The sequence below is a fragment of the Camelus dromedarius genome, chromosome 3 (assembly GCF_036321535.1).
Source record: "Camelus dromedarius isolate mCamDro1 chromosome 3, mCamDro1.pat, whole genome shotgun sequence".
NCBI lineage: Eukaryota > Metazoa > Chordata > Mammalia > Artiodactyla > Camelidae > Camelus > Camelus dromedarius.
The window spans coordinates 115,123,190-115,195,278 of NC_087438.1; the positions used below are offsets into that span (position 1 = coordinate 115,123,190).

The 72,089-nt window shown below is 37.8% G+C and overlaps 3 protein-coding genes across 3 annotated transcripts; 2 read left to right on the forward strand and 1 right to left on the reverse strand.

Moving 5' to 3' along the window:
* Positions 1–30,267: 30,267 nt before the first annotated feature.
* Positions 30,268–31,212, reverse strand: LOC105093540 (olfactory receptor 2T29). Its single transcript, XM_010985410.3, has one exon. It carries the CDS (start codon positions 31,210–31,212, stop codon positions 30,268–30,270), a length of 945 nt encoding a protein of 314 aa, XP_010983712.2.
* A 5,455-nt stretch (positions 31,213–36,667) lies between these two features.
* LOC105093541 (olfactory receptor 2T3) lies at positions 36,668–41,706 on the forward strand. The gene is given in 3 exon segments (XM_064478969.1): positions 36,668–36,710; positions 40,700–41,283; positions 41,286–41,706. Coding segments are annotated over 3 exon segments (1,020 nt in total). The 3' UTR covers positions 41,679–41,706.
* A 19,536-nt stretch (positions 41,707–61,242) lies between these two features.
* LOC105093542 (olfactory receptor 2T29-like) lies at positions 61,243–62,196 on the forward strand. The gene has a single exon (XM_010985413.3). It carries the CDS (start codon positions 61,243–61,245, stop codon positions 62,194–62,196), a length of 954 nt encoding a protein of 317 aa, XP_010983715.3.
* The last annotated feature ends 9,893 nt before the right edge of the window (positions 62,197–72,089 follow it).

Here is a 72,089-nt window from a genome sequence, read left to right on the forward strand (position 1 = left end):
TTCAGTTATACAGGAACAATACATACATTTATTGTTGCATACAGAGCTACAGTCATCAAAACAGCATGGTACTGGTACAAAAACAGACATAGACCAATGGAACAGAATAGAGAGCCCAGAAATGAACCCACAAACTTTTGGTCAACTAATCTTCAACAAAGGAGGCAAGAATATACAATGGAATAAAGATAATCTCTTCAGCAAATCATGTTGGGAAAACTAGACAGCAGCATACAAATCAGTGAAGCTAGAACACTCCCTTACACCATACACAAAAATCAACTCAAAATGGATCAAAGACTTAAACATAAGACAAGATACAATAAACCTCCCAGAAGAAAACATAGGCCAAACATTATCTGACATACATCTCAAAAATGTTCTCATAGGGCAGTCTACCCAAGCAATAGAAATAAAAGCAAGAATAAACAAATGGGACCTAATGAAATTTACAAGCTTCTGCACAGCAAAGGAAACCATACGTAAAACAAAACAACAACCTACAGAATGGGAGAAAATTTTTGCAAAAGATGAAACTGATAAAGGCTTGATCTCCAGAATATATAAGCAGCTCATAGGAGCTTAATAAGAAAAAAACAAACAGCCCAATCCAAAAATGGGCAGAAGACCTAACCAAACAATTCTCCAAGGAAGAAATATGAATGATCAATAGGCACATGAAAAAAATGCTCAATATCACTAATTATCAGAGAAATGCAAATCAAAACTACAATGAGGTATCATCTCACATCAGCCAGAATGGCCATCATTCAAAACTCCACCAATGACAAATGCTGGAGAGGCTGTGGAGAACAGGGAACCCTCCTACACTGCTGGAGGGAATGCAGTTTGGTGTAGCCACTGTGGAAAACAGTATGGAGATTCCTCAAAAGACTAGGAATAGACTTACCATATGACCCAGGAATCCCACTCCTGGGCATATATCCAGAAGGAACCCTACTTCAAAAAGACACCTGCACCCCAATGTTCATAGCAGCACTATTTACAACAGATAGTCTTCTAATCTTAATATTTTTACTTTTATTCCAAAAATATATACCAAACATCCAGGACAATGAATAGCAAAAGAAAGCACACATGGTAGCTTCATCATAATTAAAAGACAGACAAACAAACAAACAAAACCTCACCAAATTACATGTAATGGAGAAGAAAGGTATTCATCAAAATACCTTTCTGAGATTCATCAGAATTGTTGCAGAAAACCCAGAATGGGGCCAAGAGGCCTTGAATTAAAAAAGAAGGGCACTCAGGGTCACTAATGGTGGTAACAGCCCCAAAATATCAAAAAGAGCTTCCCTCTGGGGAGAAGTGCTTACCATTAGTGTAAACAGCTGTGCACGAGTCTTACAGACAAGGAGGCAGGGAGCAATCAGAGAAAAGGTGAAGAGAAAGGTTTGAAAGAGCCTTGGGAGAAGGGGATAGAGCTCACAAAATAGCATTGTCATCCGTCATGGTCGAGGGTGAGGAAGTGACAAAAAGTGGGACACAGAGAAAAAAAGTGTAGGTACACAGATGACAGGGCAATGAAGCCAGAGAAACAAGGAATGATTCCCCAGTGGCTGCAAGCCCGTGGAATTCAATCTGGTAGTAACAGGAAAAGCAAATTAAATCATTAAATAATAACACATAAAAATGCAGTGTCCTGTCCAAAAAGCAAACAACAATAATTAATAAACTTCTTCCCAGAATAAGTAAATTAACCTGAAAATGGTTGCCAAAAAGCAGGTCTAAATCATGATATAATGTTCAAACTAAATTTATAACTTAAAAAAAATCTTAATAAAGCACTTTTAGCAATGAGAGGATATCATGAGGCAGATAAACAAGAATTCAGAGATTTGATGACCAGTGGAAGGAAGAGGCAATGTCAGACAACAGAAATAAGAGAAATGGTTACCAGGAGGGGAAGGGGGTGGGAAGGGATAAACTTGGAGTTAGAGATTTGCAGATACTGACTGGTATAGATAAAATAGATAAACAAGCTTATACTGTACAGCACAGGGAAATATATGGGAAATATATTCAAGATCTAATAGTAGTTCATGGTGAAAAAGAATGTGACAGTGAATATATATATACTCATGTATGACTGAAGCATTGTGCTGTACACTGGAAATTGACACAATATTGTAAACTGACTATAACTCAATAAATATATGTGTGTATATATATACATATAAAGAAATATGTGAAATAAGAGTTGGCTAGTCAGCAGGGAACTTGAAGAAAATAATAGAGATTAAACTGATAATCACTTCATGGTATGTGACAGTGAAATAATATTTAAAGTCAATAAATCAAGTAGTAAAAGATAAAGCATAATTAAGATACAGTAATAAACACTAACAAATATTAACTAAGATTAGATAATAAAGGAAGAGAAAAGAGAGAAATACTATAGAAGGTATTTTATTCTTGTTTCTGTTAGGGAATCAGTAGAGACTGTACAAAGAGAAAGAAGACAAAGGATATTCTACTCTTTACGAAGTGTCTTTTATACCCTATAAAAGTTATTGTTAGAAGATAATTGAAAAAATATGCAAATTTTGTTAAATGGAAAAAAGTAGTAAACCACATAGTGAAAGACTTTCTAAAATAAAAAGATGAAGAAATTGTAAGATAATATATAATGCAAGAGAATATAATACAAGCTTATTAGACATGCCAATAAATATTATTGTGTTTAACATACTTTTTAAAGGAAAAAAAATTCTATTCTCTCTACCTGGCAAAGTCTGTCCCCAGATAAGTTGTGGTTTATTTTTCACTTCATTCAGGTCCCTTCTCCACTGTTTGATTACCAGAGAAGACTGCTTTGAGAAGTCAGTATTAAATAGCCATACTCTGTTTTACTTTTATTCACAGCATGAACCATGTCTCACACTTTTTACGGTGATTTATGTATTATTTCTCTTCCACAATAGAGTGTAGATCCAGGAATGGTGACACAGTACCCATTTTTATCACTAGAATCTCCTCAGTTCCTAACATAGTGCCTTCTCCAGTGCAGATGTTTAAAAATACATGTTTCTTTAAAGAATGCTGTAAATCATTTAGGAGTGACGACAGCACGTTGATGGAACAGTTGATCCCTGGCTTTAGTCTCCCTCACAAAAAAAGAAATTGGCAACTATCCACAGATAAGAACACCTTTGTGAAAATCTGAAAACTTGGGGGAAAGGCTGATGCATCCCATTTAGAGCTCAAGACTCAACCTATATTAGATAGAAGAGTAGAAAGAACTGTTTCACTTTACCTGTAACACCCACTCCTCCAAGTACCAACACACTACCTGAGAGGGATCCCCTGGGCCTGTGGTTTCTCCAGTGGAGAAAAGAGAACCCAAGGCAGACATTCAGCTTCCCAGAATTCTGGGACACTCTCCAGGAGGCCCACTTCTTTGTGTGTGTGTGTGTGTCATGGAAGACACTAGGGGGATTGGGAGGGCTAGACCAGCTAGGGTCAAGCTGGGACAAAAAAATGGAGATGAGGTTCACCAGCCAGGACACCATGGTGGTAACACTGTGCCCATGCTGGCAATCCCACCTGCCTGATCAGAAAGCCAAGTCAGTGGATTCACCCATTTGTGGAGCCAAACTGCAACCCCTTGTGGCCAGTGAGAACAATTAGTAAGTCTGCCTGGCTGGAGTCCCTAAGGAGTGGTCCAGTTCACCCATGGAGCCAAGCCTGCGACCCCACCTGACTGCAGAGCAGAGAGAGCAACCCGACTCAGCACATGTCCCAGCCTGCAGCCCCACCCCAAGTGGGGCATTGCCTGAAGCACATTCAGTCAGGGACCCCACACAGCCAAGCACAGTCAGTGGACTTACCTGATCAGAGTCCAGCTTCTAGCTCTTCATCGGCAGGGTACAGTGTACAGACCTTCTGAAGTCACAGTCCACCCAGTATCACCACATCATTATGGAGGATAGCCCTGTGGCATCACCCTACCAGGGGTTATTGTGGAGCCTGGGCCATGGCATTACATCATCACAGAATTCACCCAGCAACACTACCTAATCACAGAGCTAAGCCTGCAGTCTCATCCAGTTGCAAAATGTAGCCAGAGGCACTGCCTGGTCAGGAATCTCAGCCTGCATCCCTGCCTGACCAGGGAGTCCACTCAGTGGCCCTGCTTTGAATTCAAAGCTAGCTAGTTGCGATTCCCTACTGCAAAGTCAAGTCCAGCCAGAGAATTCACCCGACTATGGAGAACAGCCAGTGGTCCCCTCCACCCAGAAAGCCCATCCAGAGACCCCACGGGATCAAGGAGCCCAGGCAATGGAACTGCCAGATCACAGAAGCCAGCCAGCAGATATGCCCAACTAGCGCTCAGGCAGAGGTTCTAAATGACCTCAAAGTCCAGGCAATTGCCTCATCTGATCAGAGGCTTTGGCAGAATTCCCCACCTTTTCACATATATTACAAGCTAGCTTGGCTAGAACACCATTGTGATGACTGCAAAAGTCTTTGGGGATCTGCCAAGATGGATCTGTAAAGAATGGAAGAGATGACCACTTTCTTAAATTGCATATAGCAACGTGAGGATTCGAGGATCGTGAGGGCAATGGGAGACATGACACCACCAATAAAAACGACTAAATATTGCAACGCCCAACCCAACAGAAAGGGAGATCTATGAAATGACTGACAAATAATTCAGAATAATTATTTTAAGTGTTGGGTGAACTGCAAGAAAACCCAGGTGACTACATAAAATTAGAAAACAAACGTAATATGTGAACAAAATGAAATCTTCATTAATGGAAAATAAACTACAGAAAGAACAAAAATATTTGATAGCTGAAGAATACAGTGATTGACTAAAAATTTCAATAGGAATCTTCAACAGCAGACTTGATAAAGAGTGAATCCGTGAGCCTGAAAACAAGTCATTTGAAACTACCCATTCAGAGGAGTAAAAAGAAAAAAAGTGTGGAAAAAATCCTGTGGGAGTTTTGGGACACCATCAAGATACACAATATGAAGGTAGACAATTATAGGAGCTTCTGAAATAGAAAAGAGAATAGACTGCAAGTTCGAAATTTGTGGATACTGACAGGTATATATAGAACAGATAAACAAGATTATACTGTATAGCACAGGGACATATATACAAGATCTTGTGGTAGCTCATGGTGAAAAAGAATGTGACAATGAATATATGTATGTTCATGTATGACTGAAAAATTGTGCTCTACACTGGAAGTTGACACAACATTGTAAACTGACTATAACTCAATAAAATAAAATTTAAAAAAAAATAGAAAAGAGAAAGTCTATTTAAAGAAAGAATGAATGAAAACTCCCAATTTTGTGTGGGGTTATGGACATCCAGCTACACAAAGCTCAAACATCCCCAGACAGACTCAACCCAAAGAGGACTTCACGAAGAACTGAGACACAATATAATTAAAATGTGAGAAAACAAAGCAAAGGTAAAATTTTTTTAATTACAAATTTGTAGAAAGTAATACGTTCTAGAGCAAAAGGAATGACAAAGTCAAACAAAAAATCAAAAGAGAAACCACAAAATCTTGATTCCAAAAAAAAAAAAATGGGAACACAACTTACCAACATTTACAGGATGCAGCAAAAACAGTTTTTAGAGGAAAGTTATTAAGGAAGAGAACAAAGGGTAAACAAGAGTGTTAAAAACTCAAAATATTTATTACTGCTGGAATGATAACTAAAAGAGGGTGTGATTTTAGTGGTACATTTACAATAAAAGTATCAAGATAGGAAATATCTGTAAGTCCTACTTGAAGGATTATGATAGCAACATGTTACTCAATATTGGCCAGAAACTTAAATTTCTAGGTAAATTCATTTCTCAAGGAACTAAAGCTTATGTGTTAAATTTTCTTAAAGTTTCAAATAACCATTCTGAAGCATATATAGTATGCGTTTCTGTATTTTATTTTAAAATGTGATGTAAAATATTTCCTCCATTTTATTAAGAAATTATGACCATGGATAACGTTAAAATGCCCTCAGCCATTTTTTCTTTTTCTTTCTTGTTACCTCCTGTCATTACAGAGTAGTAGCTTTTAGTAGAAATATCCCGTATTCCAATCACCCTGCATCTCTCTGCCAGTACTTCCCTTTGTCTCTGTCTTTCTCTCTCTCACACACACATACAGACACACCAATGTTTCTTAATACTAAGAAAGATAAAATTAAGACTCAAATTATAAATTCATTTTTGCAAGCCTTAACACTTACAAATTATTTTTAAAATTAGCTTGCATGAAGTTCTATGTAATGTGTGTCGAATACATGGACGTGTGTCTCTATGTCAGTCTTGCTTTATGTCTGTGTCTTTGTTCAGGTAAGTGAAGTGTTACTTCGCATCATGGCTGCATATTCTTTTGTCTGTCTTAAATATGAGTTTTTCTTTTAAGAAGAATTCAGTTTTCATTTAAGAAGAATTCCTAAACAATAGCCATTCTGATTTATACATATTTTATATTTTGTATGATGTCAAGCCCATGTTATTTGCACATGGCAAATTTTAATAATCACACTTGAAATTACAATATTTTTTTCTACTTCCCAACTTTTTAAGCCCTCCATCTCTTCCCGCCATCCAAGGACTGCTTGATCCTTAAGCTTAATACGCTTTATCAAGAGCTCAGTGCACAGTCCCGCAGAGGGGTTATCATGTACTAAGGGTGGATGGAAGAATTCTAGGATGCCATAGGTCTTTGTTTTTGAATCTTAAAATTATGTGGACATTGCTACATGAAAGAATCTGTGGTTTACTTTCTTTCAGCAGCTATAATTCATACAGCATATTTTGTAATACCTGATATTGTGGGTGATCCCAACCTCTTCTTGGATGGTCTCGTTTGGTTTAGTATTTTTGTGTGATTCCAGTTATAAATGCTGGCCAATCCAGGTAGAAAAAAAGATACTAATTTCCTGGGAAGATGATGTAAAAGTGCCAACTAAGGAAGAAAAGTAGTGGATGCGAGAGTTTGGATTCTTGCTCTGCTCTTCCTGACTCGTTACCTATTTGGGAGTCAGGAGAGTAAAGCCACAGAACGACAGTAAGTTCTACATTTTGAATCTAAAACAAGGAGTAAATCCGAAAGGAAATGGAGGAGAACAGATTCTCCCCTTCAGCATAAAGTACCTAGATTTAGGATATGGCTAGTTTATACTGGTATTACCGCAGGGACTATAATCTCAATCCACCAGTTAAACTTGGAAAGATTGAAGGGGGAATTTATGGTTCTGAGATCACTTCTGGGAAAAAAGTCTTACCGTCCAACTGACCTAATACCCACAATGCAATTCTCATGGACAGAATACATACAATTAATGTATCTGGGATTACTTTTTAATGTTTAATAAAAATAATCACTACATCTATTAATCATTCCAACAAAACTTTTTAAATGGGAAATTAAAATTGATATTTTGTTGAACAAATGAAGATAACAAAATATAAGAAAATTGACATTTGGAAGCAAGGCAGAAAAGTTCAGATGAAGAAAATATATTCCAAAAAATTGAAAATCATATTTAGTCAAGATTTTAAATGGTATTTCATCTTTGATAATATTTGATTATTTTCTCTAAGTAGATGAAATATATTTAGAAGATTTTTTTAAAGTACAGACTTAATATATCTTTACAGAATAACTATATGCCCAGAATAGGCATGCTTTCTGTGAATATTCTAAATAAGAAAAAATAATCAAATATATGAAGCCTTTCTTTTACAAAAAAAAAAAAAAAAGGCAAAAATACAGAATAGGGAAAGGATAGCCTCTGTAATAAATGGTGTTGGGAAAACTGGACAGTTACATGCAAAAGAATCAAACTAGACTACTCTTTCACACCATGCACAAAAATAACTCAAAGTGGGCTAAATACTTAAATCTAAGACCTGAAGCTATATAATTTCTGGAGGAAAACATAGGCAGTATGCTCTTTGATAATGGTCTTCATATTACTTTTTTAGATGTCTCCTCAAGCAAGGGAAACAAAAGCAAAAATAAACAAATGGGGCTACAGTAAACTAAAAGGCTTTTGCACAGTGAGGGAAACTGTAAGCAAAATAAAAGGCTACCTGATGAATGATTGAAGACATTCTTAAAAGATAGATCTGATCAGGGGTATTATGCAAAATATACAAGGAATTCATACTATGCAGCATCAAACAGACAAACAAGAACAATAAATTGATTAATTAATGGGCAGGGAACCTGACCAGATATTTTTCCAAAGAAGATGTGCAGATGGCCAACAGGCAAATGAAAAGATTCTCAATATCAGTAATTTCAGGAAATGCAAATCAAAACCAAATGAAATATAATCTAACACCTGTCAGAATGGCTATTATCAAAAAAGACAACAAATAACAAATGTTGGGGAGGATGTGGAAAAAAAGAGTAAACTCATGTACTGTTGGTGGGAATATAAACTGATGCAGCCACTATGGAAAGCAGTACAGAGTTTTCTCAAAAAACTAAAAATAGAACTACCATGTGATCCAGCAATTCCATCCTGAGTATTTATCTGAAGAAAACAAAAAGTGCTAATTTAAGAAGATTTATGTCCTCTACATTTATTGCAGGAATATTTAGACAAGATATGGAAGCAACCTAAATGTCCACTAAAAGATATATGGATAAAGAATGTGTGATAGGTAGATAGATAGATAGATAATAGATATATAGATAGATAATAGATAGATAGATAGAGTGAAGATGTGATAGATAGATAATACATATATAGGAATATTACTCTGCCATAAAAAAGAATGAAATCTTGCCATTTGTGACAATATGGATGGACCTAGAATGTATTATGCCAGGTAAAATAAGTCACTATGTTTTGTAATAGGAACTAACATAGTACTGTAGGCCAATTATACTTTAAAACAAACTAACTAATAAGTTCATAAGAAAGGAAATCAGAATTGTAGTCACCAGAGGTGGAGGTGTGGGAAGTGGGAATTGGATGAAGATAGTCAAAAGGTACAAACTTCCAGTTATAATATAAATAGATACTAGGGATGGAATGTACATGATAGATGTAATTAACACTGCTGTATACAACATAGGCAAATTGTTAAGAGTGTAATACTTAAAAGTTACCATCAAAAGGAGTTTTTTTCTAATACTTTAATTTTGTATCTATATGAGATGACAGATTTTCACTAAATTTATCATGATAATCATCTCATGATGTATGTAAGTCAGCTTATGCTGTTCACCTTCAACTTATGTTGGAGTGTGGTATGTCAATTGTATCTCAATAAAACTGAAAGAAAAAAGACAACAACAAATAAAAGAAAGCAAAAGTCTTCCAATGCCAACATATATTTCATTCAATAAACTCTTGAGTTTCCTCCAAAAAAATAAAAAATGATAGCTCACAACACGGAGAGCACCAGCGTCTACACTTAGTGTAAATTCTTAAGTCTCGGTTATAAAGGCTTAAAAAGATAGGGAGACAATTAGCAAACAGAACATCACACTAATGTGTGGTATAGGTATGACAAAAATGTTCACGTGAGGAAGGACTTGAGTGGTAACTAATGTGTAAAATGAGCAATAATAGTAAATGATAAATAGTCAATATTTTCCAGTGGTAGTTTCCAAATACCAATGTAATTAGCTAAGGTTTTTTGACAATCAAGTGCAGAGGGAGTGAGCGGTCAACAACACAAGAGAACCTAACTTCATGGACTTGCCCATGTAATGAATTCATTCACATTAGCTGAATAAGCACATAGCTTACTAATATAATTTTGATTCGTTTCAAAAGGATGCATAAGGCTATAGTAATAAATAACAAGTACACCTAGCACAGTATCTGGCGTGAAGAAATGTTCATTATGGAACGGGTATTTAAGATTGCTATGGAAGATTGCAACTGTACGATTACTTTATAGCCACTGTACCAGTCAATTTGGATTACGTTACGTTTCGGTAACAGAATACCTTAGTATATATAAGAATAGCCTCGAAAAAAGAACTCGCATTATGCCTTGGCTCAGTGGTGATTCTGCTCCGTACCTTCTTCATTCCAGAATTCAAGATGTAAGAGACTTTGCCAAATGTACAGTAATGGGGGGGAAATACACCTGGTTGGGAGTCACATAATGGCTGTTAATGTTTCTACTTGGAAATAAATACACATGTTAACTCCTTTTCATATATATTGACTAATAAGTCAAAACTTAGCTTGAAAATAATGGAGGTAGACTGGGTAATTCTCCCAGAGTTTTGAAACGTAGTCAAAGTTAATGCCATATATCACACTACTAAGTAAAATATTACAAAATTTTGGGAATCCATAATAAGTTTCTCTATTGGAATGCAAGAAATATTAGAAATAAAATTGTTAGCAACAAAGTGACAAAATGCATCTTGCTATCTGTGTGTGAGAGAGAAATAGAGACATTGGTTTCTTTGGTACTTAAACCTTTCTACGGTATTGGTGTCATATAATTATATAATAAGCCACCGGTATACTTCATAATTAATACAAGTATTATAAGTTTTATGTTAATTTAAATTAAAATGATTTACTAACTTCTTCATGGTGATGTGTTACCTTTTCCATATATTAAATTAGAGAAAGTTATATCATTCCTCCAACTTTATTCTCTGCCTGGCATCTTTGGGAACATTCTCCCAATTAACCTATCTACCTATCTTTATGTCTTTGTCTTCTGGGCTTAAAAGGAAAGATTAATTGTTGGAGCGAGAATTCCGTTCAGAGGAAGAGGTATTTCCCATGGTGTTGGGTGTAAGTCTCTGGTGACTGCAGGTATATGAACGTCTCTTGTCCTGAAGAAAGATCAGTAGATAGATGCAACTACCACGTGGGAAAATAAGGTTCAAAAGGCCCGAAGATAAAGGCATTAAACAGAGCCAGTTTTTTACCACAACATAAACAATACCATCGTGGAAATATTGTTTCATGTAAGAGACACAGTAGGGTACATAACTGCCATGATAGTTTCATGGACAATTGCATCATTAAAGGAGGGATAAATCAAAGCAGGCCCTAAACAAAGAAGCTAAACTCATTCCATATTTAAAAGAATGGCATCTGGTTAAAACCGATTTTGCCCAGGGATAAATTATTAATGTATCCAGTTGGTAAATATCTCATGTTCAAGACAATATAGTTTATTGTCACAAACAGGCTCAGTGACAACGTATCAATATAAAGAAACAAATCTTCATTGGTTTCCAACAAATCAATTATACATAGCAAGCACTGCCATAGAGAATGTGTGAACAAATTACTCAAGTGTTTACTTATGAAAATTAATTGAGCTGTCGCTATCTATGCATTTTTTGTGTATTTATGATTTGTGCAATTTACTACAAATAATGGTTTTATTAAATTGTCCTTTCACACTTTTATTTTCTGTTTTAGCTTAAATGTTAATGTCTAAATATAATCATGATTCTTTCTTTCAATCTGCATGGAAACGTCATAAAATAAACAAGAATATTTTCCCCATCCTCTTTTGATTGATATTTGACCTTCTTTCTGATGAATAACATTGTATATATTTCAGTCCGCATACATGTAAGCTTTTCTTTGCCATAAATTCATGGATGGGCTTGATGGAAAATGTGTACATATGTTATTGAACTAATTTATATGCTTCTCAACAATGCATGACATTACCAGTTTCTGTTTTCACTAGCTAATACACAGTTCCCACAAATGACCTGTAAAGCACTTTTATTTGAATTTTTAATTTACCTGATCAGAAAGACTTTTCCTTGCTCAATAAAACCACAAATATTCAACCAGCTGTGTAACTACTATTTTCTTTTCTACTTTTAAAAAATTGCCTATCCTTTTTAGATCTAAGATTTAAGGAAACACTTTCCTTATCCAGCTTCAATTCCATGGTCCATATTTACAATGATAGCTTGCACACATCTCTCTAGCCACACTAGAGTCTTGCGGCGCCATATCTATTTAAATACAGCTTCCTTGGTTCTGACCATATCCTGCTGAATGTGACTGGAAAAATATACAAAACATCGTCACTTCAAATTTGTCATCTCTAGCGGACTTTTAAACCTCCAAGGATGGCCGTTCGTTTGCAATTCGTTCATTGTTTCTCTTTCTTGATGTCGATTTCATACCATTTTAGTTTTTCTTAATCCTGAATGTTTCCTGTTTCTACAACACTTTTGTCTGATGACTTGTTTACTAGCTCAATCCAGGTATTAAAAGATTCAGAAGAAAAGTTTTATGTCTGTGTTATTGTTACCCATTTATCTGCAAATTTCCACATTTCCTCAATATTCTCATCTGTCAGTGAGGAGACCTTGTGCACACTGCAAAGTAACACCAACCTTTCGCCATATAAAGCAGATTCCCACCTCTATCACCTACACAGGGATATTTTTAAAACTGCCCTCCCTTCTTTCTTGTGTCATAATTTTTTCTCTTCTTTACTGGATCATTTCCTTCAGAATACAAAGTATGTACTTTGTATTTCAACTTAAAGTATTATTTGATTCCATTTTACTGTACCTCTATAATCAGATTTATCAGTTACATATCCAGAAAAAAAGTATTAAAATATTGTGGTACTCACTATTTCCTTTTTTGGGGGGGGGGGCTTCTATTTGGTATTAAACCCAATTCACTTAGTAATTTTCCCAACCACATATGCCAAAACCATTCCTGTTAAGGCTACCAAAGTCATCTACCATTTTATAAACTGACATCAATTCTCAGTCTATTTCGTGCTACCAACAACACTGACAAATGTAACTCCCTGAACTTTGATGTAGTGTATCATTTGGCTCAAATAATCATTAATTTCTTGTGTTTTTCTTTACCCTTATATGTAGCTCCTTTTTTCCCTTGAAAATCGTTCTTCTTTGCCTCAATTTTTTAACTCTGCATTTTCCTGAGTTCAATACTTTCTCTCCTTAATACTGAGGCTAATTTTGATAGTCTGGTATATTTTATATGGTTTCTCTAAATCTTTTGCCTCTCTATAGAATTGACTTCCAAATTCAACTTCCCATCTTAGGCATTCCTTCTAAATGCAGCTATGTGTTTAGAAAGAAATCCATTTGGGTGTCTAATAAAATCTCAGTATTCCAAGACTAGAATCCTTATCTCTCATCTACCTACCAAATGTTCCAAAAGATGGGAATTTCTTCTTTTCGGACTAAATGGTTACTCCCTTACCTCTATTGCCAACAATGAAGCCAGTGTAATCTACTCAAACCTAGACAAGAAACTTTCCCTCTGCTCATAACTCTCCAGAGACCCGCTAGTACTCACAGGGATCCACAAAACCCTGATAAATTGAGTCTAACCTGCTTATTTCTTTATAGATCTGAACTTCTAGTGTTCTTGCTCTTTATCAGTCCACAACTTTTATACTGGTTGCCTTGCCGGTCTTAAACAGACTGGGGATGTCTCACCCTAAGGCCTTTGTCTGACTGATCTCTTTGTCCAAGTGCCTCCTCCAGAGGTGTCTGTAGAGCCAGCTACTTCCCTTCCTTCAGTTCTCTGCTCAATATGGCAGAACAGGGGTTTCCAACATTTATTCCCCCCATAGAAACGATAATTCTGACAATCTCCCATGAATGACAATATCATTGTGGAAATTCTGGAGTCCAGACGAGGGGTACTGGCACCCTGTTGAAGCAAAGAATGTAAGAATAGCTACATAAGAGAATCAAAGAATATTTTCATTACCTGTGTCATCCCTTCCCTAAGGCAGCACAACTCAGTGCCAAGAGAGAGCCTCTAACCCCATGACTTCTCTCATGGGGAGAAATAAGAGGTTAATTAGTGCCTAGCTTCCACAGTCATTCAGGATACTGCCCAATAGTCCCATTTCTTTCTCACTTACCCAAAACACTGAGAGGATCTGCATCATTGAATAGTCTGAGGCGGCTAGGAGCAGGGAAGGAGTCAGGGGTTCACAGCAACTGCGTGCACAACTGAAAGAATGACGGTGATTTCTACTGAATACCTTGTGCTTTCCACCAATAGGGTCACTCATGAACTTCATAGGCTGAATCATCTGTGGGCCCCTCAACCAGTGCACATGTGCCCTCAGCAATGCATGTGCCCATCGGACCTTGTGGCCATTGCCCCACATGCCCATGAAGATAGTGGGCTAAAACCTCTGCAGATCATGCACAAGAATGTTTAGACAGCTGGCTTGGCTCAGCTAGGTTGGGAGACTATGAATAATCTTGAATACTTCATGATCAGTGCCTGAAAGAAAAAAGAAACAGGGAGTTGTTAGCACTCATCCTGGTTCTGAGGGTTTTGAAAAAGGCATACAATCTTCTAACTTACTCTGAAGAGGGAATGAAGCTGGTGTGTCCATAGAAGAGATCATAGAGACCTCCAGAACCCATAGCCTGGTTGACTGGTGAAGATCTTTGTCTCTGGAATCCAGTCAATAAAGACAGCAGATTACTTCTTCAAATGCAAAGACATCAATGCAAGACATCCAAAAAAAATCAGTAAAGCATGACACCAGCAAAGGAGAAAAATAATTTTCCATTAACTTACATCAAAGAAATAGAAAACTGTGAATTTCCTGAAAAATAATTGAACTACTTGTTCTAAAGAATCTGAGCAAGAACACAGACAGTTCAATGAAATCAGGGCAACAATATATGAACAAAATGAGAGTTCAATAAATATATAAAATCGTAAAAAAACAAATAGAAATTTTGCAGTTAAAAACACAAAGGATGAAATGAAAAATCCAATCAAAATCACCAACAGCATCCTTTATCAAACAGAAAAAAAGAATCTGTGAGCTTGAACAGAAGCCATTTGAAATTATACAGTCAGAGAAAAAAATGGAAAAGATTGAAAAAATCCTGCAAGATTTTGATTTACCATTCTGTAAATCAAAATATACACTATGATAATCCTAGGAGGAAAAAAAAAAAAAAGGGAAGAAGACTTATTTTTTTTTAGATGACTAAAACTTTTTTTTTTAATTTTGGAAGAAACATGGATATCCAAGTTCAAGATATTCACAAAGAGGATTATAAAAATATTTACAAATAGGTTCAGTCCAAAGAAAATTGTACTGACACATTATAATCAAAATTAGTAAGTCAAATACAAAGAGGAAAATTTTAAATCATTGAGAAAAAAGTGACAAGGGAACCCTCATAAAGCTATCAGTATATTTCTCATCAAAATCCTTAAGGGCTGACCCTTAAGAGAGTGGAATAATATATTCAAAGTTCTGAAAGAAAAGAAAAAGCCAAGCAAAAATACCAAATCGAGCAAAGCTGTCCTTCAGAAATAAAGAATAATTAAATACCATCCCAAACAAACAAAAGTTAGAGGAGTTTATCACCACTAGAACTGCTTTGCAAAAATGTTGAAAAGGAGCTCTTCAAGTTAAAAAGTCATTAGTAGCACAACACCTCTGAAATTATAAAATTTAATAGTAAAGGTAAGTAAATAGTCAAATTTTTGATTGCTGTAATATTTTAATGGTGGTGCATAAATTGCTTTTTACTCTAGTATGATAGTTATAAGATAAATGTATTTAAAACAATTATAGCCACAAGAATTTGTAAAGGGATACACTATAAAATATGGACACTGCAATATCAATAACAAAAATTTTGAAAGGGTAAACAGCAGAGTTTTTCTATGTGATTGATACTGTTTTCAACTTCAAACAGACTATAATAAATATGTTTTATGTAAGCTTCACTGTTCCCACAAGGTCAAATATTTTAGTAAATACACAAACATAAATAGAAAGGATTTAAAGCATATGCTACAAAAAATCATCAAATCACAAAGGAAGACAGCCAGACATGAAGCAAGGAACAAGAAAATAGTCATAAAAATGAACAAAATGGCAAAAGTAAATCTTTACCTATCAAGAATTACATTAAATATTAATGGATTAAATTATCCAATCAGAAGGCACAGAATGGCTGAATGCATTAAAAAGAAAAAAAAACAATTATTTACAACAGAAACATTTGTTTAAAGAATACACGTGGATTGAACTGCCTAAGGCAATCTACAGATTTAATGCAATCCCTATCAAATTACCCAGGACATTTTTTACAGAACTGGAACAAATGATCCTAAGATTTATATGGAATCACAAAAGACCCAGAACTGTCAAAGCAATATTGAAGAAAAAGAATGAAGCTGGAGGAATAACCCTCCCAGACTTCAGACAGTATTACAGAGCTACAGTAATCAAAGCAGCATGCTATTGGCATAAAAACAGACATATGGATCAAAGGAAGAGAATAGAGAACCCAGAAATAAATCCACAAACTTATGGTCAATTAATTTTTCTCAAAGTAAGCAAGAATATACAGTGGAGTACAGTTTCTTCAGCAAATGGTGTTGGGAAAACCGGACAGCTGCATGTAAATCAATGAAGTTAAAATACTCCCTCATACCATATACAAAAATAAACTCAAAATGGCTAAAAGACTTAAGACAAGATATTATAAATCTCTTAAAAGAAAACACAGGCAAAACATTCTCTGGCATAAATCTCATCAATGTTCTCCTAGGGCATTCTACCCAGCCAAAAGAAATAAAAGCAAAAATAATCATGGGGCCTAATTAAACTTACAGACTTTTGCACAGCAAAGGAAACCATAAACAAAACAAAAAGACAACCTACAGAACCAGGAGAAAATATTTGCAAATGATGTGATACACAAGGGCTTAATTTCCAGAATATATAAACAGCTCATACAACTTAATAATAAAAACAAACAATCCAATCCAAAAAATGAACATAAGACCTAAACAAGCAATTCTCTAATGAAGATATACAAATGGCCAATAGGCACATGAAAACATGCTCAATATCACTAATTATCAGAGAAATGCAAATCAAAACTACAATGAGGTATTACCTCACACCAGTCAGAATGGTCATCATTCAAAAGTCCGCAAACAATAAATGTTGGAGGGGCTGTGGAGAAAAGGGAACCCTCCTACACTGTTGGTGGGAATATAGTTTGGTCCAATTGTTATGGAAAACAGTATAGAGATTCCTCAAAAGACTAAAAATAGACTTACCATATGATCCAGCAATCCCTCTCTTGGGCATATATCCAGAGGAAATTCTAGTTTGAAATGATACACACACCCCAATGTTCATAGCAGCACTATTTACAATAGCCAAGATATGGAAGCAACCTAAATGTCCATCAATAGATGACTGGATATAGAAATTTTGATATGTTTATACAATGGAATACTACTCAGCCATAGAAAATAATAAAATAATGTCATTTGCAGCAACATGCATGGACCTGGAGATTTTCATTCTATGTGAAGCAAGTCAGAAAGGGAAAGAAAAAATACTACATGAGGTCATTTATATGTGGAATCTAAGAAAACAAACAAACTTATTTACAAAACAGAAGCAGACTCACAGACATAGAAAACTTATGGTTAACAGGGAGGGAAGCGGGTGAGAAGGGTTAAATTGGGAGTTTGAGATTTGCAGATACTTATATATATAAAATAGAAAAACAAAAAGTTTATACTGTATAGCACAGGGAACTATATTCAGTATCTTATAGTAACTTACAGTGAAAAAGAATATGAAAATGAATATATGTATGTTCATGTATGACTGAAGCATTATACTGTACACCAGAAATTGACACAACATTGTAAACTGACTATACTTCAATAAAAAAAATTATATATAAAAAAAGGGCAGAAGACCTGAATAGACATCTCTTCAAAGAAGAAATACAGATGACCAACAGGGACATGAAAAGATGCTAAACATTGTTAATTATCAGAGAAAGGCAAATTAAAACCACAATGAGATATCACCTCACATTTGTCAGAATGCCTATCATCAAAAAGACTACAGATCTAAAATGTTCTCCAAATTTGGAGAAAAGGAACCCTCATATATGTTGATGGGATTATAAATTGGTGCAGCCACAATAAAAAATAAAAACACTAATTCAGAAAGATACATGCTTCCCAATGTTCACAGCAGGATTATTCACAATTGTCAAGATATGGAAGCAACCTAAGTTCCCATCAATAGATGAATGTGTAAAGAGGATGTGGTATATGTATAAAATGGAATACTACTCAGCCATAAAAAAGAATTAAAATTTACCATTTGCAACAACATGAATGAACTTTTATCATATTTTCCTAAATGAAATAGGTCACACAGAGAATGATAAGTACTGTATGATATCACTTATATATGAATTCTGAAAAATAAAATAAACTAATGGATAAAACAAAAATAAAACAGGCATAAATATAGATAACTAACTAGTGGTTACCAATGGGAAGAGGGAGCAGCGTGGGTCAAGAGAGGTGCGTGGGTTTAAGAGGCACAAAATATTATGTATATTCTGCCCAAGTTTGGTTGTGGGGTTTCTTTTTATACTGAGTTGTATGAGCTGTTTGTACATTTAGGGTATTAATCACTTGTTTGTCCCTTCATTTGCAAATATTTTCTCTCATTCCATAGGCTGTTTTTTCATTTTGTTGATGGTTTCTTTTAGTGTGCAAAAGCTTTTAAGTTTGATTCAGTCTTATTTGGTTTTTTATTTATTTTATTGTATTTATTTTATTTATTTTTAATTGAAGTATAATCAGTTACAATGTGTCAGTTTATGGTGTACAGCACAATGTCCCTGTCAGACATATACATACATATATTTGTTTTCATATTCTTTTTCATTAAAGGTTATTACAAGATATTGAATATAGTTCCCTGTGCTATACAGAAGAAATTTTTTTCATCTATTTTTGATTATAGTGGTTAATATTTGCAAATCTTGAACTCTCAAATTTATCCCTTTCCAACCCCTTTACCATGGTAACCATAAGATTATTTACCATGTCTATGAGTGTGTTTCTGTTTTGTAGATGAGTTCATTAGTGCCTCCTTTTTTTTTTTTTTAAGATAACACATGAGTGATATCATATGGTATCTTTCTTTCTCTTTCTGGCTTACTTCACTTAGAATGACAATCTCTAGGTCCATCCATGTTGCAGCAAATGGCATTATTTTATTACTTTTATGGCTGAGTAGTATTCCATTGTATAAATAGACCGCAGTTTCTTTAACCAATCACCTGTTGATGGACATTTAGGTTGCTTCTATGTCTTGGCTATTGTATATAGTGCTGCTATGAACATTTGGGTGTATTTATCATTTCAAGTTAGAATTTCCTCTGGATATATGCCCAGGACTGGTCTTGCTGGATCATATGGTAAGTCTATTTTTAGTCTTTTGAGGAATCTCCATAGTTTTCCCTAATGACTGGACCAAACTATATTCCCACCAACAGTATAGGAGAGTTCCCTTTTCTGCACACCCTCTCCAGCATTCATTGTTTGTGGACTTTTGAATGATGACTGTTCTGACTGGTGTGAGGAGATACCTCATTGTAGTTTTGATTTGCATTTCTCTGATAATTAGTGATATTGAGCATGTTTTCATGTGCCTATTGGTCATTCGTGTGTCTTCATTGGAGAATTGCTTGTTTAGGCTTCAGCTTATTTTTGGAGGTCTTATTTGTTATTTTTGCTTTAATTTTTTTTGTCTTGAGAGACTAATTTAAGAAAATATTGCTACAATGTATATCAAAGCATGTTTCTCTTTTGTTCTAAGACTTTTACGGTGTCATATCTCACATTTTTGTCTTTAAACTCTGTTGAGTTTAATTTTGTATATGATCTGAAGGGCGGTTCTGATTTCATTTTTTCACAGGTAGTTGTGCAGGTTTCCCAACACTGCTTGTTGAAGAGATTGTCTTTTTTTTCTGTGCTATATCCTTGGATCCTTTGTTGTACATTAATTGCCCATTTAAGTGTGGGTTGATTTCTGGGATCTCTGTTCTGTTCCCTTGATCTCTGTGCCTGATTTTCTGCCAATACCATGCTGTTTTGATTACTGTAGCATTTAGGTATAGTCTGAAGTCTTGAAGGGTTACACTCCAGCTTTCTTCTTTTTCTTCAGAATTGCTTTGGCAATTCAAGGTCTTCTGTGGTTCAATATAAATCTTAGGATTATTACTTTCAGTTCTATGAAAAATGCCAAGGGTAACTCTATAGATTAATCTACAGATTAAATCTGTAGATTTTGGGGGGGTGGTAAGGCCATTTTAGCAATATTAATTATTCCTATTTCAGAGCACTAGATTTTTCCATTTCTTTGAATTAGCCTCAATTTCCTTTATCAGTGTTCTATAGTTTTCAGTGTATAGGTCTTTAAATGCTTCATTAAGTTTATTAAGAGTTAGGGGGGTTTTTTGATGCTGCCTTAAATGGAATTTTTACATTCTTTTTTCCTGATATTTTGTTATTAGTGTAAAGAAATGTAACAGATTTCTGTGTACTAATCTTGTATCCTGCTATCTTGCTGAAGTCATTTATTACTTCTTATGGTTTTAGGGAGGAGAATTTAGGGTTCTTGATATAGAGTATCATGTAATCTGCAAATAGTGTAAGTTTTACATCTTCTCTTTTAATTTGGGTCCATTTTATGTATTTTGCTTGTCTGATTCCTGGCCAAGATTTTCAATACCATGTTGAATAGTAGTGATGAGAGTGGACATCCTTATCTTGTTTCTGAATCTAGTAAGAAGGCTTTCAGATTTTCAATGTTGAGGATTTTGTTACCCATGAGTTTGTTGTCAGTGACTTTTAATATGTTGAGGTATGCTATTTCTATACCCACTTTGATGAGAGTTTTTAATCATACGTGGATGTTGAATTTTGCCAAATTTTTTTTGCCTCTCTTGAGATGATTGTGTAATTTTTTTTCTTTCCTTTTGTTAATGTGGTGTGTCACATTGTTTGATGTCATATGTTGAACCATCCTTGTGTCTCTGTATTATTCCAGCTTTATCATGGTGTATAACAGTTTTCATGTATTGTTGAATTTGGTTTGCTAATATTTGTTGAGAATTTTTGCATCTATATTTATCAAAGATATTAGCCTGTAATTCTCATTTTGTGTAGGGTCTTTGTCTGATTTTGGTGCTAAAGTGATGTTGGCTTCATGGAATAAATTTGGGGTTGTTCCTTCCTTTTCAATATTTTGGAATAGTCTGAGAAGGATAGATATGAATTCTTTCTATATGTTTGGTAAAATTTCCCAGTGAAGTTACCTGGTCCTGGTCTTCTGTTGGAAGGAGGTTTTTTTTTTTAATTACAGATTCTGTTTCACTCCTAGTGATCAGTCTATTCAAACGGTCTATTTCTTCTTGACTAAGTCTTAGCAGTCTATATGTTTCTGGAAATTTTTCCCTCTTCTAGGTTGCCCGATTTGTTGCAATTGCAACTGCAAATATCTGTTCATAATATTTTCTTATGACTGTTTGTGTTTCTGTGGTATCTGTATCAGTTGTCATTTACCCCCTTTCCTTTCTTATTTAGTTTATTTGGGTACTCTCTTTTTTCTTTAGGTGAACCTGGCTAGAATTTTGTTGGTTTTGTTTATCTTTTCAAAACAAAAAATTCTTACCGAGGGCCTGTTTGCCCAAGTTTCTGTGTTTATCCGCTGTGCATTCTTATGGAGCCTCCTCATGTACACATTGACAATGTCTGCTGTGGTTTGACCTACAGCACCATTTGCGTGCTGACTGTGGGCTATGTGGCTCCCCCAAGATCATACCCCAGGCCCTGCAGATTGTCTTTGCACTTCAATATCAAGCCCTGTCCCTGAGCCTGTCTGCTTGAGATTTTGTGCTTAGCCACTGCACATTCTTGTGGCGCTGCCTGGTGCATGTGCGGACAGTGTCTGCCCTGTTCAACTGGCTGCTCTGACACCTGCAAGGACAGTAGTTTCTACCGTGCTCCCCAGATCACACCTCAGGTGCCTCAGCCTGTCTCTGAATAGCTAGACTAAGTCTTTGCCCTGAAAGTGAGGGAATGGAAAGCGATATTTCATGCAAGTGGAAATGACAAGACAGTGAAAGTAGCACTACACATATTAGACAAAACAGACTTTGTCTTCCATAAGGACAGACAAAGAAGGGCACTATACAATGATTAAGAGATCAGTCCAAGAGGATGTTACACTTGTACGTATATATGCACCCAATATAGGAGCACCAATATTCATAAACTGAACCCTAACACAAGTAAAGGGGGAAATTGACAATACTACAAAACTAGTAGGAGAATTTAATTAATTTAACTGACATCAACAGACAGACCATTTAGCCAGAAAATCAGTAAAACAACAGAGGCCCTAAATAACACCATAGATCAGTTGGATTGCATTGATATCTAAAGGACACTACAGGATATCCAAAAAGAAGCACACATTCACACACACACACACACACACACACACACACACACACACACACACACACAGAATACACATTATTTTCAAGCACACATGGGACATTCTCTAGGATAGATCACACAGTAGGTCACAAAACAAGCTTCAACAAATTTAAGAGGATAAAAAGCATTTTAAGCATCATCTAACCACTGCAGTATGAAACTAGAAATTAACCACAGAAAGAAAAAGTGGAAAAGAACAAACATATGAAGACTAAACAACATTCTACTAAAAAAAACAATAAGTCAATAATGAAATCAAAGAGGAAATCAGAACATATCTCCACACAAATAAAAATCAAAGCACATCCTTACAAAAATCTATGGGATGCAACAAAATTAGTTATAAGAGAGAAGTTCATACTGATAAAGGCATTCCACAAGAAACAAAAAGTTTCAGTTCTGTGAAATATGCCCTGGGTAATTTGATATGGGCACATATCCAGAAGGAACCCTACTTCAGAATGACACCTGCACCCCAATGTTCATAGCAGCACTATTTACAATAGCCAAGACATGGAAACAGCCTAAATGTCCACCAACAGATGACTAGATAAAGAAGATGTGGTATATTTATACAATGGAATACTATTCAGCCATAAAAAATGACAACATAATGCCATTTGCAGCAACATGGATGTTCCTGGAGAATGTCATTCTAAGTGAAGTAAGTCAGAAAGAGAAAGAAAAATACCATATGAGATTGCTCATATGTGGAATCTAAAAAAAAAAACAAAACATAAGTACAAAACAGAAACAGACTCGTAGACATAGAACACAAACTTGTGGTTGCCAAGATGGTTGGGGGTGGGAAGGGACAGACTGAGATTTCAAAATGTAGAATAGATGAACAAGATTACACTGTATAGCACAGGGAAATATATACAAGATCTTACAGTAGCTCATGGTGAAAAAAAATGTGACAATGAATATATATATGTTCATGTATAACTGAAAAATTGTGCTCTACCCTGGAATTTGACACAACATTGTAAAATGACTATAACTCAATAAAAAAAGTTAAAAAAAAAGTTTCAAATAAACATCCCAGCTTCCCACTTAAAAGAATTAGAAAAAGAATAAACAAAACCCAAAGTTAGAAGAAGTAAGGAAATAATAAAAATCAGAGAGGAAATAAAATTTATATTAAAAACAATAGAAAAGATCAATAAAACCAAGAATCTTTTTTTGATAAGATCAACAAAGTTGACAAATCTCTAAACAGGCTCACTGAGAAGAAAAGATAGAGGCCCCAAATAAAATCAATGAGAAATGTATGGGTATAAGAAATATATGCATATTCTTTATGTATGAATTTAGGAGAAATCATTATCTATTATGAGATTTATCAGGATTTTTCATGTGGGTGCATCCCTGTGTAGACTGCATGTCCAATATCTTTGGTACAAGGATTGTTTTTGATACGGACACCAATCACAAATTTCCTCAGGCTATACTGGTCATTATCACCTTGAGAGGAAGTGTGGTTTTTGTTGGGTGTTCTAAAGCTTTGTAGGATGTGAAGTGAGACTTTTTCCCTGCACTGTGGCTGCTGCTGGCCTATCAGGGGCATCATCTGCTCCTCAGTTGTTCAAGTAGAAGCTCTGAGGTTGGAGCTTGATTAGGGCCTATTCCCCATGAGTGCCTTCCCTGTCCCAAAAGGAGGGGATTGCTGAAGCAAGGGAAGCCTGGGCACTCACATAGGACCGATTCACTGCCTTTGTAGGCATCTGTGGCTCTGTTTAGATGCAGCCCAAAGTTGTGTCCCTTTCCCTGTTTTGTTCATCCTAAATCTAGTGCACATCTGTAGTGTGGAGTGTGTAGAGGTGTGGCACTTGTTTAGCTAGGGCTGTGGGTCACAGTGTTGTGGTTGCACGAATTGAGGGGGCATTCTGGGTCACCTCTGTGGCAGTCTTCTCCCAAGACCTGTTTGTCCCAGATCCAGTGATAAGCTTCATTGTGGTGTGGGGGTGTCAGAGCTTTGGCTCAGCTGGGGGACAAACTATGGCATGCTCTCGTGATCCCACCTAAGTGTGCACTGACAATGGCCACCTCCACGGCACCTGGATCACATGCCAGGCCTCCCCAGTCTGTGCATAGCTAGACTGAGCCTTTTCCCAGGAGTCAGTTGGCCAGACCTTGCACCAAGCAGTGGCGAAGAGTGAGCAGGACTAGAGCATTTGACCCATTTGAATCGCAAGAGCATGAGAGGCAGCAACCGCCAGTACAAAGCTCTCTTCACCTTGATTCTTGGTAAGCCAACATTCGTGCACTCTCCAGTAGAATCTACGTCTCTCTAGCTCTTCTATCTGTCCCATTGGTTCTCCCAGCAGCCAAGATGGCTTGTCTCCTCCATGCGGTATCCCAGGACTAGGATACCCAGTCTGTGACTCAGTCTGGTGCAACGGTCCATCCATGCAGACTTTCTCTTTCTTTCACATTTCTCTTGCTGGCTGGGGGGAGTCCCCATCCTACACTTATTTTTTTCCATCTCAATCAGTTACATGGAAACCTTTCTTGCAGCTTTTGGTATAAACGATTTCTTCTACCAGTTTCCAGTTAATTTCCGTAAGAATTGCCCCACGTGTAGATGTAACTTTTATGTTTTTTGGTTTTGGTTTTGTTTTGTTTTGTTTTTGGTGTGTGTGCGGAGTGATCTATGTCTCCTACTCCACCATCTTGGTCCCTCCTCCTCTCATCAATGTTTTGCAGTTCCTCGTGTACAGATCATTAACCTCTTTGGTGACATTTATTTCTAAGTATTTTACAGGTTTGATGGTATTGTTAAAGGTATTTATTTCATAATTCCTTTTTCTGATAGTTTGTTTTGAGTGTACAAAAACACAACTGACTTTTGTATGTTGATACAGTATTCAACGAATTTCATGAATTTGTTTACTAGGGCTAACAGCTTTTGGTGGGTTATTAAGGTTTTCCATATACAAGATCATATAATCTGCAAACAATTAATTTTAATTTATTCTTTCAAATTTAGCTGTCATTTATTTCTTTTCCTTGCCTAATTGCTCTGGCTAGGATTTCTAACACTTTGTTAAATAGGAACAGCTAATGTGAACATCCTTGTGTCTTTTTTTTTCCGATATTAAGATTTAGCCCTTCAATTGTTTAATATAATGTTAACTATAGATTTGTCATATATGGCCTTTACTATGTTAAGGTAGATTCCTTATACACCTAATATGTCAAGAGTTTTTATCATGAACTCATGATGAGTATTGTCTAATGTTTTTTTTTCCTCCATCTATTGAATTTATCACAAGTAGCTATTTGCCATTCTGCTAGTGGGATGTATTTTATTTGCTGATTTGCTTTTGTTGACACATCCTTGTAAGGCAGAGAGAAATCCCACTTGATCCTGCTGTATAACATTGTGATGTGTTGTTGAGTTTTGTTTGCTGGTATTTTGTAGAAAAATTTTTGCATCTATGCTCATCATGCATATTGGGCAGTGATTTTTCTTATAGTGTCCTTTTTTTGGCATTGGTATCCAAGTAATGCTGACCTGGTAATGTGAATTTCAAAGTGTTCCCTCTTCTTCAATTTCTTGGAATAGTTTGAGTAGAACTGACATTAATGATTCTTTAAATATTTGTAGAATTTACCAGTGAAGCCATTAGTTACTGGGTTTTCTTTGTTGGAAGGGTTTTGATTACTACTGAGACCTCATTAATTATTATTAGTCTCTTCAGATTTTCTATTTCTTCATTGTTCAATCTTGGCAGGATGTATATTTTTCAAAATTTATTCATCTTTTTTAAGTTATACAATTTCACAACATATACTTGTTTATATTAGTTTTTAATGATCCTTTTTACCTCTGCTCTATCCATTCAAAAATTCCTTTTCCATTTATAATTTTATTTAAATTTTCTCTGTTTTCTTAGTTTTGCCAAACATTTACCAATTTTATCTTCAAAGAATTACCTTGGTTTTGTTGATCTTTTCTTTTGTCTAGTCTCACATTTTTTTTCTGCTCTGATTTTTACCTTCCTTCTGCTAACTTTATGATGTTTGTTTTATTCCTCATTACTTGAGGTGGAGAGTTCATGTAAATTCCATGGCTGTCTAGGACAAGAGGTATACATGGGGAAACCAGAAGAGAGATGGAGAAGCCAGGAAAGAAAGAGACTAGGGAAGTTGTTTAGCGAAATAATAACTTTGAAAAGTTCTCACACACACCAGGGAATATAGAAGAACAATGGAAATCCACAATATAAGTTCACAACTAGATGCATGACCCAAAAAGGAATGGAGGAGACAATCTGTTTAGCATCTGGCTGAACTCTAGCATTTCTTCAAGCAAGAAACAAAGACTGAAGCCAAGTTGTAAAGGCATGTTTCAATGGTGCTGCATCACATTGCTAAACTGGAAAAAAATCAGCAGACTATTTTTAGGGTATGTTATTTGTTGTTCTCTTTGCTAGTGTTATTTGGGGGAGGCTCCAGATGTTGAAGGGAATATCTGTTGAATCTGTATGTGACCATTAACTAAAGAATTTGAGACTTCAGGGACCACACTTAACAAAATATGTAGTCTTTATTTTAACGATAGTTCAGAAAAAACACTAAACAAAAAAAATCATAAACCCCCAAAAGTAGCAACAACAACACATTATGAGAAGAGAGAAGAATCTGATTTCAAAACTCGCCATATTATAATATTCAAAATACCCAGTTGTCAAGCAAAAAACACATCTGAAGAATGCAAAAGAACAGAAACTACAGCCTATTTGTTAGAGAAGGCAGATATCCAGACATGAGCAGAGAAAGGGAGGCACGGGTCATGTGGCAGGAAACCATACATCTTGTGAACAACAGGGGTCCTCGGGCAGACAAGGAAAATCAGAGCTTCTGGACTCACAAAGCCATATATCTTGAGATGACAGGGGTCCTGTAGACAAAGAAAAGTGGAAAAGATGGGAATCTCCAGCATCCAAATGTAACTTTTTGTTCATTGTGCCTTTATTATAATAAAAATTAGTCTTCCAGATAAGAAGTACCCATCATGCACTTACGCCATGACACTTCCGTTCCAGGCTAAATAAGGGGAAAAAAAATCCCTCTTTCCCTTGGGAAGGTGAAACTGGGATAAAAATAAGGGAAAATGACCCCAAACTTTTTCCTCCTGAAGAATATTCCATCTGTTCATTTTTACACCCTATATAACCAGCTTGCCAAAGAAATTCTGCCCAGCTACACACCTGAGTCTGCCTGCTTGCCCCTTGTAAGTGTTCTATTGCTCAGTAAAAACTCACTTTGCAAGATGGCGGGGTAGAAAGATGTGGTGCTCACCCTCTCCCAACAAAATCTACACCTACATATGGAACAAATCTCACAGAATATGTGCTAAAGTTTGGTAGAATATCTCTTATAGTCATAAATATAAGAAAATCCTCACAAAATTGGGTAGGAAAGAAAAAAAGAAAAAGGCAAAGGAAATCAGTGCAGGACCTGTCCCCTGGGGAGGGAGTGGTGGGTAAAGGAGGAAAAGCTCCCTCACTCTGGGAAGCCCCTTCTCCTCTCCATGGGGAGGTGAGTGGGGACAGAAAGGGAGCTTCAGAGGCTTGGAGGAGAAAGCAGCAGCCGCTTCGCAGACAGAACTAAGGGAAACCAGCATAGAGTGTCCTTGCCATCCCTAGACCAAGACAGAAGCCAGTGGAAGTGGGCTGGGCCGGGCTGCTGGAGCGGGGGCTTCCACAGACAAGCCCAGGGAGAGGACTGGGGCTGGCTGGGCAGAGGCAGCCTCAGGGGACTGGATTTGGGTGCGGGCTAAGGCTAGGAGAGTGTGCAAAACATCCTGGATCCCCCCACAGAAAGCACCACTGCTGGTTCATGTGGGGAGAGGGGTGCGATGCAGCCCTGCCATAGCAGCCACCTCCACTAGCCCAGAGGGCACTTCTCATCACCATTGTTGGTGTGTTTTCTCGAGAGCAGAGGGGTGGGATTCAGACACAGCTTGTTCTCAGCTTGCTCTGGTAGGGGCACAATTGCTGTTGCACAGTTCCCAGTTGGAGATGGGGCTGAAACTTGAATCTGTAGCCAGGGATCCTGTGACTTTGGGTGGGACTGAGATTTGATTTGAGCCCCAGGCAGTGGTGGAAGATTTGCACCACTGGTACCTTTGAGGACCCATGCCTTTAGAGAACCAAGCAAAGTTCTGTGCACAGCAGGAGTGGGTCTGGCATTAACAGTGAGCCTGCGTACCATACATGGACAGAGGGCTGGGTCCTGGACTGACATGGTGGCTCACAGTGAATCTAAGTATGTGACTGCACATGCACTGCTGTGGGTCCTAGTGTCTCACACTGGCAGATCTGCAGTGGTGGCTCTGTGGGTGCAGAATCTGAGGGTCACCAAGCTGGATTGCTAACAGTCCTGCAGCTGAGGTGGGGACAAGGGCAGTGCCAACGGATGGCACTTTCTGGTGGGTATCTCCTGTGGAGGAGTACTCAGTGGCTTCCCTTCCAGCAGAAGCACTGCAGCCCTGCCCACCACACACCACAACTCAGAAATGGGTCTGAAAGCCTCTATTCCAAAAACTGGGGGGCAGACATGGCCCCTGTCAGGGGTGTGCCAACCACAGAGCAAAGAGGAGGCCCCGCTCAATAACCAGGGCAGGCTTTGGTCACCATACACCGACCGCACCGCCAATCAAGGTGATAACGGCCAGCACACGTGGGGAAGACATGGCAACTAAAACAGCCCTTTCGACAAAAATATTAGGCTCACATGGTCTACACAGGGATGGGCCAACTTAACAAAAAAACCTTCAAGATCACAATAGAAGGCTGTTACTTCTAATTTCAGAGACTCAGAGAAATAAGCAAAATGAGGAAGCAGAGGGACCACTCCCAAATAAAAGAACAAGAGAAATCCCCTGAAAGATCCAACAATGAAATAGACCTCGACAGTCTACTAGATCCTGACTTCAAAACGGTGATGATAAAAATACTGAAAGAAATGAGAGAAACTATCAATAGAAATGCAGAATACTATTAAAAAAAAGGAAATAGAAACGATGTTTAATAGATGAAGGATTGAATGTTAATGTTCTCCTTTGGCTCGATTGTATATCAAGTCCCATACTTCAAATCTCAGCCCAATATCGTCTCATGCAGGGAATATTCCCTAAGCCCTCCTTCCACTTGAAGTTAACGTATTTTTCACAGCACTTTATGTGGCCTTGGATTTCCAATCTACCGCAAGGTACTAAGCATTTCGGAGAGGGAACCCTCCCTAGATGCTTGCAGAGTTGGATCACGAGGAACCAGGTCGCCCTCGATAAAGGCAGGCACAGGACTTCTCTCTCACAGTAATGAGCAGCCACATTAATACGAGCATGATTTCTAAGATATGTCTCTTACACTGCAACCAAGCAGAGAGCAGGAAATTAAAAAAAAAAAAAAAGGAGAAAAGTCTGTTACTTTATTCTTTATTTTTAAATAATTCCAAATACACAAACCAGTACTATGAATAAAACTGTGCAATTAACACATACAAACTTTCCCTCGGTTCTCTTGTTAACATTGCACCTCTTTTGCTTCATCACCTTTTTGTCTACTCTCTCTGTTCAGCTGCACATCTTATGATATTTTCCTCCTTATTTTAATTATGTGTGTCCTAAGAACATGAATATTCTTCCATACAATCACAGTACAGTTTTCAACTTCAGAAAAAGTGTAACGTAGATTCACCACAATAGCAAAAACCATTTCTGTATACAAGGAGTATAAGAATGGGGAGTTTTCCAGCACAGGGAAATAATTCCTCTAAAATGGATGAATATGAGATGACACATCATGGTATTAGAGTCTGAGGAATAACATTGGCATAAGACCATAAATTTCTGATGTGTGGAGTGAAGAAAAACCAATACTATGAAAAGTTTTACTTCACAGTTTTCTGAAAGACGGACACCTCATTCAACATCTTCTTTAGAGCCCCCGTGACATCCTTATTCCTCAGACTATAGATTAAAGGGTTTAGCACAGGAGTGAGTATGGTGTAAAAGGCAGATACGACCATGTCCTTCTCAGGGCTGTGGTAGGAGCTGGGGAGCATGTAGGTATAAACGGCAGCCCCGTAGAAGAGGATGACCACAGCCATGTGGGAGGAGCATGTGGCAAAGGCCTTCTTCCGGCCCTCGGCTGAGCTCATCCTGTGGATGGTGAGGAGGATGAAAGAATAGGAGCTTGAGATGACTGTCACAGGGATGAGGAGCATGAGGACACAGCACAGGTACATGAGTGTCTCATAGAGGGAAGTGTCTGAGCAGGAAAGCTTCATGACAGCAGGGACCTCACAGAAGAAATGATGGATCTCCCTGGATCTGCAGAAAGGAAAGGTCATGGTGATGGGTGTGAGCATAAAGCCGTCCACCGATCCCAGGATCCAGCAGCCGGACACCAAGAGGAGACACACACGATGGCTCATGAGAACAGAGTAACGGAGCGGATGGCAGATGGCCACATAGCGGTCATAGGCCATGGCAGCCAGAAGAAAGAATTCTGAACCTACTAGAGTCAAGTAGAGAAACATCTGCATCCCACATTCAGGGGCTGAGATCTTATTCACAACCAAGACTTGGTCCATGAGCATCTTGGGCACGGTGACGGAAATGTACATCACATCCATGAGAGACAACTGGCTGATGAAAAAGTACATGGGGGTGTGGAGGTGGGCATCAGAGTGTATCAGAAAGATCAGGAAGCTATTTCCAGACAGGGCCATCAGGAAAATCACAACAACGACCACACAAAGGAGAGCTGGGTGCTTGGATTGACTGAAGAGCCCCACGAGGATGAAGTCCAGCTGTCCAGTGTGGTTGGCCATGGGGTTTCACCTAGAGCACCAAGGAGAGCTTTGTGATTAATAGATCAATCATGGGATATGACCACCTGAACTGAATGTCTGGTAAGCTTGTGGGATGTGTCTCTGTGTGTGTGTGCATGTGCGTGTGCACGTGTGTGTGTGCGTGTGGGTGTGTCTGTGTGTGTGTGTATGCATGCACAGCAAGCCAATTGTAATAACAGAAGACTGTGCCATAGGACTGTAACTTTGGGGATTATAAAATACTTGAAATTCAACAAATTTACTGAAAGACAAGGAATTCACACCTATGGGTCAAAAGAATTGGTTACTGATAATAAGTTTGCCAAAGTTCAAGGTTGTGAGTTTTCCTGATAATCAACAGTGTCATTTATCAACATGTGAAGAAATTTACGGAATCACTGCCCTATGCAAACACAAAAAGTAAATTATTGAAAAAAATAAATCAACCCCCTGTTTCTACAGTTTTTGTTGTTGTTGTTGTTGCTGTTGTTATAAAAATCAGAATTGAATAAACCTCTCTGGTTTCAGGACCCAACTGGATTTTTAAAATAAAAAAATCTTAGGGCTGCATTCCATATAAAATGAATTAGCAAGTAACTGAAACACAATTTGAGGAAATCCACTACAGAACCTTGAGCTCCCTTTGCCTGCAGGTTGAGGCCGTGCTCTGAGGCTCTGTGGTTGTGTGGGGCCAGTCATGCATCCACAGAAGCAGACTGGGTCTTCACCGGTGACCAAGCCCTCAGATACCTTAAGGACCCCGAGTGAGGAGGCCAGACTCTGAGGGTGCACTGTGGCTCTGGGTCCAGATTGTTCTCTACCCACCATTGCTTTGTCCACGCTACATACAAAAGGGGATAATAATGTGATCTCAGACATGGTTAGGAGTAAGGTTAAATTATGAGAATGCTTGTATCATTACCAGTTACAAGCCAATAAGCACATATATTGTTAACAGGTTAATATGCACAGTAATTATTATGCAGAATCTATGTGAGAGATGGCTGTTACTATTACTGCTTTACGATATGAGATGCATTGCTTTAGCTTGCTAGTTTTATCTGGCAGGTAAAAGAATTTTTATTTTATTTTATTTTATTGAGTTATAGTCAGTTTACAGTGTTGTGTCAACTTCCAGTGTAGAGCACAATTTTTCAGTCATACATGAACATACATATATTCATTGTCACATTCTTTGTCACCGTGAGCTGCCACAAGATCTTGTATACATTTCCCTGTGCTACACAGTATAATCTTGGTTATCTATTCTATATGTACCTGTCAGTACCTACAAATTTTGAACTCCCAGTCTGTCCCTTCCCATCCCCCTTCCCACTGGCAACCACAAGTTTGTATTTTATGTCTATGAGTCTGTTTCTGTTTTGTATTTATGTTCATTTGTCTTTTTCTTTTCTTTCTTTCTTTTTTTCTTTTTTTAGATTCCACATATGAGTGATGGCAGATAAAAATTTGAATTTGATTATTTCTGTAGCCCAAGACTACACTACATATAATCTCAAAATTTATGTAAATACATACAACCTACATAAATATGCAGTTATATAAATACAAATATATAAATATAAATAAATAAATAACATATATTTATTATTTAACTGTGGTTAAGCAGAATTTTATGGAGCACCTGATCCCTGTTCTGTCTACTACATGCTTCTCTAAATTCATCTTCTTAAAACTCACGCTATTTGTTCTAAATCTCAGGGTGAAGAACCAGCATGGGATGATCACTGCCATTTACAAGACAAGGCTTTCATTGTTTTGTGAACATCATCTGCTTTATTATCTTCAGCAATCAGTTTTTTTATGGAAACAGAGATGCAGAGAGGAAAACCAAAAAGTACTGAGAAGTCTACGACTCTAATTCAACCTTCTTTCTCTATTTTGCAGTTCACAGCCTACGTGTTGGATGCTGAAGACAAATGAAAGAAAAATACTTGGCTACCCCTAAGGACATCACACTCAGTCTGTTCAAGGACGCATGTTATATAAACATGATTTAAGTAGAATTTTAAAAGGTACAAAATAAATTAGAACAAAAGAAGCACAATGCATCTTAATAGAACCAGGAATAGCTTTTCCTACAATTTCTTTTACGGATATTAGACCTTTGCAACTTTTTAATGTATGACATGTAAAGTGTTAAATTTTACAAGCCCTTACAAACAAGAAAAAAATATTGGCCCCTCTTAGAAGAGTTTACAAGTCTTTCTGATGCAGGGCTATTGCAGGAAGAATTTCCGAGTTTCAAATATATTTCACACTCTTACAATAATTCCACAGATGAGTTAAATATTCAACTTATTAACAGTCCCATATTCTGGAGTGCTGAAGCAGTAGGCAACACTAAAAATTATTCTGATGCCTTAATATGAATATCTAACAAATCTTGGACATGTTGCATTAAAATAGATTATTTCTGTCAAATTCCACCTACACTGGTAGATGAAAACGGAGCTCTGTGCAAAATTTAAAAACAATCTGATCACCTGAAGACACACCGGTGGTTGAGTCTATTTGTGGTCAAATTCAAGTAAGAACTAGTGCCGTGACCAGCACATGTGAAGACCTCAGAGCTGTTGGCTGAATGAATGAAGGGAGAGCGGGAGGGCAGGTGGGAGGCACTGGGTAAAGCTCTTTTGCACTTTGGTAAACGCCGATTCTCCGGGATCAAGTCACACTGAGCAGCCCACCTGGGAAGCTAAACAGTCGAGGGAATACTGTCCGTACCACACAAGACAGTCAGCTTCCCTGTTCACTCTTACTTTCCTCTACCCAACTGACTGAATTCAACATGAACAAAATACTGCCTGAGCTCAAAATTAACAAAATAGTGTGTGTAATAGAGAAAGTACTAATAATTCTGGGAGAATAAGATCAAGTCTTTATTTGAAGCTGACAGCATCCCAGCAATTATTCTATTTCTTTACCATGTTTTTCTCCCCAGCGGACTGTGAGGCACATACTCATTTTATTCTCTCCTTTTGTAGGTTAAATAATTCCCGTTCCTGGAGCATCTGCCTACGTCACACGGTGCCCCTGCAGGAGCACTCACGTCTCAGCTCAGCTGTGGCGACATGCAGTGCCTGTTTGCCAGGACCCAGCCTTCCCTCCGAAGCCTACAGTTTGGGTATTAGCCACCCGCTGTCACGTTCTTCTGCGAAACATACATGATATCGAGACATTTGTTTCAGTGTTATTGCTACCAGAAGTAGTCCACTTTCAATGTCAAATTACTGCTTTTCCTTCTGTAAAATGTCAGCCTCAAACTCATCATACAATAATAAAGGAGGAATGTATATTCCTCAGTCTGTATAGAACCGGAAATCCAACCCCATGTCATAATACGCTGCAGTAAATAAATGTTATTTAAAAGATTCGAGGGGAAAAAAAACACATTTGCATCTTTCCGTAGAAATACATGGTAGAGAAAACATGAGGAAATATGGTCTAGAATTAATCAAATGTGGCAGAAGTGGAACACGTCAAAGCCAATAGTTACCCTTTGGTCCGGTCGCCCTGTCTTCCTATCTGATTGGCCCCAATAGCAGATGGTGCCAAAAGCCTCATCAAGTTGGGACAATGGAAAGTGGCCACAGTCTACTGTATAAAGAGAAACAGGAGCATGACGTCATCCCTGTGCCCGTTAGCAAATGGATAATAATTTTCTGTTGATAAATTCCCTCTGGGACCCTCAACTAGACTGCAATTAAGAGTGCTAGGAAAAGTCATACGTATTTCTGTTGCACCTTTCTGAATTTCTTCTCATGTCTTTTAAAAAATCTCCTTTTATTATTAAACTAGAAATCTTAACCAACATTAACAGTAATCTCAAGTCTTACCATTATCAGTAAATTCTTATCTATGAAATAAATGTTAGTTTATGTATGTTAGTTACATATGGCCTTAGCCTTTTCATATTAAAACATATCTTATTATATGTATGTGTATATATATATATATATATATATACATCCTCATTTAATCTTCAAGAATATTTTATGAGGTACTGATGCTTTTCTTAATATTTCACAGATACAGGCTCTGGAACTCCCAGTCTAACTGATGTGTCAAAGCCAGCTTGCTATTCAGTGCTGTGGTTGACACTAAAACTGACGTGATCTCCTTTACATCTTCATCGGAATCACTCTTCATCAAATAACTGACTTTACTCTTTCTTCTGAATTTCAGTTGTGGTCTGTGCTGCTTTAATGTTGCACTGCATTTGAATGTCAACATGGGCCTCAAAGGAAAAGATAAAAAACAGATACCATTACAAAGAAGCCTCAAAAATGAACCATAAGCTATTCTCAGACTAAAATCCTGCCTTAATATTTACATTCTGCTTTGAGACTACACATATTGATAAAGTGTATACCATACACCAGGCAGTTGGAATTGACAAGTGAACAAGACAGAAGAAGCCCACCTTCATGGAACTTGTAGACAAACCCTTCTGTGCCTTTTTCTATATGTGTGTTCTCAAAATGTTGAACATTTTCCCATGCCGTTTTTTTGTCCATGGCATCCTTGTACAGACAATGTCTTCTGTTTGTAAGGCTCACATTTGGGGCTGGAGCCCCCTGTGTCCTCCACCGTTTCAGGCTGCAGATGATTTGTCCTAACCCCTTTGTCAGGTGAGGACCATGCGGGAACTGCAGGATCCAGGACCCCAAAAGCAGTTTCAGCGGCACTGGTGGGATGCAGGCCTCTGGGCTGCAGCAGGGAAGGGTCCCCATCAATAGCCCCAGAATGTAGCATCTCCAGCAGCTCAGCAGTGAGGGACCCATGGGCCCCAGTGTTTGGTGAGGACTCCTGGTCCTTGGGTGACAGCACCCCCTTTCCTTCACAATGTGTGATCAGCAGCAAGAACTTCCATGTCCCCAGGCGTGAGGAAGTCAGAGAAACATAAAAAATGATATTACACATGCACCCAAGTGCCAGGTCTGCAGGACAGGGGCTTCAGAAGGACCAGGGCTGATCAAGGTGTGTTTAAGGAAATGGTCTTTTAAAATACACACATGAAACTCACAAGAGTGAACATGAATTTAGAAAAAGAAAGGAAGTCATAACAACAAATGGTCCCCTTTTCTAACATCTCTTTGAACAGCTTACCAGACATGCTCACATCATCTTGTGTCCTGACTTGGAGCCTCTCTTCCTCTTCCCACTCCAACCACCCCATGACTTCCAGCAACTGTCAGCACTTAGAGGCACACAGGGTGTGAGGCTCCAGAGCTTTGGCTCTCTTAGCTCCCGGTAAATCCTACTCTGAAGTGTCATTAGAAGATGGAGAGAGAGGAAAGACGTGACAGGCTTGGGGCTATAAGCATCACCATCGGAGGTTTGATGGAGAATGAATCTGGGAAGCAAGAATGCAGAGAGGGGTTTGATGAGTGTTGGTGAGACATGTAGTGAGTGACCGAGCGAAGGCACGATGACAGAGGTGTTAACCGTAGAGTTCTGTGGATGCACTCAGGGTACTGGGGCAGGGCATGTTGGAGAGGAAACTTAGAACTGAAGTTTGGGACTCAAGTCTCCCAATAGACATACAAATAGAGACAATGCAGGACCACTGGGTACCTGAATCAAAATTTCAGCACAGAGGAGAGTCCTGAAGTCATGGGCTAGGTGATGACCAATGCATGTGGGAAGGAATGAGGTTGCACAAGAAGGGAGGACAGAATTCTTACACCAGGAGCCAGAGCAGATAAGGTTAAGTTTCCATACTATCTCCTCTGTTCCAATCATCTATCACTAAATTTTAAAAAATATCTTGTTTAATTGATGTTAATTATGATACTTGTAAACATCTGATGGAACAGTTAGCCTTCTTTTTTTATTCTTTTTTTAAAATATATTTTTATTGAACTAAAGTCAGTTTGTAATGTTGTGTCAGTTTCTGGTGTACAGCACAATATTTCAGTCACATAGGAAGATCTGGCAGCCGTCACATGGAAGTTTGGAAAAATACTAAGTCCCACTTGACTTTGAGAAACTGGCATGGGTGGGGAAATTGGAATCATGGCATTGTCTGAGAAACTACTTGCATTGGATACCCAAAATGGGACTGTCTTAAGACTCACAGAAATGTCGGTGAGACTTCCACATCAGGAAAAGCTCCGCTTTCTGCAGAAGCCACATCTCAGACCACAAGAAATAATGTTCCCCATTTCACTTCCATTTTCCTCATTTGAATGAGACTCCTGTCCTTGTAAAACTCTAACCTAGAATAATGAAAGGATGGTGCTTCTGGGAAACGTAGTATAGGACCCTTAGATAGGAGTGGTGGAAGGGATCACACGGGAAAAATACAGGATCCTGACACTGCCCTTGAAATTGACCGGCTCACAATCTGTGTTTGAACTGATTATGAGCCAATGTATTATTTTCAGCCTATGAAAACTGAGAAGTCCGCTTAGATAATCCCAACCTACTTTCTCTTAAGTATTTGGTTTTTTTTTATTATTGAGTTATATTATTTTTATTATAGTCAGTTTACAATGTTGTGTCAACTTCTGGTGTACAGCACAGTTTTTCAATCAGACATGAATATACATATATTCGCCTTCATGCTCTTCTTCACGGTGAGATATTACAAGATCTTGACTAAATTCCCCTGCGCCACACAGTATAAACTTGTTCATCTATTCTGTATCTACCTGTCAGTATCTACAAATCTCGAACTGCCAAGTATTTGTAATCTCAGAGATGTTTTAACTCATCTGGTGTTTAAATTCCACACGATACTGCCTTTCTGAAATTCAGATTTGTTTTTACAAGGAGAGGAGGGAGAATAAATAAATAAAAAGCAGAAAAATATTATAAGCTGGAAAATACAATTCTGAACTTTAAAAATGTACAGTACCTTTATGGAAAAGGTAGATATATTTGGTTTTTGGCAGCTGCAGCCCTTAAATGACAGACACGTTCAATTCCCAAGTGTACCATGAGTGGAAAGTTACAATATAAGGGGCAAAACAAATGAAAAAACAAAAAGCAAACCGGTAGATTCTGAGAGAGTCTTTTAAAAAGGAGAATTCCAGGGTTGTGCTGATGCCAAATGGGGGTAATATGAATAAATAAGAAACATGAAAATTCCTCCTGACTTTCCTAAGTCCTATTAGTTTTTATGTTTGTTCAACACTGCAAAGGACTCAAGAAGAGACATTTATGTCAACTCCCTAGAGAACACAATGATGTAACTTGCCCACCCTGCCTGCAGGATTTAAACCTAACTTCCCTGGCCTTGGAATGGTAAGAGCAGATTCATTCAGCTGGTGTGGCTCAGATTTACTCTCTGGAAGAGCAAAAAAGGTGGAACCAATGGTATGTACTCTAATTGCCGTGTTTGTCTTTTTGCCGGAATGTGGCTTGTTAACATGTCTCTTCAGAACTTTATAAAATCCCCCCAAAAATAAGGAGCAAAGTGCCTGATTCTGACTTTAGATTTCCTGAAATCCCAGGTTTTTTTTTTTTTTTGACCTAGATGCACTGCACCATGCTTTGCTTCACATTTCCTTTTGTCTCAGTTACTATGTGATTTTTTTTTTTCCTCTGCAAATTTCTCTCACCTGGTGTGCAGCAACTCTGCAACTGACCAGACCTCAGTCAGACATGGAGCTTCTGACTTTTCCATAATATAGAACTTAACTCTCTTCTTAACAGAATCATTTTAGGACAATTGTATCAAGCATAATTCAAGCAGTTCAAATGGGAAGTTAAACACTGAAATATTCAGGCAAAGCCCAGTTGTTGAGCAAAAACTGCTAATTTATAGAAGGTAGAATTTTACTTCTTTTGTGAGGAAACTGAGATGCAGTACCGGGGGGATCACTATGCTGGATTATAGGAATGTAGCTTTATGTTTGGTTTAACACAACTGGTCCGTGTACTCATTTATTATTATTCATTCATCCATTCACTTAGTCAGTCAGTCAGTCGGTCATTTATTCATTCACTGTGCATAGAATACCTAACGTTCTAGACAACTTGGGGGTAAAATGCAACAGCAAAAGGAAAAATAATTATTTTAAATGTTTTTCAACTGAATAATTGCTATGTAGAACATCTGTAAGCTTTGGGGTTTTTTTCTTATAAAAAATCATTTCTCTGTATGAAACGTAATACAATAAATGCTTTAGACTTCACTTTGAGGGGGAAGAAATAGCTCAGTGGTACGAGGGCCTGCCTAGCAGGCACAAGGTCCAGGGTTCAATCCCCAGTACCTCCACTTAAGAAATGAGTAGACAAATAGACCTAGTTACCTCTTCCCCTAAAAAAAGAAAAAAAAAATAGACTTCACTTTGAAGTTGTGAGAAGTTGTGAGAAGTTGTGAGGGGGATCAGCCATCAGACTGCTGCCCTCCTGTCCTACACAGACTCTCCTCCGTCTTCCTCCCCTGCACCAGATCTGCACACCTCCTGACATCCTGCTCTGTATCAGGTACGCACCCCAAGGGCCTTCCTCTGTGCTAGATCGGCACCTCTCCTGTCCTGCAGCAGGTCTGCATCCTGAGTGATTTTTCTGCCCTGTATGAGGTCTACTCCCCTCCTGTCCTTCCCTGCACTAGACCTGCAACGTTCCTGCCCTCCTCACCCTATACAAGGTCTGCACCCTGAGTGCCCTCCTGTCCTGTGCCAGATCTGCACCCCTTCTGCACTCCCGTCCTGTGCTGTATTTGCACCCAACTGGTCTCCTCCCCGTAAAGGTCTGCACCACGCCTGCCCTCCTGCCCCGCACCAGCTTGGCACCCTGAATGCCCTGTCTTCCACCAGGTCTTCACCTGAGCTGATCTACCCAGCCTCTCCACTCTGATGCCCCTCATGGTCCTGTTTAACAGGGCTTCATCATTCAAGGAAAAGTTGAATACACTGAATCATTTAGCAAGGGAAGGGGAGTTCACAGATTAACGGAGATATATGATGGCAGAAAATATTTCAGCTTTCAAGTTTTCAGCAAACTTCATTTATTTTCAACTCATTAACGATATTAATATTAACATAAGCTTCAGCTTTCAATACGGTCATTGAGTCCTCAATGGGCAGCTATGTCCAAAAGTGGAGTAGGGACTTAGTAATGAATGACTTCATTCAACACTCACATTGTGTTACAGACTAACGAGTGGTTCCTACTGCAGCTTTCTAACCATGCCAAGAGATAAGCTCTTTTATATTATCAGTTTGGGGAGAAATTACGATTTACAGAGTATATAATACCTTTTGTATGTATACAGCTCATAAGTGGTCACCTCTGCAGGCTGATTTCATAATCTACTTTAGACTTGGAGCCAAACTGCATCCTGGCCTCTCAGAGATTTGAAATTTTGATTCTACATTGATACAACCTCATATTTGAAAAAAATAGCTTAAAGCAATTTTCTTACTGGAAAAGGGTTAAGGAATTCGTGTGCATAAGAAAATTCTAAAAAAAAAAAAAAAAAAGATTCTTATTTTCTTCCTCAAGTGAGAACTCTTAACCAAGACCGTGTGCTCAGGGAAGCAAAATTCACAGAACCAAACATCAAATGCTGATTTCATCTTGGTGGGCCTCTTTGGTGAAACCAAGCACGCCGTCCTCCTCTACACCGTGACCTTCATCTTCTTCGTGATGGCCCTCGCTGGGAACACCCTCCTCGTCATCGTGATCCACCTGGAGCCCCGCCTGCACACCCCCATGTACTTGTTCATCGGCCAGCTCTCCCTCATGGACCTCATGTACATATCTGTGACTGTGCCTAAGATGCTCCTGGGCCAGGTCACAGGAGATCATACAGTTTCTCCCTTAGGCTGTGAGATCCAGATGTTTTTCTATCTGACTCTCGCTGGAGCTGAGTTTTTCCTCCTGTCTGCTATGGCGTATGACCGATACGCTGCTATCTGCAGACCTCTCCATTACCCCTTGCTGATGAACCAGAGGGTCTGTGAACGCCTGGTGTCTGCTTGCTGGTTCCCAGGAGTGGTTGACAGTTTGCTGCTCACCCCCATCACCATGAGCTTCCCCTTCTGCCAGTCCAGAAAAATCCTGAGCTTCTTCTGTGAGGCTCCCGCCTTGCTGAGGCTCTCTCCTGCGCCGACGTCTCCCTCTACAAGCTGCTCATGTACCTGTGCTGTGTCCTCATGCTCCTCATCCCCATCGCCGTCATCTCTAGCTCATACGCCCTCATCCTGCATCTCATCGGCAGAATCACCTCAGCAGAGGGCCGCAGGAAGGCCTTTGCCACCTGCTCCTCTCACGTAATTGTAGTGTCACTCTTCTTTGGTGCTGCCATCTACACCTACATGCTTCCTGGTTCCTACCACACGGCTGAGCAGGACATGATGGTGTCAGCCTTTTACACCACCATCACGCCTGTGCTGAACCCCCTCATTTATAGCCTCCGCAATAAAGATGTCACAGACGCTCTGCGGAGTATGACGCGATCAGGGCTGAGCCTAAGAAGGCTGTAAATGGGGATGCCTCTGTCCCTTTTATGTTATTCCTCCCCTCCCTGTTTCTCCTCGACTTTGTCCCCCGGTTCCAGGGCCTCCAACAACGAATCCGGTTATCTTTCTTCTTTCTTAAGCATGTGGCTTATCTCCTCCATACTGCGTACACATCACAACTTAATCTCCTTAGGTTTAATGTCCTCATACCCCTATGCGTCTGTGAGGCAATCGCTGACGTAAAGAAAAACAGCACATAGTCCCTTTTAAGTGGTCTCCCGTCCAAAGTGTTTTGGTCATTCTGGTATGAGACTTCAGCATGAACACCTTAACCCTGAATGTGGCTCACTCAGAGGAATTCGGATCCCAGCTTAATCCTGGAGGGAAAATTGGGGTTTCCCTTACTTTGCAAAACCCCTTAACTCACAGTTCACATGTGGCAACCAGAGGTCCAATGAGTGCTATTAGATCTCAGTAAGGACAATGAACACTTTTTTTTTCCAAATATTGAATGTGAGATTTATGGTTTAAATACCAATATTTTCAATATTATTTGACCATCAAAACTACTTAGATCAAATGCCAACCCATATGAAAGTTCCAGAGAGGTTCACCTAACTTCACAGTTCATAAAATATGTAAAAAAAAAAAATTTAAAGAAATTTCTTACTTAGTTTCTTTGTGCTATAATTTATCGTAGAAAGTGCCCTACCATATTTAGACTAAGTATAACAGCCTTGGAGGAGGATGGGAATTTCGAGAATCCTAATCTTCTTAGCTGCTTCCTTCTGAAACAGGGAGAATGAACAAAAAGAGTTTGGAATATTCACCAGTTATTACCTCCTTTATTGTATATCATTCTACAAATAGAATGTCCATAAATCTATGCGTAGCATCAAGGCACTGTTGCTTTCATGATAAAAATAATTTGTGTGTCTAGTGTTTCTGGGATGTGAGAAACTAGGGGAAAAAATACATTTACTCTGATTAATATGCAGGGAGGAGTTTGGGGTTCTAAATTGTTAAGTAACTACCAACTGGCACAGAACCTTGATCTTATCATCAAGAGACAGACACCAGGTGTTTCTATCCTGCTGGACTTCAATAAACTGCCCTATTGGATTTACCTTCTAACATGGCATGCCAACTGAATACTTTTGATTCTCATTTATGATTATTCCTTTAGTGCATGAAAATAATTTGTCTGAAATTGGAAATAATTCCACGAAGTTAGGGGCAAAATGCAGTGAAAAATAAGAGATGTTTTTCTAGAGGTAGGTAAAATTTTTGCTTTAGAAATTGGTGTGATTAAGAAAAACAAGACTATACAAAAAGCACATTAAACAGAGGTAGTTACCCTTTTTATTAGCTTATTGGTATCATTTGATCTCTTTTTTTTTTTAATTTTTTTGTTGATGTATAATCATTTTACAATGTTGTGTCAAATTCCAGTGTAGAGCACAATTTTTCAGTTATACATGAACATATATATATATATATTCATTGTCACATTTTTTCTCCGTGAGCTACCATGAGATCTTGTGTATATTTCCCTGTGCTATACAGTGTAATCTTGTTTATCTATTCTACATTCTGAAATCCCAGTCTATTACCTTTCCACCCTCCGCCCCCTTGGCAACCACAAGTTTGTATTCTGTCTATGAGTCTATTTCTGTTTTGTATTTATGCTTTGTTTTTTTTTTTTTTGATTCCACATAGGAGCAATCTCATATGGTATTTTTCTTTCTTTTTCTGGCTTACTTCACTTAGAATGACATTCTCCAGGAACATCTATGTTGCTGCAAATGGCATTATGTTGTCAGTTTTTATGGCTGAGTAGTATTCCACTGTATAAATATGCCACACTTTCTTTATCCAGTCATCTGTTGATGGACTTTCTATAAGTTTTGTTTTTAATGAGTGTCTGTTTTACCTGATTGTCATTCAGGAGCATAGAGTGCAAAGAAAAACTAAAATCTTGAGTTTGAATTTACCCATAAATTGGGGGTCTGTTGTGATTAGATGGAATAAACTGAAAAGGATTCGTCTTGAGTTTAGTTCAGGATATGCCTCTGTAGTTCTCAAGAGCTGTGTGACATTTTTGGGCTTGCTTAAGCCCTCACAGTTGCCTTACATCACTTTTGAGAAGGGGAAACCAAACTGCTTCCCTTTCTCAGGTGTGACTCCTTGAAGGTGGCTTTGCCTAAGACTCTACCTCTGTGTGTCTGCTCTGCTCCGTCAGGGACATGAGGACACCAGTGTAGACTTTGTCACTTGGGAGGAGCTCAGCAATTGTCTGTTGAATTAAAGAACAGTATTCCTGGTCTTTTTCATCTTCCAGTTGGACAATTCCACTTAAGTATTCAATTAAACTATAAAACCACATTTTAAAAAGCTTATTTTATCTTTTTCTCACAAATCGATTATTTATCCAGTATCCTTTGATTTAATATAAATATCATTCTGCTTATCAAACACTTTGAAAAAAGAAACTCTCCATACACAGTTGAATCATTCAATCTTTTATTCATCTTAACGGATTATTTTCTATGCCACAGATGTTGTGCAGTTCACAGGGGACACAGCAGTGGCCGGGACACAAGCCCTTACTTCAAGGGTTTTATTTGCTAGTGGAGGAGAGAGCTGTACAGACTTGAGATCCCAGCCATAAGAACTAGGAGATGGCTCCACCCAGAAAGCCCCACAGCATCTAGAAGGGAACCCCAGACTTGAGCAGTGATCCTAAAGTAAAGATTATATATGTGTAAAGAGACAAAAGAACGTTTCAAAGAGAGGACCAGCACCTGAACAGACATAAGGATAAAAGAAGCAGGGGAGATACCCCGAAGCTGTAAATACCAAACTGAGTAGGTATGTACACTAGAATGAACAGAGAGACATTGAGAATACATATTTTATATATTAAAATAAACGAAATATATTAAATATATTAAAAGAAATTAAATGTGCTTTATATATTAAATATAATATATATATTTAAAATATCTTGTCATTCAATTTCCAATTTCTATAAATCTAGAGTAAATAGTATACAATGAATTATATTCATATATAATTAAATGTATACTAAACATACTCATGAATAAATATGAATTTTACAATGTTTACTGTAGGATTAGAGTAATTGGAGACTGGAATAGGGCAAGAATAAAGGCAAACATACCTAATAAAAGTGGTTGTACATCTGAGGGGAGAAGTATGGGGATGCCCTACTTTCATAAACAACAATTTGAAAAATTTCTGAATGGTCATCCTAAAAGTTTTTCTATTCTCCTTTTTAATATTTCCAACTGCCACCTTGAGATGTACTATATTTTACTGAAAGATGAGCACAAAATATTTTACCTTTAGTCTTCTATATTCTTCAAATCTATTGCATTTGCTCAAAAATAAAATAACATTGAAAAAATGTGTATTATTTAAAAGGAATAGTTTATGAAATGTTTGTAAAGGGACCATCAAGTGCCCATCCCCCACACATAGAAGAAACATTCCCTAGTGCCTGGAAGCCCTAAATCTGTTTATTCAACACCAGCTTCTGCCTGCAAGGTAGACACTGTACTCAATTTTACAAAAATTGGGGGGTTAGGTAATTAGGTTTACATATATATATATATATACATATATATATATATATTTTTTTTTTTTTTTAATGGAGGTACTGAGAATTGAACCCAGGACCTCATGCATGCTAAGCACACCCTCTACCACTGAGCCATTACCCTCCCCCTAAAATTTATTTTCTTATTTTTATTCATAGATTTTTGCCTGTTTATGTATACTCAACAGTGCCAATTAATTTCATTCATATCTGAATGGGTCATAATTTTTCTGATTAATTTTAGAATTGATTATTATTATATTTTTAAAATTCACCCATGTTGCTGCATCATGGATTTACTAATTTTTCTTTTTTTAACATTTTTTATTGATTTATAATAATTTTACAATGTTGTGTCAAATTCCAGAGCACAATTATTCAGTTATACATGAGCATATATATATTCATTGTCACTTTTTTTTCCTCTGTGAGCTACCGTAAGATCTTGTATATACTTCCCTGTGCTGTACAGTATAATCTTATTTATCTATCTATTCTATATTTTGAAATTCCAGTCAGTCCCTTCCCACCCCCCACCCCCTTGGCAACCACAAGTTTGTATTCTATGTCTATAAGTCTGTTTCTGTTTTGTATTTATGTTTTGTTTGTTTGCTTGTTTGCTTTTTAGATTCCACATATGAGTGATCTCATATGGTATTTTTCTTTCTCTCTCTGGCTTACTTCACTTAGAATGACATTCTCCAGAAGCATCCATGTTGCTGCAAATGGCATTATGTTGTCAATTTTTATTGCTGAATAGTATTCCATTGTATAAATATACCACCTCTTCTTTATCCAGTCAGCTGTTGATGGACATTTAGGCTGTTTCCAGGTCTTGGCTATTGTAAATAATGCTGCTATGAACATTGGGGTGCAGGTGTCATCCTGAAGTAGGGTTCCTTCTGGATTTATGCCCAGAAGCGGGATTCCTGGGTCATATGGTAAGTCTATTCCTAGTCTTTTGAGGAATCCCCATACTGTTTTCCACAGTGGCTGCACCAAACTACATTCCCACCAGCAGTGTAGGAGGGTTCCCTTTTCTCCACAGCCTCTCCAGCATTTGTCACATTTTTCTCTTGTAGAAGACTTAATTCTCTGATTATACTATAATTTATTTATCTGCTCTATTGTTGATGAATACTTACGTTGCCTTCAGTTTTTAGCATTTACAAATAATGCTGCTATGCACATTTTTGTACATGTGTCCTGGTGGTATGAATTTTTTATATCCTATAATCAATAAACACATCACAGAATCAATTACTATCATATAATTTTCTGGCACCTCTAGTATGTTTTATGTTTTCATTGCTGACAATAGTTATTTGTGTCTTATCTTTTATTCCTTGTTCATTAACAGCAGAAGTTTATCAATATTACTCATCTTTTCAAAGGAGAGTCATCTAGCTTTGTCAATCCTCCTAATTGTATATTTTGTTTCTTTTACTCTCTTTGGTTTTCATTTGCCATTATTTTATATTTTTTAAAAAATGTTTCATTGATCTTAAATTTAAAATTTTTTAATGTATGTATTTAAGCTTCCAAACTTCCTCTTACCTGGTGTCTTAGAGTTTCCCATAGGTTTGATATGTCAATTTTTATTTTGCCCGCTGTTATTCTAATGTTATTTAGAATAAAATCTTACAGTAGACAACCACATGAGACAGTTTCTTGTGTCTTTTCATTGAATTCTGAATTCAAACACTGTGGTCAGAGAGTTAATCCTCTGAAATATTTTATACCTTATTTTATGGCTGTTGGGTGTTCAGTTTTTATGAATGTTTCATATGGTCCACTATTATTAAATGTACTGTTTTTCATGCATCCATTACAGATTGTGCTGTTCAAATTTTAATTTTCATCTATTTCTTCTGTCAGTTATAGAGAAGGGAATGTGTTATAATTGTCTACTATTTTTGCCTGTTTAGTTTTATCTTTTTTTGTTTGATATGTTCTAGGGGCATTATATTGGAGTCAAATAAAATTTAAATGTCATGGTATACTAGCTTTTAATATTTTTGTACATTTTGTTATGTTTAAGTGATTTTTCTCTGTATTTATTGATGACTTTTTTCCTATTTTGTCTGATGAACCAGCTTTATTTAGGTTATACTTTGTATGAAATATCTTATCTTTATTTTTTATTTCTAATTCCCTCTATCCCATGCAAAGAGCGGGTAGGACTTTAAGATACCTAAACTCTTTTTCTTTCTTCCAACTCATATGGTGTTCCTGTCAGCTGTTTTATTTCTTTATATCTCTTTAATGGGTAGAGAGTCTGAATAGATATTTTTCCAAAGAAGACCCACACATGGCCATAGGCATCTGAAAGTATGTTCAACATAACTAATCATCATGGAAATGCAAACCAAAACCACAATGAGATAACATCTCACACCGGTCAGAATGGCTATCATCAAAAAAGCAAAAAATAACAAGTGGTGACAAAGAAGTGGAGTAAAAGGAACCTTCGTGCAGTGTTGTTTGGAATGTACTTTGGTGCAGCCATTATGGAAAAAAGTATGGAGATTCCTCAAAAAATTAAAAGCGAAACTACCATATGATTCAGGAATTCTACTCCTGGGTATTTATCCAAAGAAAATAAAAACTTTAATTAGAAAAGATAGATGCAAGATCACCAAAATGGCAGGGTAGAAAGACCCTGAGCTCAATTTCTCTCATGGGGACATCAAAACCATAACTATTTTCAGAACAAACTTCAATGAGAAAGACTGGAACATACTAAAAATGTTCTACAACTGCAGACACAAAGAGGGAACTATGACTAGATGGGTAGGAGAGCTAGAATCCGGTGAGTCAAGTCCAACACCCTTGGGGTGGGCAACCAACAAACAGGAGAATAATTACACTGCAGAGGTTCTTCCACAGGAGAGAGAATTCTGAGCCCCAAGTTGGGCTCACTGGCCTGGGAGTCTTCCATCTGGAAGATGAGCCCACAAAGCATTTAGCTTTAGAGCCAGTGAGGTTTAATGTTTGGGGTCCCACAAAACTAGGGGAAATAGAGACTTCACTCTTACAGGATGTACACAAAATCACACACATTCCCAGACTCATGGCAAAGCAGTAATTTGATAGGAGCATGGGCTAGATCTACCTGCTGGTTTTGGAGAGTCTCCAAGAGAGGCAGGAGAAAACTGGATCTCACCCTAGGGATATAGGAACTGGCAGCAGCGTTTCTTGGGTGCTCCTTCTACCATGTGGACACTGGTGATGAGTTACTATTGTGGAATCTTTCCTCTGACTCATTAGTGCCAAGACCTGGCTCCAACCAAAAGCCTATAGACACCAGTGCTGGTGTGCCTCAGGCCAAGCAACTTGTAAGTGGTGACATTGTCCCACCCATCAGCAGATAGGTTGCTTAAAGGCGTCCTGAGTCCACAATTAATTCTAGGCATGGCCCTGCCCACCAGAGAGCCCAGGACCCAGCTCTATCCACCAGTGAGCAGGCATCAACCCAGAATCCTCTAGGCCCTGGTCTTGCCCTCCAGGAAGTCTCCTTTAGCCTCTGGACAAGTCTCACCCACCAGAGGACAGAAACTAGATGCAGGAAAACTACAATCCCACAGTCTACAGACCCAGCCTGATGACAGCAGGTCAGACCCTGACCCAAGACCAGCAGGATGCCAGCCTTGCCCACAAGCAGGCCAACACAAGTTTCTGGACATCCCAAACCCATACCAACTGTGTTAGGAACCACACCCCACCCCCAGCAACCTCACACCAGCTCTGAGATCTCTGGAACCTGCAACCAGACTTCGGGTCCTGGTGCTGCCTGCCAGCAGTCCAGCACTAACCCCAGGACCTGGCTTCACCCATCAGTGAGTGGGCAACAGCCCCAGAGTCTTCTGGATCCAGACTCTGCCCACCAGTGTGCTAGGCCTAGTCCTAGGACTGCCCTTCTTAGGATCTACAGTCCTGTTAACCAGCAGCCAGCAACCCCTGCACAGAGCATCTTGGAGACAAATCAAACTGGGAGCCAAGCAAGACTACTAGACCACCCTGAGAGTCAGCCCGCCACAACACAAGAGCCCACACAGCCCTCATAGGGGACAGATCTGAAGTGTGCGGCTTGGGTTCTGAGAGGGGAATGTGTGGCTAGGATGCATGGAAAGTCTTCTACAGAAGGCCACTTCTCCACAGCTGGAAAATGTAACTAACCTGCAAGATACGTAAAAACACAAACAGCAGCAAAAGTAAAATGTGGTCACAGAGGAACATGTTCCAGACAAAGGAACAAAATAAAACCTCAGAAGAAGAACTAAGTGAAATAGAGATGGGTAATTTACCAGAGAAGGAGTTCAGGGTAGTGATTGTAAAGATGATCAAGGAACTTGGGAGAAGAATGGATACAAAGAACAAGAAACTAAAAGTTTTTAAACAAAGAGTTAGAAAACACAAAAAACATCCAAACAGAGATTTAAAAAAATACAATAACTGAAATAAAAAATACAGTATAAGGAGTCAACAGTAGACAAAATTATACCGAGGAAAGGATCAGAGCTGGAAGACAGAGTATTGGAAATCACTGATGCTAAACAGGAAAAAAAATGATAATAAATGATAACAGTTTAAGAGGGCTCTAAGACGGAGACGAGAGAGAGGAACGGTGCTGAGAAAGTACTTGAAGACATAATAGCTGAAAACTTCCCTATCTTGGGGAAAAAAAATAATCATCCAAATACAGAAAGTGCAGAGAGTCCCACACAGCATTAAGCCAAATAGCAGCCCAAGAAGACGCTGTATTTAAAATGGCAAAAGATCAATAAAGAGTGAAAATTGAAAGCAGCAAGGGAAAAGCAACCAATAACCTATGAGGAACTCCCATAAACACATCAGCTATCTTTTCAGCAGAAACTCTGCTGGCCACACAGGACTGGCACGATATACTTAAAATGATGAAAAGGAAAGACTTCCAATCAGGATTAACGTAACCAGCAAAGCTCTCATTCAGAGTTGATGGAGAGATCAAAGGATTTACATTTCCTTAAACAAACCCTGGTGATCGCTGGTCCTTCTGAAGTCCCTGTCAGTCCTGGAGGACCGGCCCCTTGAGTCTACGTACAACCTGGTTTTCTGTGTTTTTGCAACTTTCTCTGGGAACAGAGATATTCTTGCAGATGATCAAACATGTCCAATGCGTTTCTGTCTCAGAGTCTTTACCCCTTCTGTTCCTTCTACTTAAAATACTGTTGCCCAGATACTTAATGTCTGGAATTCTTGTTTCCTTCCTGGGTCTGCTAAAATTTCACATTCTGAATGAAGAGCCTTAACCAGCCAGTATAAAACAGATTCCCTCGTGATTCTCATTCTCTCATCCTACCTTTAGTTTTATTCACTCTAGTTTTAACATGTGACATAACATTACATATTCAGTAGTGTATTGTCTTTATTTTCCACAAGAATAAGAGCATTATGAGGGCCGAATCATTGTTTCTAATATCAGGAACCTGGAATAGAGCAAGCCCATAACTGGTAGTAAATAAATATTTTGGAATAAGTAAGCAAATTAATCATTTAGCACTTGAACTTAGTCTCTACCTGAAAACAACCATTTTAGAAATCCATTCCATACCATACCCCCAATAAGTTATTGCTGTATTAGAAGTTAAATGTACAAAAATACTCTCAAGCTCATACTTAAAAATATGTAATGGTGAATATTTTTTTAGTTTCCCAAAGTGTGTGAGAACTTTCTAAACACAAAACTGCTAATGGAAATCATTAAACTCATATATTAAATGAAATACTACTAAAAAATTCTTAGGAGGCAAAATATTAAAATCATGACTGAAGTAAAAATATTATAGTATTCATAAAAAGTTACTAATCTTAATATATTCACGTATATTTTCAAAGAAAAGCTTTCAATATAAAAATGTACAGAGGATATGAACACAGTTTCATTAAGGAGTAGTTACATGAATAAACACATGAAAAATCATATAAACATGTAAGTAATCAACAAAGCCAGGTTAAACAATCATGAACAATCCTCTCAAACCAACTGAGATGGAAAAGCACATATACCTAAATGCTAGTTCAAGTGAAGTTTGATATCATAGCATAAAAGAGAAGAACAAACCTAACTCCATATTGGATCTGTCCCTTTAGCTGTAACCATTGTGCGGTTGCCTGTGCTTAGTGATGCTTTGCAAAAGAATTATGAAATATCTCAATGCTCTGCCTCCCATGCTTGACCTTTACAGTTATGACCTTTTTCCATTCAAAAAGAGATCAAAGTTTGCAGAGCGAAAAATAGTAACTGTCCTGTTGAACATTTATAGGAACATTGTGACCAGCCCTCCTTGAGCAGGTGCAAAAACAAAAGATTCCTGCACCAAGAAGTTTGCAATAACCAGTCACATCCCCTCCCCTTTTAGTATAAAAGGAGACTGAATTCTAACTTGGGTAAGCCAGTTCTCTGGGACACCAGTCCACCACCTTCTTAGTCTGCTGGCTTTCTGAATAAAGCCACAGTTCCTTGCTCCTACACCTCATTTCTCAGTTTATTGGCCGGTTGTGTGGCAAGCATTGGGAGCATAGACTTCATAACAAATTTTGGTGAGACTGCTAGGTGTCCAGTTGCTCCTGGCCAGCAAGCCCTACTTGGGGAATTTTGGAGTAAGTCCCGAGCAGCTGCTGGGGCCACTATTCCTAAGGGTCTTCCCGTCAAAATTTGCTTAAGTTGTTACCAAGTCCAAACTCGTACTGCTTGCCATACAACAGGCCAATAAATTGGGACACAAGATGTTGGAGCAAGTAATAACGACGTTATCTGGAAAGCCAGCAGACCAAGAAGACGGCAGACTAATGTCCTAGAAAACCATCTGACTCAGGTCAGAATTCAGGCTCCTTTTCTACGAAAAAGGGGAGGAGGTGTGGTTGGTTGTTGCAAACTTCTTTGGTGTCGGAATTCTCTGTTCTACCAGTTGTCCCTGTAGATCAGGTCATGGTTTCTCTCCAAACCTCCAACAAGACAAATGTTATTTCCTATTCTGCAACATTTTAACTTTGCATGAATGGGAAAGTGTTATACTCTTAAAGGTCAGAGCCTTGAGAATGGGCTCTCCTGTGTATTTCAGGCTCTAGGCAACAATCTTTTACAAAAGGTGCAGAACCCACATGACTAAGGACAGGAAACAGAGCACAGGGTTAGAGCCAAAGGACGGATCTAAGAAGTCAGATTTGTTCTTTTCTATTACAGAGTGGCACCGGCTGCCCCAGGGCTTGACAGATTGGGGCAAGGAATCGATATCTGGGATTGACAGGCAGTACAGGAGGTTACATCTCTCCAGTGTGTAGAGCCAGAAATTCTCATTTTCCTTCATTTGGGTTTTTGTTTCTCCACAATAAGCCAGTTTGTTTTGTATTTGAGTAGGGTACCCTGTTGGAAAGAGGAAATAATTGCTGGACTTTTACCTGATTTGTGAACAATTTCATTTGTTTCATTTGTGTTCACCATTTGGGTTTTGTTTTGTTTCGTTTTATTTGTGTCTTTAAAAGATGGAAGTGGTTTCATTTAACCCTAAAGAAAGTCCTCTAGGGTGCATTTTGGAGTAGTCTCATTATGTTTCATTGTAACAATATTTGTCCACAGTACCTGTTAGGATCTCCACAGGGGAATTCTGCAGGATTATTTTGGGATCCTGGGTACCATGTTCTGTATCTAAAATAGAAATTACCTAGTGTCACTCTCTCTTTGTTAATTAACAACAAAAGACATTGTTGGTGTGGATCCAACAGCTCTCCGAGGTGTCACATTGCATGGGGGTTGAGCTGACAGCTCTTGTGCGTAAGGGTTTACTTAAGGTTTTCTGTTTGTCATTTGGGTTTTCTGTTTTACTTTGTTTTGGTACTAGTTCTCCATTTACAGTCAAATCAGTTTTGTGATATTTAAAATTTTTTTACTGATTTCAAATAGAGGAAAGAAACACATAAACACACACACACACACACACACACACACACACACACAACACAGAGTCTGTTCTTGTTCAAAGGTGGGACATTCCAAGGAAGAAAAGAAAGATTCCACTTGGTTCCAAAAATTATCAAAAGCTCCAGCCCAGAATGTAGTCCCAGTTGGTTGATAAGGAAAAGAGTCATTCCTTTGATTGCTAGAGAGGATCAGTTGCTATTTATGATTTTACAATAAAATGGTGAGCAACAGTGACCTTTCAATGGTTCTGTACCACTAGGATTATTTTTTGAAAAATCATTGAAGAATAATGAAATCCCCTAGGTGCATGTATTTGTGTTATTACATCAAGGAAAGTAAAAAGAGGAAGAGAATGAGAGTTTCTTCCAATATATCTAATCCCGTCTACTGCCTCTCATTCCTAAACCACCAGCCCTAATTCTCGACACTGGGTCTCAGAAAGTGGTGAAACTAATGTCCCCTCCTTATAAGAATCATTTGAAAATCCTGTGTTGGTTCCAGGAAAAAGGGACTTGGTCTGGGGCAGGGTAATTTTTTCTTATGCTGTTATCCCATAAGGGGCCTAAATGCAAATATCCAGCTGGCTGAGTTTCTACGAATGACCCACCACCTTTCATGGACAACAAAAGAATTTGAATGAAATCCAAGAAATTCAGTAAAAAAGCAAATGAAGTCCCCTCTGAATTTTTGGAAAGAATTTATCAGGCTTACAGCAGATCCCAAGATCCCTGAAAATGCTAGGATGGTAAATATGACCTTTATTGGGCAAAGTAACCCAGGTATCAGAAGAAAATTGCAAAAACTAGATGGTGCATTTGGAATCAGATGGAATCAGTTGGAAGATACTGCGTTTAAGGTATTCAACATCAGAGAACAGAAACAGAAAAAGGAAGAGGCAAGGTGAAATGCTACTTCTTTGACCACCCTCTTTGGATTCCCAAAAGACAAGAGGCCCTAAGAAAAATAAGCCATCATTAGGTAAGGAACAATGTGTCTATTGTAAAGAAGAAGGACATTGGGATGCCCCAAATTAAATAAAAAGAGGGCTGAGGAATAGAAAAGCAGTGATACCTTTCAGATGGTAAAAAGGGGAGAATGTTTAGATGATGAATGAAGAGCCTGGTCTCCTTGGATTTACGACACCCAATTCAAATATCCCAACAGGAGCCCTGGGGAAAGGTGACAGTGGGTAACAAACTGACTGATTTGTTTGGTAGACACAGGGACAAATTATTCCATGCTAAGCACCAAAATAGCACATAGAACAGCCCAGTTTACCCCAGAAGTACAGAAACAATCATTTTTACAATGATTGGAGGGTCAATTAGAAACCCTGACGTTAAAACATAGTTTTCTGAACATGCCTAAAGGCCCTCTCTCCCTTCCAAACTGAGATCGTCTCTGTAAACTAAATGATAATTCGATCTCAGAGCACTCCCTGTCCTGGAACAGGCTTTAAACCTACAGGTGGCTCTCATGGAAAACTTGGACAAACAGACAAAACCTCTTCATCCGGAGGGCTATAAAAAGATAAAACCAGAAGTGTGGGCTGACAGTAGCCCAGGAAGGGCCAAAAGCACGTGGCAAATACAAGTCCTCTTGAACAAGGATGCTGGGAATCTTCAGACATTTGTTAGTGTTTGTGGACATTTTTTCAGGATGAGTAGAAGCATATCCCCCAAGACAGGAAAAAAAAAAATGAAGTAGCTGAAGCCAGCGTTAATGAAACTATTTCTCACTTTAGATTGCCTAAGACCCCCTCAGAATTACAATGGACTTAACTTTTGTCTCCAGTGTAACCCAACAGGTACCATGTTGACTGGAAACTGCATTCATTCTGGAGACCACAATCAACAGGGAAAACTGTTAAAATGTGTCAGGAGGATAATTTAACATGGAAGAAGGCTGTGCCAATTGCCCTGCTACAGATTAGAGTGGGTCCCAGAAGTAAATTTAAATCAAGCCTTTTTGAAATAGCACATTCCAGGTGTCTTCCCGGGCAGGAGAATGTCTTAAAGAACTTAGCAGGTACCAAGAATATTAAGACTTCAGGCACTGTTAACTTCTGTTCATGAGTTTGCTTCCAACAGATCTGCCCACTCAACTGAGGTGGTCCTGCACCCGCTTCAGCCAGGGCATTGAGTCTTCCTCAAAACCTGGAGAGAACAAAGACCTGAACACATCGATGTGCCCCTAAGTGGACAGGACCATATAAGGTGATGCTGAACACAAATGTCTTTGTTAAATTAGCTGAGATAAGATGGTAGATTAAAATTGGCTCATCCAGAAACTGGGTGGGATGAAGACAATCAGATTTGGTCTATGAACCATTAGAAGATCTTAAGATACTGTTTCCGGCCAAGCCTCCAACAGATAAGTAATAATGAGTTTTGTTCTTCTCTTTGCTTCACTACACCAGTGACAGCCACTTGTTGGAAAGTACTGAAGGTGGAAACAACTCCTCTTGCTCTAAAATGTTGGAAGGATATAAAGATAGCATAAGGCAGAGTATCCTGAACATTCTCATCCCAAGTGCTGAGTTAATGTGTATGTTTCAGATGCTTGTCTAAGAACTGTAACAGGACCATGAAACAGGAGTGCTGTGTGACCAGCTTAGGACTCAGAAACACTTCCAGTCCCAGGTTGACCAACTCCACTCCATGATCACCCTCTCGTTGCCCCCACTTATCAGGAAGTAGCCAGAACAGCTATCGCTCCTTTACGCACAAGATTGTGGAATGGACATTGACAGTGGGAATTATAACAGAGAAGAACAAACTGCATTGGATCTATTCCTTTTGCTCTAACCTTTGTGCTCTGCCACCTATGCTCGGTCACGCTGGCTCTGCACCTTTGTAAACGAAGGTTGTCTATAGCCTGAAATATCTCAATGTTCTGGAAGGCTTGATTTTTAAGGCATAACACTTTTCAATTCATATAGAGATTTTAAAAAGCATGACTGCCTTCCTCCTGAAGGCACCTCCCTCCCTGTGCACCCAGGAGCCCCTAGGACCAGCCTTGGGCAGCTTCCAAGCCTGACTATTCCTAAACTGGAATGATAATGGCCAAACATGGACCTGAGGCCCAACAGCAGCAACCAGAAAGACCTCACAGGTCACAAGGAAGAGAGCCAATCCTTGGAGTATTAAAAAAAAAAAAAAAGTTGCAGAATAGAAAAAAAATTTGTCTTGTTGGAGGTTTATAGGAATATTGTGAACAGATCTACTTGAACATGTGCAAAAACAAAGGATTCCTGCACCAAGAAGTTTGCAACAACCCACCACACCCCTTCATTTAAGTACAAAAGAAGACTGAACTCTAATTCTGATAAGATGGTTCTTTGGGACACTAGTCCATCACCTTCTAGGTCTGCTGGATTTCTGAATAAAGTTGCTATTCCTTAATCAAACACCTCGTCTTTCCAATTATTGGCCTGTCATGTGGCAAGTGGAATGAGCTTTGACTCAGTAACAATAACACAATTTCAGGAGGTTTTTGGAAAAGCAATTTAGTGTTGTGTATAAAGAACCTTGAAACATCGTATGCCCACTGGTAAATTAACTTAGGAAAAAAATCACATTCAGAAAATGCCTTCTATAAAAGCACTTTTATTTCAATACAAGTTATAATTTAGAAATTTGAATGCAACATAGTTACTCAATATTCAGGAGACTGTAATTGAGATATAATTAATTTGATACGACATTAACCTCATTGTTTAGGGCCCAGTCATACGCAAACACTTTACACATTTCAAACAGAAGGGATTTGATGCACGAGTCAGTTACTTTTGTCAGTTGGCAAATGGCTGAAGTGAAGGTTGGAGAAGCAAGAGAGGAAGTGTCTTCAACCAAGGACCAGGAGACCTCATCAACCAATGGGGCCCCGTGTGCCCACATTGCTCAGCTGATGGGGACGCTGCCTTCCTGGGTCGCTGGTGGGATCCCATCCCAGAGGCTTGCATCTTGAGAGTGCTCAGAAACTGCCTTTGGGGTGCTGAATACTGTAGCGCCCACATGGTCCTCAGTTGCATACAGCCTGCTGAAGCTGCCAGAGTCCATCACCAGAAGCAAGAAAAAAGATGCAACTTCTTTCTTTCTTACACTGTCCAGTGCCTCCCAGGACTTTCACTCTCAGAATCTTAAGAGAAACCAAGTGACGAAGGGGTTAGGACAAGCCACCTGCAAGCAGAAACCCTGGATGGCACAGGCAGATTCAACCCCCAAGTGCGGGACTTAAAAACAAAAATCACCGAGTGGACAAAGGATGCCGTGGAGAAATAATCAACGTAATTTGAGAACAAAAATACAGGAAAAAGTTCAGAATAATCTGACTGCAATTTCCATTAAGGGTAGGGTTGCTTCTGTCTTTGTCCCTGGTTTATCCCAACTACCTGGTACATGATATAAATTCTGTAAATATTTGTAGTCTGAAGTCAATACATAACTATTATGATGTAACCTTTGTCTGAGAGAGTACCTTACAGTTGATCTTACTTTTTTCTTTGACACATCAAATAGACTATGAATTTCAGAATCTGTATCTCTGAAAGGCAAGGGATGTTTCAGTGCCTCACAAGATATTCTTGAAGAATCAATGAGGGTATACACACATACAATTTTTTTATAATGTGAAAAAGCTAAGGTATATATGAATGAACATTTATTTCATTGATAAGATTTTACTGGTGATGCTAAGATTTGAGATGATTGTTAATACTGTTTAAGATTTCCAGTTTAATAATAAAAGGAAATTTTTTAAAGACATAAGAAGGAAACCAGAAAAGTGCAACACAGATATCTGTTACCATTTTTAGCTCTCTTAATTGCATTCTTCTTGAAGGTCCTTGAGGGATTTATCATCAGAAAACCTTCATTCACTCCCCTAACGGGCATAGCATCACCTGGGATGGCGTCACCCTTCTTCTCTCTTTATACAATTAACTCTAGCCACTTTGCATTATCCCATCTAGATGAGGCTTTTGGCATCATCAGATGTTGGGGTAAAACAGAGGAGAAGACAGAACTGCTGGATCAAAAGGGTAATTATTGGTTTTGACGTGCTCTGCTTCTGCCACACTCTTAATTCTCGACTATGTTTCCTCATGTTTCCCATATTATCTATTTTTATGGAGAAAGGCAAGTTTTTGTTTTTTATTAAATCTTTTATGTAACATTTATCTCTGCATTATATTAAAATATGGGTTTTGATTTCCAATCATTGATGGACAAAAGTACATACATTCCTCCTTTATTGTCTATATGTATGTACTGTATGATGAGGTTGCTTTTCTGAGACTGATTTTACAGAAGAAAAGGCACTAATTTTACATTGAATGTGGATACTTACGGTGGTTAAAACACTGAAATAAGTGTCTCAGTCACATTTACGTTTCCCAGATGAAGCTGACAGCGGGTGGCTAATACCCAAATTGTAGACTTTGCGGAGGGAAGACTGGGTCCTAGCAGACCTACCCGGTATTGGCTCATGTGGGATGCTAGGCAGATGCTAGAGAAACCTGAATTATTTATTTTGCGAAAGGAGAAAGTACGATGAGTACGTACCTCACAGAATCCTGGGGAGAAAACATACGGTAAAGAAATAGAATAATCGTTGGGATGCTGCCAGCCTCATAAAATGTTTGATACTGTTCTATTACTGCTGGTAATAATGCCCCCGCCCTCAAAAAATATACACTATTCCAATTACATTAAACTCTGGCAATTGGATAAAGAAGGGTAAGAGTGATCAGGGAGACTAGTTGCCTTTGCATGATTCAGACAACATTCCCATGGCTGTCCAGTGTGCCAGGTGGGCTGATCACTGTGACTCGATCACAGAGATTCCCATTTGCCAAAGTGCAGCAGAGATTTACCTGCTGCCTCCCACTTGCCCTCCCCGCTCTCCCTTCACTCATTCAGCAAACAGCTCTGAGGTCTTCACGTGTGCCAGTCACTGCACTGGTCCTTACTTCACTCTGACCACAAACAGAAACTCAGCCACAGGTGAGTCTTCAGGTTACTGGATTGTTTTAAAATTTTGCACAGAGCTCAGCTTTCATCTACCAGTTTAGGTAGACTCTGACAGAAATATTATATTTTTAATGCAACCTGTTAGATATGTTAATTTGTTAGACATTTATATTAAGGCATCAAATTCATTTTCAGTGTTGTCTACTGCTTTATCACCCCAGAACACAAGACAGTTAATAAGTTGAATATTTTAATTGTTCTTTGCAATTATTGCAAGAGTATAAAGTATATTTGGAACTTGGAAATTCTTCCTGAGATATTTCTGCATCCTGAACACTTCTAAACTCTTCTGAGAAAAAGGGGTCAATATTTCCTTCTTGTTGGTAAAGATTTATAAAATTAAACATTTCACATATCAAAAATTAAAAATTTGCAAAGGTTTAATCTCTACAAGAGAAAATGTAGAAGAAGCTGTTACTAATTCTCTTCAGAAAGGCCAAACATCTGTTCTTCTATTGTCCTTTCTTATTTGCTTTGCAGCTTTTAAAAATTCTACTTTAAATCACATTTGTATATTTCTCCTGTGAATAAACAGACTGACTGTGACCTCCTTGAATGTAGCCAAGTTTAACTTTTCTTGGATTTGTCTTCAGTGTCCAAAACAGATATATGCTGTGAGAAGCACGATAGAGGATGTAACTTTGAATTGGAGTCAGAGATTTCTCAGTGTTTTTCAGTTTTTCTCCCTGCATCTGTTTCCAGAAAAAATTGATCTCTACAGACAATAAAGTAGACTATGTTTATAAACCAAATAAATGGTTCTCTTATAAATGGCAATGACCTTCTAAATCCTGGTTCTTCTGGCTGAGATTCAGAACAAATGTAGGGGCTTTAAGGAGATGAAGTTGTAGAGGACTGTACTGGACAGAACAGAGATGGGATTCTGCATAAAGTTCAGCTTAACCAGGGTTAAAGTAAGAAATATGCTATATATTTACTTCTATTTATAAATCCATATCTATATAATTTACACTTACATAGTTTGTATTATTTATAGAAAGTCTGATTACATATATCTAAATTATATATATGTATATTCATATATATATAGTGTTCTGGGATTACAGAAATAATTCTATCCAAATTTGTATATGTATGTATAATAATAATAAATAAAATAATAAAACTAGCAAACTGAAGTAATGCATCTGAAATAATTTTTTTAAATGGTTAACAGCCATCTCTTACATAGAATCTGTACAAAAATTACTATAGATATTAACACTCCAAACTAACAATACATGTGCTTATTTATCGATAACTGATAATGTTCTAAACAATTTCATTATTCTATCTCATTTAATCCTAATCGTATTTGAGATGTGAGATTAGGATCCCTTTTATGCAGAATGGACAGAGGAATGGTGAGTAGATGGTAATATGGGCTCATAGCCATAGTCCCGCCTTAGAATCTGGGTTCCTCATTTGCTGCTCTTAGGATATTTAAAGGGTTTGTTTTCGGTGAGGACCTCAGTCTGCTTCTGTGGATGCATGGCTTGCTCCACACAACCACACAGCCTCACAGCATGGCCTGAACCTCCAGGAAGATGAAGTTCAAACATTTGGTATGGATTTCACTCCAAAATATGTTTCAGTTGCTTTCTAATTCTCTCTCACATGGAATACATTCCAAGAGGTTTTAAGATCCCATTGGATCCTTAAACAGAAAGGATGGTACAACTTGACTTGTATAACAATGACTACCTTTTTACTATAAGTAACCAGTTCCTTAACCAGCAGCTGTGAATTCTTAGTTTTCCACTAAGTTTGTTGAATTATAGGCAATTTTTGATCCCAGAATCTACAGTCCCATGGCACTTCCTCCCATTAGCACAGTTGGGTTGCTGTGCATCAAGTGTGTGCACACAGACACACACATGCACCACAGCTCACTAAATATTCACTTAAGGTGGTCGTATCCCATGATTGATCTATTAATCACAAAGCTCTCCTTGGTGCTCTAGGTGAAACCCCATGGCCAACCACACTGGACAGCTGGATTTCATCCTCGTGGGGCTCTTCAGTCAATCCAAGCACGCAGCTCTCCTTTGTGTGGTCGTTGTTGTGATTTTCCTGATGGCCCTGTCTGGAAACAGCATCCTGATCCTCCTGATATACTCTGATACCCACCTCCACACCCCCATGTACTTTTTCATCAGCCAGTTGTCTCTCATGGATGTGATGTACATTTCTGTCACTGTACCCAAGATGCTCATGGACCAGATCACGGGTGTAAGTAAGATCTCAGCCCCTGAATGTGGGATGCAGATGTTCCTCTACTTGACAATAGGAGGTTCAGAATATTTCCTTCTGGCTGCCATGGCCTATGACCGCTATGTGGCCATCTGCCATCCGCTCCGTTACTCTGTTCTCATGAGCCATCGTGTGTGTCTCCTCTTGGTGTCCGGCTGCTGGATCCTGGGATCGGTGGACGGCTTTATGCTCACACCCATCACCATGACCTTTCCTTTCTGCAGATCCAGGGAGATCCATCATTTCTTCTGTGAGGTCCCTGCTGTCATGAAGCTTTCCTGCTCAGACACTTCCCTGTATGAGACACTCATGTACCTGTGCTGTGTCCTCATGCTCCTCATCCCTGTGACAGTCATCTCAAGCTCCTATTCTTTCATCCTCCTCACCATCCACAGGATGAGCTCAGCCGAGGGCCGGAAGAAGGCCTTTGCCACATGCTCCTCCCACATGGCTGTGGTCATCCTCTTCTACGGGGCTGCTGCCTACAACTACATGCTCCCCAGCTCCTACCACAGCCCTGAGAAAGACATGGTTGTATCTGCCTTTTACACCATACTCACTCCTGCGCTAAACCCTTTAATCTATAGTCTTAGGAATAAGGATGTCACGGAGGCTCTAAAGAAGATGTTGAATGAGGTGTCTGTCTTTCAGAGAAGTAAGCTTTTTTTACATTAATAGTTTTTCTTCACTCTCTGCATATCAGAAATTTATGATCTTATGCCATGCCATTCTTCAGATTCTCATGCCATGTGTGTTATCCCACATTCATCCTTTTTAGAGGAAGCTTTTTTCCCCATATACTCTTTCTGTGTTCAAAATATTTTTACAAGGTATTGAATTCATGTTACATTTTTTTTCTGAATTTGATAACTGCACTGTGATTCTGCGGGAGAATATTCATACTCTTAGAAAATACATAATTAAAATATTTGGAGGGAAAAGTTCACAATGTGCATAACTGATGAGAGATGGAGAGAAAGATATGGCAAGGAAAAGGGGCTATAAAGTTAACAGACGAATCTAGGTGAAAGTTGTACGTGTTAATTGTGCTGTTATTATTCGTGGTGCAAGCGTATACTTGAAATTACTTAAAAATAAAGAGTAAAGTGTCCAACATTTCTCCCCATTTTTAGCTCCCAGTTTATGCTTGGTGGCAGTGTGAGCGGCATAACTTAGTGTTATGTGGTTGATCACTTCTGAGACAACGCAGTCCTCTGCCTACCTTTACTGAGGGCCCCTTTGTTCCTCAGTAAACCCATGAAGGGTCCTGAAGGCATCTAGTGAACGCTGCCTCTCTGAAATCCTTAGTACTCGTGGTAGACTGGAAATCCGAAACTGCATAAGGTACTGTGTGAAAAAAATATTAACTCCAAATGGAAGGAGTTACATGAACCCCGGTGTTCCATCACGGAGGGAACAGTCCCCCCCATGAGGTGGTATCCGAGCTGAGATTTCATCTGAAGTATTTAACTTATAAAGCAAGCAGAGGAAAAGCATCACACATCCAATCCTTTTTACTCGACAAAAATTTCTTACACTATAATTTTAAAAATAATAGGTGAGTTGAGAATCTAAATTAAGCATGCCTACTGCCCCTCCCAAATTTGAACTGTAGGTTTAATTTATGCAAATATTTGTGACAAAATACATAGATTGTTTTGATGCTCCTGTTGAAAGGGTAAGCGATAAGGACAGATCAGTTCCACCTGTGATGCGTGAGTTTAGCCAAACAAAGGGGAGTTGAGAGAACCCTGGCTCTAGGTGTTAAGCAGTGACTAGTTACTGCCCTCAGATGAGTACACAATGCTAGCGTGGGGGGACTTGCACAGGAATTGGATGCCATTTTGGAAAAGTAACACCATGAGTAAAGGTCAAACGGTTGGCCAAGCAGGAGAGATAGATATGCCAATGGTATCTGTTCCTGATTCACTTTATATCCTCATTTATTGCCCTTTAATGGCCCACGCTTTTAATAACAGGAGTGAAATTCTCTGACTTGCACTTCAGAAATGTTAAAATGGTGGCACTCATTTGGAGAAGGGCAAGACTGGAGGTAGAGAAACCAGTGAGGATGGTGAGCTGAGTGGTGTCAATCTAAGTGGAATGTCCTATGCCCTAACAACAGGAGGGACTGGGCTGGGTGTTTGGGGGTAAGCAGAGCCCTGCTGAATTTGTTTCATAAACCGCAAACTTGTTTGCATGTCTACCAATTTCCATTTGGCTGCGTCAACTTGTGAATTATCAGATGGTTTGAAAAGTACAGATCTGCTTTTCCTCTTGACATACTCAGTTACCTCATGACTATAAAATAAGGATCATGCAGTATTTGGGGAAACAAGGTTGGAAAATCAATTTATGATTTTTTTCACAAACAGAATGAATAAAATATGTACACTCTTTAACATTTAAAAGAGTTGAGTGTGTGTCACCTTTCAATTTGCTGGACCATAATGATATATATATTTAATAGATCCATTTAAAACACCCTACATATCAGGGAAAATGGACCAAAATGTAACAAAATGTGATTTGGAAACATCTTTTCCCAAAGATGACTTTTCTTCTATCTCAAAAAGAAAAAGGATTTGGATAAAAATGATTTAAGAATGATGAATCATTTTTAAATAAAATGGTCAAAATACAGCTTTCCATTGTCTCTACTAATAAGAATTTACAATCACTGTGCAACTGGGAAATTCTTAGTCAAATGTGTATAGTATATAATTCTCAGAAGTCCTAAATATGGACTACTAATTGCTATTCTAAATCTCTCAACTCTAGAATGAAAGAAGCAAGAGTTTCTGTCTCTGAAGTACACCTACTCACAAAGCCACATAAGTAGCTGTGCACTGAAGTAGTTAAAATTGTCCAACTTCAAAATGTATTGATGTATTTGTGCTCATGATGCCATCAGCCTTTGAGCAAACAAATGGCTTTACACCCATAACAATAAGCCTCACATTTCTACATCCTCCAACGAGCACTAAGGATGATGATTCAAACTCTTACCAAATTTAGAAGTAAACCAACACAGGTTAGAAGCTGAGGATTTTGCATTGCTTTCATAAATATTTCACTTTTTAAGTGTTTACAAAAATTTGAAAAAACAGGAGAAGCAAATAATTTTTCTAGGGATGACTCAGGAAATAAAGCCTAGTAAATAAAACAAAATTAGGTACACTGGAATTCACATTTAACATAATTTTAGTTACTTGTTTTCCCTCATAGATTATTGTTTTATAAGCAAATGGTGTCTGTATAAGTTTGACAATGAGTTCAGAAAATGCAAACCTCTAATGCATGGCTAGGAACTCAAATGTTGTGTATAGACATACCTCATTTTATAGAGCTTTGCTGTATCGTGCTTTGCAGATATGGGGTTTTTTACAAATTGAAGATTTGTGGCAATCTTGTGTCAAGCAAGTCTATCAGTGCCATTTTTTCCAACAGCACTTGCTGATTCCACGTTTCAGTGTTATATTTTGGGAATTCTCACAATATTTCAAACACTTTCATTATTTTTATATTGATTGTGGTGATCTGTAATCATTGACTTCTGGTGTTACTACTGCAAAAAGATTCAGTGAGGCCACCATTACTCTGATACCAAAACCTTAGACACTATAGAAAAAAAAATTATAGGCCAATATCCTTGATTAATATATATGCAGAAATCATCAGCAATATAATAGTAAACAGAATCCAATAATATATAAAAAGTGATGCACCATGATCAAATAGAATTATTCCAGGTTCACAAGTATGGTTCATTACTTGCAAATTAATCAATGTGATGCACTACATAATTAAAAGAAAGGATAAAAATTAGATGATCATCTTAATAGATGCAGAAAAAGCATTCGTCAAAATTCAACATTTATTCATGATTAAAAGTCTCATCAAATTTGGTACAGAGCAAACATATCTCAACAAAATAAAGTCCATTTGTGACAAACACACAGCTAACATCCTACTCAAAGTTGAAAGCCTTTTCTCTAAATTCAGGAACAAGACAAGAATGCCCACTCTCACCACTTCTATTTAACATAGTATTGGATGTCCTAGACACAGAAATCAGACAATAAAAAGAATCAAAATGCATTCAAATTGGAAAGGAAGAAGTAAAACTGTCACTATTTGCAGATGATAAGATACTACACATAGGAAACCCTAAATTCCCCAACAGAAGGCTATTAGAGCTAATAAATGAATTCAGTGAAATTGAAGGATACAGTTTTAATTTACAGGGGGAAGATATAGCTCAAGTGGTAAGCCACACCCTTAGCATGCACGAGGTCCTGGGTTTAATTCCCTAGGACCTCTTCTGAAGATAATAAACAAATAAAATAAACCTAATTACCTCCCCTCCAAAAAATAGTTTGTTTTCCATGTCATGACATCCCCTGTCCAACATTTTTATTCATTGATATAATCTGCTTAAACCTTGAGGTTTCTGAATTTCTAGCAGCTGAGATAATTTGCTGGATCTTTTTCAATTTTAAAACAGTGTGATTCTAAAGCATAAGACATGACCTCTACTTTCCAGAATGTATTTTCAATCAATCAAGAAAATTATTGGGAAAATAAAGAAACCAAGGACCCTGGGTGGTGTTTTCATGATTTTCCACCAAATTATTGTTTTCCTTTCTTGTGTATTTGGTAATAAAGAATCCTGCATCACCAACAAAACAAAAAAGATTCACACACAGAAAACATGTTGCTTTTCTATTCACTAATAGTAAAGTATCAGAAAGAGAAAGCAAAAAAAAAAGTTCCATTTGAAAATCACATCAAAAAGAATAAAATACCTGGAAATAAACTTAACCAAGGAGGTGAAATACGTATGGTCTGAAACAATAAAACACTGATAAAGGAAATTGAAGAGATACAAAGAAATGGAAAGATATCACATGCCCTTTGATTGGAAGGATTAATATAGTTAAAATTGCCATACTTTCCAAAGCAAGATACAGCTTTAATGCAAAACCTATCAAAATACCCATGACAATTTTCAGATAACTAGAACAAATAATTTTAAAATACATATGAACCCACAAAAGACCTCGAGTTGCCAAAGTAATCTTGAGAATAATGAGAAAAGCCGGTGGTGTCACACACCCTAAATTCAAATTATACTATAAAGCTACAGTAATCAAAACAGCATGGTACTGCACGAAAACCAGACACATAGGCCAATGGAGGCCCTTCCACCAGGGTGAGAATTCTGAGCCTCATGCCAGGCTCCCCAGTCCAGGGTCCCAGCACTGGGAGGAGGAAGAGACCCCAGAAAATCTGGTTTTGAAGGCCAGTGGTGCTGTGGGGCTTAACTTCAGGAGTCCCATGGGACTGGGGTGAACAGAGACTTCATTCTCTTGGGAAGCATACATAGAATCTCGCATGTGCCAGGCCCAAGTGCAGAGGCAGTCATTTCATAGGAACCTGGGCCAAACCTGCCTGCTGGTTTTGGAGGGTCTCCTGAGGAGGTAGGGGATGGCTGTGTCTCACCAAGGGGACATAAAAGCTGGTGGCAGACATTCTGGGAGTGTTCATTTACATGAGCTTTCCTGGAGGTTGACATCTTGATTGGATCATCAGCACCAAGACCTAGCCCCAAACAACATCATGTAGGTTTAAGGGTTAGAAAGCCTCAGGCCAAATAACATACTGGGTAGGAACACAGCACCACCCATCAGCAGACTTCCTAAGCCACAATGCCTGTTGATGGGGATGTAAATTGGTGCAGTCACTATGAAAAATAGTTCGGTGTTCTTCAAAATATTAAAAGAGAAACTACACTATGACCCATCACTTCCACTTCTTCGTATTTATTTAAAGAAAACAAAGACACTAACAAAAAGATATATGCATCTCCATGTTTATTGCAGCATTATTTACACGAGCCAAGATATGGAAAAAACTAAGTGTTCATTCATGGACTGACAAATAAAAAATATGGTTTATATACAACAGAATATTATTCAGCCATATAAAAGAATATCTTGCGGTTTATGACAACATGGATGGATCTTGAGGGTATTATGATAAATGAAATAAGTTAGACAGGAGAAAACAACTGCCATACAATTTTACTTATATGTGAAATTTAAAACAAACAAACAAAAAACCAAGATCATGGGTACAAAACATAAATGGTAGTTTCCAGAGGCTGGGTGTGAGGTGAGCAAAATGAGTGAATGGGTCAAAATGTACAAACTTTTACTTATAAAATATACAGGACATATAGCCCGGGGACTATAATTAATAATACTTTATTACATAACTGAAAGTTGCTAGGAGAGTAGCTTTTAACATTCTGATCACAAGGAAAAAATGTGAAGTAAATGTGTTGACATATATTAACTAGAATTATTTTGGCTCATTTCTCAATAAGCACAAATATCAAATCATTATATTGTACACCTGAAAGTAACATAATGTTATACGTCAATTATAACTCAATAAAAAATAAAAAGAAGAATCAATATAAATTCCTCTCAAAATCCACTAAAAAAAATGGAAAAGAATGAAATACTTTCAGACATTTGACAAGGCAGCATCACCCCTGATAAAAAAGACAGAAAAATACAGTATAGGAAAACAAATTTACATGCCAATAAACCTGATAAACACAGATGCAAAGTCACTGACAACATACTAGCAAAGCAAATTCAAGAGAAGAATGACTCATTATTGTGAAATGGGATTTATCCCTGAGATGCAAGGTTTATTCAAAATAAATGAATCAATCAATGTGATATATGACATTGGCTGAAAAAGGATAAAAACAGTATGATCACCTCATTAAATGCAGAAAAGGCACTTGACAAAATTAAGTATTTTTAATGCTCAGTATCACTAATTAGCAGAGAACTACAAATCAAAACTACAGTGAGGTATCACCTCACACCAGTCAGAATGGTCATCAATCAAAAGTCTACAAATGATAAATGCAGGAGAGGGTGTGGAGAAAAGGGAACCTCCTACACTGTTGGTGGGAATGCAGTTTGGTGCAGCCATTGTGGAAAACGGTATGGAGATTCCTCAAAAGACTAAAAATAGACTTACCATATGACCCAGCAATCCTACTCCTGGGCATATATCCAGAGGGAACTCTAACTCAAAAAGACATCTGCACCCCAGTATTCATAGCAGCACTATTTACAATAGCCAAAATATGGAAACAACCTAAATGTCCATTGACAGACGACTGGATAAAGGATTTGTGGTATATTTATGCAATGGAATACTACTCAGCCACAAAAAATGATAAAATAATGCCATTTGCAGCAACATGGATGATCCTGGAGAATATCATTCTAAGTGAAGTAAACCAGAAAGAGAAAGAAAAATACCACATGATATCACTCATATATGGAATCTAAAAAAAAAAAAAGAAGACAAATGAACTTACATATAAAACAGAAAACAGACTCACAGATATAGAATACAGACTTGTGGTTGCCAGGTGGGAGGTGGATGGGAAAGAATAAACTGGGAGTTTGAGATTTGCAGATACTGACTGGTATATACAAAATAGGTAAACAAGTTTATACTGTACAGCACAGGGAAATATATTCAATTTCTTATAGTAGCTCATGGTGAAAAAGAATATGAAAATGAATACATCTATATTCATGTATGACTGAAGAATTGTGCTGTACACCAGAAACCGACACAACATTGTAAACTGACTACATCTCAATAAAAAAAGAAAAAGTTTTAACATTTTTTGATGATAAAAACTCTCAACAAATTGGGTATAGAATGAAGGTACATCAACATAATAAAGGCCCTAAATGACAAGCCCATAGCTAACATTTTACTCAATGGTGCTAAGATAAAATTTTTCCCCCAAGATCAAGAACAAGACAAATATACCCACTCTCACCAATTCTATTCAACATAGTAGTGGAATCCCCAGTTATTGCAATTATGCAAAATAAATAAATAAAAACCATTCAAAGTGGGAAGGAAGAAACAAAATTATGTCTGTTTGGGGATGACATAATCTTATACGGAGAAAATCCTAGAGGCTCCCCTCAAAAAGCTCTTAGAACTAAACAAAAGTAGTAAAGTTTCAGGATGAAAATCAACATACAAAAGCAATTTGGGTTTCTATATACTGACAATGAACAATACTGTAGAGAAATTTTAAAAAAACATTCACAATAGCATCAAAATCAAATATTTAGGAAAAACTTAAACTAAGGAGGTGAAAGACTTGCATACTGAAAATATAAAGCATTAATTAAAGAAATTTAAGAATCACAAATAGATGGAGAAATATACCATATTTTGAATTGTAACAATTAATATTGCTAAAAATGTCCGTACTACCCAAAACAATCTAAAGATACAGACCAATTGTTTATTAAAATCCAATGACTTTGTCTGGTTTTCATATCAGGGTGATGGTAGCTTCGTAGAATGAGTTTGGGTACATTTTCTCCCATTCAAATTTTTGGAAGAGTTTGAGAAGTATTGGCATAACCAAAAATGAAAATTATAGGCCAATATAGTTGATGAATATAGATGGGAAAAATCCTCAACAAAATATCAGCAAACAAAATCCTACACATATAAAAAAGTTCACATACTATGATCAACTTGGATTCATCCCAGGGATACAAGGATGCTTCTATGTATGCAAATCAATTAACGTCATACAACACATTAAAAAAAAGTAGAAAAATCACATGATTATGTCAATACATGCAGAAAAAGCATTTGATAAAATTTAACACCTATTTGTGATAAAAGGTCTTACCAAAGTGGGTACAGAGGGAACATATCTCAGCATAATAAAACCTATTTACGATAAACCTACAGCCAGCGTAACACTGAACAGTGAAATGTTGAAAGCCTTTCCACTAAAACCTGGAAAAAGACAAGGATACCCACTCTCACCACTTGCATTCAACATAGAATTGGAAGTCCTATCCGTAGCAATCAAACAAGAAAATGTAATAAAAGGGATCCAAATTGGAAGAGAAGGGATAAAATTGACATTATATGCAAAAGACATACTATATACAGGAAACCCTAAAAGTTCCACACAGATATTACCCAAGCTGAAAAGGGAATTTGGCAAGGTAACAGGGTACAAGATTAACATATATAAATCTGTTTCATTCTTTACACTAAGAATGAAATACCAGAAAAGAAAAGTAAAGAAACAATTCCTTTTAAAATCACATCCAAAACAATAAAAAATACTTAGGAATAAATCTGACCAAGGAGGTGAAAGACTTATATGTGGAGAACTACAAAACATTAAGAAAATTAAAGATGACAAAGGAAAGGAAGAAAAAAATCCCATGCTCTCAAATTGGAAAAATTAATATTGTTAAAAATGGCCATACTACCCAAAGCAATCTACAGATTTAATGTGATCTCTACCAAATTACCCAGGACATTGTTTAACACACACTAAGTTAAGACACTATAACCCTCCTAGAAGAAAACATAGGCAAAATATTTTCTGACATAAATATTAGCAATGTTCTCCTAGGGCAGTCTACCAAGGCAATAGAAATAAAAGCAAAAATTAACAAATGAGACCTAATTAAACTTAACAAGTTTTTGTACAGAAAAGGAAATCATAAGCAAAATAAAAAGCCAACCTATGGAATGGGAGAAAATATTTGCAAATGATGCAACTGACAAAGGTTTAATTTTCAGAATATATAAACAGTTCATACAATTTAATAACCAAAAACCCAATCCAAGAATGAGCAGAAGACTTAAACAAGCATTTCTCCAATGAAAACATACAAATAGTCAATAGGCACATGAAAAAATGCTCAATATCACTAATTATCAGAGAAATGCAAATCAAAGACACAGTGAGGTATCATCGCACACCATTCAGAATGGCCACCTTTCAAAAGTCTACAAATGATAAATGCTGGAGAGAATGTGAGAAAAAGGGAACCTTTTTACACTGTTGGTGGGAATGTAGTTTGGTAAAGTCATTATGGAGGACACTATGGAGATTCCTCAAAAAATTAAAAATAGACTTACCCTATAATCCAACAATCCCACTCTTGTGCTTATATCGAGAGCGAACACTAATTTGAAAAGATACATGCACTCTAACGTTCATAGCAGCACAATTTACAATAGCCAAGACATGGAAACAATCCAAGTGTCCATTAATAGATGACTGGATAAAGTAGATATGGTATATTTATACAATAGAATAACTACTCAGCCATAAAAAATAAAATAATGCCATTTGCAGCAATATGGATGCATCTGGGGATTGTCATATTAAGTAAAGTAAGCCAGAAAGAAATAAAAATACCATATGATATAATTCATATGTGGAATTAAAAAAAAAAAGACACAAATGAACTTATTTACAAAACAGAAACAGATTCACAAACACAGGAAGCAAACTTATGGTTCCCACAGTGGGGAATGGAGGGTGAGAAGGGATAAATTGGGTGTTCAAAATCTGCAGATACTACTATACATAAAATAGATAAAGAACAAGTTTCTTCTGTTTAACACTGGGAACTATATTCAATATATTGTAGTTACCTAGTATGAAAAAGAATATGAAA

Bases quoted from the DNA above. Each gene is read 5' to 3' on its own strand.
- LOC105093540 (XM_010985410.3), bottom strand. From the start codon at position 31,212: ATGGCCAACCACACTGGACAGCTGGACTTCATCCTCGTGGGGCTCTTC.
- LOC105093542 (XM_010985413.3), top strand. From the start codon at position 61,243: ATGGCCAACCACACTGGACAGCTGGATTTCATCCTCGTGGGGCTCTTC.